The following is a 53,756-nucleotide window of genomic DNA, read 5'->3' as shown; positions in this document are numbered from 1 at the left end:
ATGCTGGCAACCCACCCGTCCTTCCACCCTAACCACAATCCCCATAGATGTCATATTTATATAGTAGGATATTTTAGCAGTACAGCCATATTTCTTATTCATTTGGAGTTTTGTTCTTTTCTTATCTGTACTTCCTAATTTTCCTTCGCTGTACATATATTGCTTGTGTACTGTAGAAAATGCACTATTACAAAAGTTACATATAACAATATTACAAAAGTTAATGTATAAAATCCTCCTTGATTGAAGGAAAGACCAAAAAATGAAATCTTTGTCAAATTATAAGGTGCAATTATGTATATTTTAAACACATTCTTTTAATTTCTAAAACTTATTTAGTAACAAAACGCCTCCGCCTTTCCTGCCAAAAAAAAAGTTCACTTATATAGTGTATAAAGCCCCAAGCCCACACGCCAGGCAAACATAGAACAGGAACTGCCCCCCTTCTCCCTGTGCCCACCCCCAGGAGCCCCAGCTTCCTTGGGAAAACCTCCTCCTGGCCCCTCGCTGGGACAGGAGACAAAAAGCAAAGAGGCAGCTGTTAGCACAGTCACTTTATTGCATCTAGGACACATCAGAGTCCAGATCACCGCCAGCTCCAGCCCCACTGAACTCCTCCTTCCATACCTCTTGGCCTTTGTACAGGTTTTTCCCTCTGCCGGGAAGGTCCTTCCTGAATCTGCAAACTCCTACTCACCCTTCCCAACCCAAGACCCTGAGGGTCCCAGGCTACACTGATTATTCGCTCCTCAGTGCTTCCCCTGACAGTTCATTCCATTATTAAAGTCTTCATCATCTCGTATGGATCCACGGGGCCCAGTCGGTGGTGTACCTCTGAGCAGAGGCCTAGGAAACACATACTGGATAACTGAATCGTGAACAAGGGAACCAGGAGAGAGGCTGGGAACAGGATGGGTGGGACACGGAGGCCAGAGCTACACCATTGGGGCTCACCATCTAGGGCAGTGACTGAAGAGGTGTGGGGCACTGGATGGGATCCATTTCCACCTGGCACAATCTTCTACCTTTGGGGGCTCCCTGGAGCTCCAAACCTCCAGGCTGGGGTTCAAGGCACAGTAAGCTCCTGCACACACTTGGGGCCCGCCCCTTCCCTATCCACCCAGGAAACCTGGGTAAGGGGGCTGCTGAGGCCTCCCCTACCTCTCAGCTCAAATCGGACTGGCCTTAATCCCACCTTCACCCCCTCTCAGGTAATCTGGAAGCCCCAAACCAGGGTCCTGGCCCTAACTGACCCCCCCATCCTTATCCTAGTGAAAGGCAGTGTGGGGAGGCAAACCAGGGTGGCCCACATCTTTCTCTCTTCCCCTCTCCTAGGGCAGGGAACTGGGGCAGGCCCAGGAGTGGACTCCAGCAGTTCCTGGCCAATCCCCAAATCCAAGGACTGGCCAGTGCCGCCTGTGGCAGCTGAGGTGTGCGCAGAGAGTCACCGCGGGCCAGACACAAACAACTTTACCAGGACTTGTTCCCATCTGGAGCCAAGCCTGGACCCCTGGACCTCCACTATACCTCCCTCCCTATCAGATGCCACCCCCCTTCACTGGGTCTTCCGATCGAGTTTGCGCCGTACCAGCTGGCTCAGGAGGAACGCAGTGAGGAAACTGCTGCCCATGGTGAGCAGGAAGAGGCCGGAGAAGTTGTGGGGCCAGCGGGTGTGCAGAGGCTCATAGATGGGCCGGCGGGCCTCATAGTCCAGCGCCACGGCCTCCAGCTGAGCCAGCGTGCACAGCACCAAGAACACATGGAAGACCTGGTGGCCTTGCCCGAAGACATGGCAGCTGCCAGGGAACCAGCGCTCAGGCTCGAAGGCTGAGAAGAAAGCGGCAGCCAGCAGGAAGAAGAGCACCTGGCACTTGTGGTAGAGAAGAGCCGGGTCGTCTGTGGCAGGGTCGGAGACCAGGATGCGGTGCACCACGGGGCTGATGTCCAGGGCGTAGGCCAGTGCCGAGGGCACCTCCTGGAAAGTGCGGCCCAGCAGGCCGGGCTTTTGGGTGTACTTGCTATAGCAGGAGCCAGTGCAGGAGAGCCAGGCAAGAAAGGCAGCCATGGGCAGGAAAATGCTGTGCACCCGGGCATGCCAGGCGGGCTCGATGGCGTAGTGGAAGTGCACCAGGGCACTGCCATACTGGTACACGGCCACACCCACGTAGTCCAGGAAGAAGAAGCTGTAATGCCAGAACTCAGACTTGGCCTGCAGGAGGTGAGCCAAGGCACTGAAGGAGAGGTAGGTGAAGGAGGTGAAGATAATGATGAAGAGAGGCAGGGCGTGCGGGTCTCCCCAGAAGTCCACGGTCCCCGCGAAGATGGCCAGCCGCAGCAGCAGCACCAGGGCCGCCAGCAGGTGGGTCCAGACGTTCACGGCCTCGTTGTGCTGCTGGAACAGAGTGCGGAAGTAGAAGCGCCAGGTCTGATGCAGCGGCCGGTAGCCCACATAGATGTATGGCTTCCAGAAGAGGGGCGGCACCTCGGCTCGGTCCACCGTGAAGACAGTATCTGGCTGCACAGATGACTGAGGCTCCTGGTGGACCTGCCGCAAACTGGGCAGGAGGTGGCTGAGCTTCTGGGCCACCAACGTGGCCATGGCTGTGGGTCAGACAAGGAGCTGGAAGAGAGGCGAGAGCAAAGTCAGGAGGCTGGGGTGCTCAGCCTGTCACCCACGTGAGCAGCAGCTGGGAAGCCCTGATGCCAGGTCTTATTCCCTCCTCCCGTCCCCTTATCCCTACACCGAATTTAAGAGGAGAGGAGTCATCCTAAGGGAGAGCTTCATTCTGACTCACGATTGTTCTGCTGTCTGATGTATACCGAGTGACTAGAACAGTGTCTGGTACATAATAGGTGCTCAATAAATGTTTGAGGAATGCATTACTTAAGGAGGCTCAGTATCTCAGCCATTTCCTTTCCAGTCCAGGCTCCACACAGCAGCTCCCACTGTTCTCTCCTGTGTTCATGCTGCCATCAGTGTTCACCTGGTGGTGACAATGACCTTGCTAAGAGACCCACTGCCTCTACCTCTAGCCCCTTCAGAGCAGCCTGGGTCTCTCACTGACCCTCCATTACCCTACATGATTTGGTCCCTGTTACCTTTTCCAACCTTATTGCTCAACCACAATGCACTTCACATCCAGCCACAGCCTTACCAAACACCTGGGCCTGCTGTTTCTCATGTCTGCAGCTTGGCACAAGCTATTCCCTCCCCCTGAGACACTTTCCTCCTCTTGCATATCAGGCAAACTCCTACTCATCCCTCAAAACCCATTTCTTCTGTGATACTTTCCCTGGCCCTCTGAACCTCCTGTGATGACTCCTCTACTTGAGTGCCTACCATCAGATACCCATCCTGTGACCATTATATCACTTGTCATGGGCATTAACATTGTTAATGTAAGCTCATTGAGGATAGGCGGTTTGTCTCATTATTTTGGGAACCCCTTGGGCTTAGCAGGTAGCTGGTGCTCAATGTTTGTTGAATGAAAGAACAACATAACAGCATCCTGACAACACTTCATACCCTTCAAGACCCAACTCAGAATGCCTCTTTCTTCCTGAAAGTCCCCGGTAACAACTGATCCTATAAAAACAACCCTTTCACTCAGCCATACCCCCCACTCAAGTTGCCCCCTCCAGCCCTTCCACACCCACCCATGGTTGCTAATTGCAAATAAATCAAATCTAACCCCTTACCCAAGGATTCAAGACCGCAGGACCTGCTCCCACCCTCATTTCCCACATAACCCAATGTCACATCCTGTACCAACTTCCTTTCCCTCCAGTGACATCCTTGAAGGCCAATACAAGCTGCCATTTCCAGGGGACCTCCTTACTGCCTCCTTAGCTTCCCCTGTGGGAAACTGATAATGGCTTATACAATTTAGCATTTAAAATAGATTCATTCATTCATTCATTCATTCATTCAACAAACACTTACTGAGCCCCTTCTCTGCGTCAGGTCCTGTGCTGGATCCAGGGGAGGGCAGAGTGGAAGGGGATTTGATCCCTGTCCTCAGGAACTTCATGGTACAACAGAGGTTACAGAGAGGAAAACAAATCATAGCAAATGCTTACACTGCACTTGCTGTGTGCCAGACACTGTTTGAAGCATTCTATGTGTAACTGACTCATTTAAGCGTCAGAACACCCTGTGAAGTATCATTATTCCCATTCTTCAGATAATAAACTGAGGCACAGAGAAGTTAAGTACATGCCCACCCACCTAGCTAGAAAGCAGCAGAGACACGATCTGAACTCAGTTAGGATCTTAACCACCATCCTAAACTGCCCTTTGCAAGACGAGGTAGCAAATGCTATTAATCATTTCATAATTATATACTATTTGTCTGATACCAGTTGCTTCATTCGGCCTTATCATTATTCACTGTGTCATTCATTAAATCAAACATCTATTGAAAAGCTGGCACCTGCCAGTCAACTCCCCTCCCTCAACCTCCCTCCAACAAGCTGATTGGACTCAGCATCCAGGTATTCTGTTCAGTGTTCACCAGATATTTACTGCAACTACCTTTGCACCAGTCACTGTAAGAGACAAGGAGATCCAGGCAGGATAAAGCACTGTGTTCTCTGCCACCAGCACTGGATCGCCCCGTCCCGAGGCCACCCAATTATCACACATGGTCCAAGTAAATGCAGAGGGCTTGATAGGCAAAGGCCACAGCCCGATTTGCATCCCTAAGCTCGTCCTGCATTACATTCTGAGGTCATCTCTGGGGTCTGGCCTTTCCTAGTCCAGGGAGGAGGCGGGAGCTAAGTCATCACAGCACCGCCCGAGGGGCGCCCCGACATGATACTTGTCCTTTCTGTTCCCAGACACTTGTCCTTTCTGTTCTCAGACAGCCGGGCACAGGGCAGGTTAAGAAGCAGACCGTGCTGATGGACTAATTAATGGAGCCACTTCCATCCAGAGCACGAGACCCCTGGCCCGCCTTGCTGTTGGGGAGCCAGCACTGGATTTCTTCTCCTCCCTGACAGACTGGGCTTCAGCCTCAACAATCTGACCTCCGCCCTGGTCTACAACTTTGTCTTCCCATCTCAGGACCTCGGGGAGCCAGAAAAGGCCTCTGGAAGCATCTCGTGCAGCTCCCTTGTTTTACATCGAGGACACAGGAAGGCCTTCCTCAGAACTGCCCAGTCCAGCAAGGTTTCCATTGCACCAGGAGGGCAAAGACCAGGGAATGACGACATGCGATGGTGGCCTGGTTCCTGAGTCCCTGTGATCTAAGTCCAGTCCAATGCTCCACATCCCACTCTTTGAACTTTCTATGGCATAACAGCATGTTAAAGGCTCTGAGAAGTCCTGCAGCAAAGAAACCTGCCTCTCTTTGTTGAACCTACATTTGCCAACCTTACGTAGCCAAGGATGCCTTTTCCTGTTACATATTATAAAGCCAGCTCAAACGTAATAAGTGTTTACTCTATGCTCACTCTTTACAATCTGATTGCAATTAATTCTCATCACTAGCTTGTGAGATAGGTATTATTATGCCCATTTTGTTTGTTGAGGACAGTGAAATTCAGAGAGATTAAGAGCTCATTACCCAAGGTCAGAGAAGGAGAGAGAGAGGTGGGGCCAGGATTTGAACCCAGCTCTCTGACTGCAGAGACTGGACCTCTTAGCCACTCTGCTACAGCCCTGCCTCCTGTCACACCTATCTGCACCCACAGAACTACTTTGGAAAATACTGGTCTCTAGGGCCAGCCCAGTGGTGCAGCAGTTAAGTTCTCAGGTTCCGCTTCTCGGGAGCCTGGGGTTCGCTGGTTGGGGTGCAGACATGGCACCGCTTGGCACACCATGCTGTGGTAGGCATCCCACATATAAAGTAGAGGAAGATGGGCATGGATGTTAGCTCAGAGCCAGTCTTCCTCAGCAAAAAAGAGGAGGACTGGCAGTAGTTAGCTCAGGGCTAATCTTCCTCAAAAAAAAAAAAAAAAGAAAAGAAAAGAAAAGAAAATACTGGTTGAAAGCAGGTACCCAAGTCTTTTCCCATAAATTATTTCCTTAGGTTTCTAGCAACGGATTCACATCCAGAGACCTCAGTCTCCCCCAGTTATCACTACCCACTCGCTCTGCACCAGGGAAGGCCTGGCTCACTACCCCATCAGGGGGGTGATAGCTCACTCACAGCCCCCTCTCCCTCCCCCAGCACAACAGGCCCTAAGCACAGAACCCAGAGGCCACATACTGAGATAACAGGGATCCTGCCGCCCTATCTCCTTTAGACCTCAGCCAGAGGCCCCATTCCATCTGAATAGGTCTACTTTCAGAAATAGTTCCCCTCTCCAGATTCCATGGAAAGGGGCCCTGGATCCAGGGGAAATGAGCAGGGGTCCAGCATGAGCTGGAAGGGTGAGGGTGGGGATCCAGACAGCACCCTCAGGGCATCCTCTGCGTAGTCTGCCCACCAGGCTGCTGGGATCTGCCGGTTCCAGGCATCCCACTCCAGCCCAGGACACCTCCACGGCCCCCTCCAAGCCTCCCATACTGCGCTAGTTACCTAGGGGTTTCTCTCAAGCCTGGGGGCTGATGATTTCCGCTGTAGGATGGGACAAATTTGCCAGAGGCCAAGTACTGAGTGGCACTTCCACAGGTGAGGGTCACCAGGCGTGGGACTTCCAGGGACTGTCTTGTGTGATGTCACCACCAGAGGGTGGGGCTAAAGACAACCTTCACCCCTCTACCCTCCCCCCATCACCACTCCCACATCGGTCAAATCCAGGCTAAACTCTGCCCTCCGGGCCAGGCCTTAGCTGCAGAAAGAAGCCCACGGTTAAGCTCTGCGTGAAACATCTGGGGAAAGTGAGGGCTAGCTGAAAAGCTGTGACTTACCCAAGATCACACGGCAAGGCAGGCAAAGCTGGGCTGAGACCAGGTGTCCAGGGCCTGGTTGAGGGATGTCAGGCAAACTTGACTGGCTTCTGTCTGCTCCTCACCGGGAATCAGAGTGGAAGGAAGCCAGGAAGAGAGGAGAAAAGACACATAAAGGCTCGTGAAGGAGATGGACTTCAGATTCAGACAAACCAGGTCTGACTCCTGATTCCATAACATATTAGCTGTGTGATCTAAGACAAGTGACTCCCCTTCCCTTATCCTTAGCTCCCTCATGGGAATTATTATCTACCTCATAGACTGCTGCAAAGATAAAATTCATTAGAAGAAAGTGTTAGCACAGTTTCAAGACTCAATAAACAATTGCTATTATTATTTATTAATAGCAGTAGTAACTAATTACTACTAAGAATAGTAGTATTTAAAATATCTCCAGGGCCAAGCCCGGTGGTGCAGCAGTTAAATGCACACATTCTGCTTCGGTGGCCCGGGGTTCACCAGTTCAGATCCTGGGTGCAGACATGACACCACTTGGGAAGCCATGCTGTGGTAGGCGTCCCACATATAAAGTAGAGGAAGATGGGCATGGATGTTAGCTCAGGGCCAGTCTTCCTCAGCAAAAAGAGGAGGACTGGCAGCAGATGTTAGCTCAGGGCTAATCTTCCTCAATCAATCAATCAATCAATCAATCAATAAAAAATATCTCCAGCCTGAGATTTCCTCGGGGTTCTCTAAAAAACTCATTCCTCTTTTAGCCCTCAATAGCTGGGTCCACTGGATTGGGGGGCCTTAGAAAGTTATCTGTGTTTCTTTAAACATTTACCTTTCTCTGAGGGTGCATTTAGGGACCAGGGGAATTTGGCGGGAGTTTGGACTTCTAGAGACACTGACTTTATTTAATACTTAAAGTGTTCTCAGCAAAGACCATTCAGAGTAACCTTTCTGGATTCACAGAGCCCTGAAGATTTGCACTTGCCCCCAGACCCAACAGAGGTAGACGGGAAGTGAAACCCCCAGGGACAAGGGTCCCAGCCCTAGCAGTCCCAGCAGCCGGCAGAAGGGAAAAGTGGGTGGCCCGCCCTGGCAGTTAATCTGACAGGCACATGGGGCACGTGGCCAGGCCGGGGCATGTCCTGCAGGTTTGGAAGGCTTCCAGGTTGTCTGAAGTTTAGAACTGAGATCTCCAGGCTCCAAGTCCGGCTTCCTCCATCAGCCTGAGCAGCTCCGTCCTCCTCTCCCCTCGCAGCTCCCCAGCCCTCCCAGCTCACATTCCCCTTTTCCTGAACTCAAGGTCAACCTCCTCACCTCCCTCCTCAACCAAGGCTGGCCACCCCTAGTTCCTCCTGGTCTCCACCTGATACACACTGTCAGAGTCCCCTAATCCCTCTGGGGGCAAAAATAGCAGACCAGGTTGGGAGGATGGGGTAGGAAATGGGCTATGGAGGGGACAGCCACGGGGTAGACCCATGCCATAGTTTTACTCTGCGCTCACTATATGCCAGGCACATGGCTGCAAAGCTGGGGCGCACGGTGAATGAAGCAGGCAGGCTCCCTGCCCTGACGGAGCTCACCCACACAATGAAAAGCCCACGGGCCTAGGGAAATCCAGACCAGAGGGAAGGCGCCCAGGTAGTGACCATGGAGCACTGGAGAGAGCTGCGGCTCCAAGGAAGGGTGTCTACCACTCACCTCGGGCCCATCTTTCAAGAGAAGCCAGGTCCCCATTTTTATGTGAGAATGGGATTTCAGGTCTGGAACTTACCAGCTGTGTGACTTTGCTAAAATCCTTTAACCTCTCTGAGCCTGTTTCTTCACTTACAATCGAAGGATAATAATAGCCACCTTTTGGGCTCTTGTGAGAGTCAAAGTCACGGATGCTAGGCGTTGGCTCTGGCACAGCACTGGCTCCACTGTTTTTGTTGGCTTCTAGTCCTGGCTCAGCCACTCAGTCCCTGTGTGACCTTGGACAAGTCCCTTCTGCTCTCGGCCCTGTTTCTCCACCTGTCAAAGGAGAGAGTGAATTCACCAGTGACTTCAAAGGGCCCTTCCTGGCCTACTATGTGCCAGGTGCTGGAGCCTCAGCAGCAAATAAAGCAGTTAAAACACTGCCCTTAGAGAATTAACAGCCCAGCTATTTAATAGCTAAAGGGAACACCTAAGGGTTTTAACACCCTGCCCTATTGGAACTCCTAACTCCTAACTCCCTATTGGAACTCCTAACTCCTAAGTATCATTGAGTTATAATTCCACTTCCTCTTCTGCCTCCTTTCTGACATGCAAAATATTCATTGTTGTTTCTCTGGCCCCAACTGTTCAGCACACTCCCTTAAAGAGAGCTTTATCTTGCCATGGAAGGCAAAGTTTAACCCCATTGGATAAAAATGATAAGGCCAGGCCAGTGTTAACCACCGGCTGTCAGAGGTAAACTCTCCTGAAGGGTCCTGATAAGGACAGCACAGTCGGGCAGAGCCTGAAATGTTACTAACTAGACCAGGCACTGCGGGCAGTAACTTACAGCGGCTTGCTGTTTACCAATGACTTTCACACACATTTCACCTCTCCCCCCCAGCAACTCTTTGAACCTGCAACTAAGCCGGTGTCACAGCCGCGAGGGCAGGATGGCAGAGCACACGGGTCTGACTCCAAAATCAGTGCTCCTGCCCTCCATCTGCTGTATTCAGCTCCCAGGTGCCCAGTGGGCGGCCACAGATGATACAAGCAAAGTTTTCATCTCTGGCTGGCTACTCGCTGTCTCCACAAGTGGGTCACCTCCCTCACTGCAAACCAATTCCCCAACTCGGCCCAACGTGTTTAAAGAAAAAGTCCTTCCATGTCTTCCAAAACTGAACAGGAACCACTTGTGGTTTTTTGTAACTGCACTTTGGGCCTCCATTTGTCCTGAAAAGTGTGATCAGCACGAGATAACTCTTACAGGAATTCTTTCGTGGAGATCAGACTCACAAATGCTGTGAGGACAGGGAAGAACCTGGAGAAAAGCAGGCCCAGAGAGGTTAGGGGAGCTGGCTACAGTCACCCAGCACAGGAGGCAATAAAGGGAGCTGAGATTCACCATTGACCAGCAAGGAGACCAGCAAGCAGAACTAGCAAGTTCGCTGGGCAGGAGAACTGAAGCTGGAGAGGGGCGGCCTCTCACCAAGGAGCCCAGAGGTGGCACAAGGCCCATGCCTGGAGGCTGAGCTCCTCTCCCATAGGAGCTAAAACATGGAGTCCTGGGCCATGTACTCAGGGGTAGCCAGGCTCTGAGAATCCATCAGACTCTCAGACTTCTCAGCCTTGGCCTGACCTGGCCCCATCCTCCCACCAGGCCTGCGTTGGGCGAGGGGGGGGGGGGCATGACCCAGGGAAACCTCTGGGGGTCCTCAAAGCCTGTGGGCTTGAGGAAAGTGCTGTGGGGCTCCTTCCCCTTCCCTCACTGAGTGAGGGGAACCCCCATGCTCTCCTGACACGAAGGGAGCTTTCCTCATCCCCACGGGGCTAGGCTCCTTTGGAGCAAGTGCCCTCCTGGACCCCAGCAGCGCTGTTCCCACTGTTTCCGGTTTCCCAGCTGGGAGCCCCTCACATCACCCAGTTCCAGGTACTCACACTCCTTTTTGCCCCCAGAGTCTCCCCAGATTCCTCCTCCAGTCCTGCCTAGCTTCCTGCAGGACTCCGAGGCCCTCCCAGGCCAGCCCGGTCCTCTGCCGCTCGCTCACAGACGTCCTCCCCCTCCGGCTCTGCCTCCCTGCCTCCTCCGGCCTCCTCCACTCCTCCCGGAGATGCTCCCGCTCTGCGCCTCCTTCCTGCTCCCACTCCCTCGCGGCGGCGCCCCCTCCAGCTGGTCCCCTGGCGTCCTCCCACTCTTGACCGGAGGTGCGCCCTCTCCGGCGACAGAGGCCTGCCGGGGCTCCCTCCCGCCTGCTCACGCGACCGGCCCCCGCCCAGCCCAGCCCAGCCTTGAGCCGCCCGCAGCCCCCCACGCGCCCCCCGCCCGGTACCTGCGGCCGAGCAGCGCTGGGCGCGGGGCGGGCGGCGAGCGCACGGATAAAGGCGCGGCGGCTCCGCCCCGAGCCCGGGGGAGGGCCGGGGGGCGGCGGGCGGCGGCGCTCACTCCGGGCTCGGGGCTGGCCTTGCGCAAGCTTCCTCTCCCACGCCGCGTCCGCGGGTTGCACGGGGGCGAGAGGGGTCACCCCCACCCGGATGATGGAGTCTTGGGAGGGCCTGGGGTCATCGTGCAGATGGGGACACGGAGGCCCAGAGAGCAGAAATGGTTGCGCAAGTCCGGCGGTGGCGCTGCGGAGGCTGCGGCTCAGCGGCCTCCGCTTCCGGCTGACTTGAACCTCGGCTCCCGAGGCCGGGCGGCTGCCGGTCGGGGCACGTCGTAGCAGGAGCGGGAGAAGGTTCCCAGCGAGAGCCCGCGGCCCGGTCCCGAAGCCACGCAGACCCACACAGTCCACCCTCACTAGGCGGCTTCTGGTGGAGATACAACCGACCTTCCCATCTTCATCGCTCCGCCTGCGGAGCTCCAGCCCACCTCTGTGCCCCCGTCTTATTCAAGTTCCCACCCAAAGACCTCTCAGGTAGCTTCCCCTGAAGCCCAAGGCTCACTGTTTGGACCTCTATTAAAACACTCGCTTTCAGGGGCCAGCCCAGTGGCATAGTGGTTAAGGTTGCGCTCCTCTTGCCCGGGGTGCACAAGTTTGGATCCTGGGTGCAGACCTACACACCGCTCATCAAGCCGTATGTGGCGGCATCCCACATACAAACTAGAGGAAGATTGGTACAGATGTTAGCCCAGCGACGATCTTCCTCACCACACGCACACACACACAAACCCCACTTTCTTCTCCCTAGTGTAACGTCTCCCCCGGGAGTGGGGCTGAGGAATCCCCGCACATAGTAGACCCCCAGTACATACTGAACCAACAAAAGCAGGGGTTGTCCTCTCCTCTGGTGTGCTAAGACCTGGCCCAGGCGGCATGGGGAGACACCCCTCCCCTGTCTTGGGAGTATGCAGCCTGATGGATGAAGAGCTGAGAGGAGACTGTGGGGGAAGGACCCTGCTCTGCCCTCAGGGAGCTTTGAGTCCATTCAGAGAGACAGTTGTGGCCGTGATGGCAGGATCCAAGTCCTGGCACTATCTCTAACTCACCCTGTGACCTTGGGCAAGCCTCCTTGTTCTCTCTGGGCCTCGGTTTTATTACCTGTAAAATGCAGATAAGCATAATACCAACCTGTCAGCATTGTTCGGAGGATTAAATAAAACGTTTGGTATGAAGGTTCTTTGTCAGCTGCAAGATACTAGAGGAACATATTTTTCTTTATTATAACCAAATGCATATAATCATAATGTAATAGGATGAAATAGGTCTTAGCTTCAACGGGTTCAGACAAACCCTTAAAAATTAGTTAAATCTCCCTTACCCACATGGATAGGAAAAGTGACACAGAAAATCCAATCATTTAGAAGAGATAGGGTATAGGAAATGAAAACAAGGAAGGACATTATGGAGATTATGTTCTACGTGATGGGGTATAGTCTATCATAGTGAATAAAAACTTGTAAGGTGATTTGGCTTCAGCTTCCATTTTTGGAACACCTTGTCTTGTTTTTAAAGCCATAGCTTATAAAACTCTTGCTGTGCGCAGAGCCATGTGCTACACTGTTGTCATGATTATCGCCTTTGATCTAGACAACCCTATTAACCCATTTTACAAATTGGTGAGCTGAGGCTCAGAAAGGGGACTCAGGACTGTTATATTATCTCATTTGGCCTCATGCATTCCTGCCAGGTGGTGTGTTGCCCTGCATTTTATGGATAGAAAAACTGAGGCCGAGAGGGGAGAAAGGATGTGTACCAGGTCATATAGCTCTGGGTGTATTCAGGCTCTGGGAAGTGGACCTGGAGGTATGCTTGGGGGAGAAAAGTCACTTAACCATGAAACTTGACCGTGGATAGTTGACAGCTGAATGACAAAAATAATGAAAATAAGAATAGGGGTCACTGATGAACCAGTTGCCATGTGCCAGGCTCATGCAAAGCCCCTTTGTGCACTGTAGGCCCATGATGGGGTTTTGTCATGATCTCAGTTTGTGGATGAGGTAACAGGCTTGGGAGAATGCTACTTGCCCAGGGCCACTCAGTTGGTAGCAGGCCCAGATGAAAGCCTGGCTCTCACCTGCTACCCAGTACTGTTCTCAAAGAGTGAAGCTGGGGAGCCTGGACACTTCCTTCCCTGCCCTGCGCTGCTCTGGGTCCTTTTCCCAGCCCAGGCATCATGAGAGCAGCCCCAGGGGGCAGCTGAGGACACCTCCCTTCCCTGCCCTCCTCCAACTCAGGCCAGCTGGGTAAGGCCTGATGACCCTACTGCTCCAGGATCGCAGAGCCCTGTACTCCTTTGAGTCCAGAACCTTGGAAGGGAGACCTATCTGGGAACCTGTGCATCATGCAGCTGCCCTCCCAGGTGCCAGGCTCGGCTCTAGAAGCACAGGGTCTCCAGGGAGGCTGGATTCCTGGGAAGGCCTAAGTCAAGTCCCTGAAAGGAGTCAAAAGGCTCCAGAGGTCAGGCTGTGAGCCGGGAGACCATCAGGAAGGGTTTCAGTGGACCAAAGTAAGAGAAAGGACCAGTGTGTGGTGCCTGAGCTGTCCTGAACCCCTTCTTGTCCTTTCGCCAAAACAAGACCATCTATTCATTGGAGGCAGCAAAGCAGTGCGGCACGTGGCTGTATTCTGCCTGGGTTCACGTCTTAGCTCTGTTGCTCACCAGCTGTGTTACCCAGGGCAAGTTCTGTAACCTCTCTGGACATTTATTTATCTCCTCAACTCTAAAACTGGTTAAAAATGCTCACCATACAGGGTTGGCATGAGGAGTAAATGAAAGAATACATGTATGCTCACGCACCTGGCATCTAGTAACTGTGCAATAAATAACCAACTATTTATCTCAATTCTTTACTCTCTCCCTATGCCAATAAGTGAGAAAAATAAAGGCTTGCTGTAAGCCCCCAAATTGTGAGGTAGCCTGTTACGCAGCATTATTGAAGCAATTCCTAGCTCATACACATAGCAAAGCCAGGGTGCAAACCCAGGTTGTTGCACTCAAGACCACAATCTCGACCGTGCATGGTTCAGCGGGGGCACAGTGCAGGAGGGACTGAGTTCCTACAGAGGCTCCCTGCCTCAAGGCCACGTGGGGTGAGTCCTACAGAATGAGGAATTCACCAAGCCATGAGGAGGGGAAAGAACTTTCCAGGCAGAGGGAACAGCATGTGCAAAGATGCAGAGGTGTGAGAGGTGGGGTAAGTTTGGGGAATAAACCATCATGTTCTGGGGCCGGAGTGTAGGAGACCCGTTGGCAGCAGATAACATTAGAAAGGTAGGGAGAGGCTGGAATGTGGAGAGCCCGCCAAGGGAGGGCTTTCTCCTGGGGGCACTGCGGAGACTGGAGTTAGAGAGGAGACAGGGTTTGCTTTGGAGAGAGCTGGGTGGGATGGGGTAGCTTTCCTCTCTGCAAGCCTAGTGAGGGGCCTTCAAGGAGCCCGGTCAGAGGCGTGGCAGGTGTCCCCTGGGACTCCGTGGCCTGGTATCTGACTCTTGCCTGAGAATCCCAAAGAGCTGGCTGCCTTCTCAGGTGAGCAGGCCACAGGTGCATGCTGCCCCTAGGCCAGAATTGGGCCACAGGGGAGAGTCAGCCGGAGTCAGCAGCAGTGGACTCAACCCAGGAAGGTCTCCTAAAGGGGCCACGAGGCCTCAGCAGAAGAGGCTGGAGGTGTCCTGGGATGTCCTAGGATTAGGATGGGCGTCCTAAGCAACTGGCTCATAGAGATGCTTTGCTCTCGGCAAAGGATCTGCCGATGGGAGGCCCCGCAGTGACTGTCCCCAGTGTGGCAAACGCAAGAGGGAGCCAAGTCACACCTTCTTCGCCCACCCCAGATTTCAGCCTCAGTAGGGGTGGCCAGCACTGACCCCAGCCCCATCCCGAGTGCCCACCAGGCCTCTTCCACTTTCTGGCCTCTGAGCTCCCTCGGAAGCTGTAGCACAGCCCGCTAGCTTAGGTGCAAGAAGTACAGGTAGGCGACACACTGGAAACAGCCCTCACCCAATGGTGCGTGGAAGCCGTTGGAGAAAGCCACAGGCTCCTGCCCAGAAGCAGCCGGCTCTGGGAGGCACTCTGCCTGCGGGGCAGGCTTCCCGGAGGCCAGGCTCCCTCGCCTACAGCAGCGTCTGCCCGACACCTCCTCCTCCCTGCTCTGCCTCCTTCCTTGTCTCACTCTCCCCACGCCCTCCCTTCTGCTTCCTGGGGTCACCTCCCAAACAAACTCCTTGCTCCTATCTCTGTCTCAGGCTCTGATCTGGGCGGAAAGCAGACCAAGACTTCCAGGAAAGCACTCCCCACCCCCACAAGAAAAAGAATTATCTTGAAGCCCCTGCCAAGCCTGGAAAGCATGAACTCTAGCTCAAGAGAGTAGGTTGCTTAAGTCAGACCTTTCCTGACCCTGTAACGTTTCCTCCAGGCTGGGGGTGGAGGGGGGTGGGGGGCAGAGGCTCAAAGGGCAGAAAGAGAGAAGAAGCTGACCACGTGTTCTTTTCCCTGTCCAGACTCCAAGCTGCCAGCATGTTCCGACCTCTTGCCCTTTACACTTGATGCTCCTTCTGTGTGGAGCTCACTTTGCCCCAGAGAGGACCGTCGGCACAGTTTCTGGGGCCCTGTACAAAACGAAAATGCAGGCCTTTGTTCAAAAATTAAGAATTTCAGGATAGTGACAGCAGAACATTAAACCAAGGGTGGGACCTTTCCGAGCACAGGGCCCAGTGTGACTGCACACCTCCCACGGCCATCACGCTGGGCCTGGCTCCGATCAGCTGAATGTCTGGCCGCCCCCCTTCCTTCGGATCTCTGTTTAAATGTCACCTTATCGGAGAGGCTTTCCCTGATACCTATGTAAACTGGTACCTGACCTTCACCCACCCCGACACCCTACCAGGCCCCTCGAATTACCCTTCCCAGCCTCGTTTTCCTTCAGGGCCCTCAGCACCCCTGACACGCTGTCTGATTCTTCCTGCCAGAATGTAAGCTCCCAGAGGTCGTCAGTCCTGTCTAGTCACTGCTGTGTGCCCAGGACTGGAAGAGTTCTGACACGTCACAGGTGCTCAACAGAATTCATGAAAGGGAGGGGAGAAAAGGATGGAGGGAAGGAAGGAGGGAGGGAAGAGAGAGGGAAAGAAGACATCTTCACGGTGGAGCAGGCCTGGGCTAAGGGAGAGGAAGTCTCTGAAGCTGTGACTCTTACTCCCTCAAGTTAGTGAAACCATTTCTTTTCTTTTCTTTTCTTTTCTTTTTTTTTTTTTTTGTGAGGAAGATTAGCCCTGAGCTAACATCTGCTGTCAATCCTCTTTTTGCTGAGGAAGACTGGCCCTGAGCTAACATCCTTGCCCATCTTCCTCCACTCTATATGTGGGACATCTCCAGCATGACTTGCCAAGCAGTGCCATATCCGCACCTGGGATCTGAACCAGCGAACCCGGGGCTGCTGAAGCGGAACATGCGCACTTAACCACTGCGCCACCGGGCCAGCCCCACCGAAACCATTTCTGGAGTTCCAGTGATTGGAAACTTTTTTTTTAAATCTAAGAGTGTCTGGTGAAGTCAAGGGACCCGCTCTCGGTTTCAACCAAGGGACAAGAAGACCAAGCCCACTTAGGGTGTAACAGGCAGTGGGGGGAAGAGACAAAGCTGTTTTCTTTAGTACGACAGAGCCACAAGTCCCGCCTTGCTCAACATGCTGGCTCCACAAGCTTGTGTACGCCCCGGTTTATTTACACAACATAGCATACCAGTGGGTGTTCGATACCTTCCTTTTCTACTTAGCTGTTCTTGGAGATCATTGCTTGTCTGCACATAAAAGGCCTCTTCCTGCCTATTTATGGCTGAATAGTTTCCACTGTATGTATGGATCATAATTTGCTTAACTGACCTCCTATTTGTGGACATTTAAATTGTTTCCAGTCTTTTGCTTATAAACAATGCTGCAATGAATGACCTTTCTTTTGCCTGCATCATTTTGCCTGAGTGTAAGAATATTTGTAAGATGAAATCATACAAATAGAATTGTCGAGTCAAACGGGATTTTGATAGATACTACTAAATTGTGCTTCTTCGTGTTGGGCTGATTCATACCTTCTCAAGCAATGCGTAAAAGTATTTCCCTCCACGACTGCGTGTGGTATCAAATCTTTTGATCTTTGCCAATCTGCTAGGTGAAAATGGAATCTCAGTTTTCTTTTACTTCGAATGTCTCCTACTATGAGCGAGGCTGAATATCCATTAAAACACACTGTGATATTGCAATTTATTATAAGAAATATGTATTTGGTCTCTAACTGCTTCTGGCACAGAGCTCCTGAAATCTTTGCAATTTCTTAAGTGATAACAACACTAAGAGCGTCTCTTGTTCTGATATTTGTCTTTGATCCCATTCCTGACACAGGGTTCCTAAATCCCTTGTAATTTCCTAAGTGATAAGAGTACTAGGAGCATCTTTTGTCCTATTGAGGCAACTCTGAGTGGGATCCTGATGACTCCTGGGGCGGGGTGGGCTGGTCACCAGAAAGACCAAACCATGATTAGAAGCTAGGAATTTTCAGCTCCACGCACCCCCCGCTTCCCCCTCCATTTCTCCAGAGAGAGAAGTGAGGCTGGAAATGGAGTTAATAATTGATCATGCCTACATGAGGAGGCCTCCAGAAAATCCCAATAGCATGGGGTCTGGAGAGCTTCCAGGTGGATGAACACACCCACATACCAGGAGGGTGACACACTCCAACTCCACAGGGACAGCAGCTCCTGGGCTCGGGACCCTCCCAACATTGCCCTACGTATCTCTTCATCTGGCTGTTTGTATGCTTTATCATATCCTTCAAAAAGTTCTGTGAGCTGTTCTAGCAAGTTAACTGAACCTCCGATCATAGCTGCTTGGTCAGAAATACAGGAGATGACCTGGGCTTATGACCTGTGTCTGAAGGGGGTGGCAGTATTGTGGGACCGAGCGTTTAACCTGTGGAATCTGATGCTATCTCTGGGTAGATAGTGTCAGAATTGAGCTGAATTCTCAGACTTCCTGCTGGTGTCTAAGAATTGCTTGATGTGGTGTGGAAGGTCTCCCCCGGCCTAGAAACACGCATGTTGGAATTGGGTCCAGGAACCCAAAAGACACATTTACAAGACAAAGAATTCACCATAATCCCCACCTCTAACAATCTAGCTGGCTTTAATTTCCTCATTTCCTTAAGTTTACAGCCCATATTCCGACATTGTTTTTCATAGTTTTAATCAGAAAAGACAGAGAATTTAATGTTCTGCTCTTTAGTTCCATTCATTTTTTTCACCAAACATTTATCCACATAATAGTCAGGATGAGTTAGGTTATGCTGCAGTAACAAACGATGCCAATATCTAAGCAGCTTAAATCAGCCTGTAGTTCTTGCTCACTCTACATGTCAATTGGCTATAGAGTGGCATGTCCTTGTCATTCTCACTGCAGGGTCCAGTGTGATGGTGCAGCCAGCCACCTCCTCCAAGATTAAGAGTATGGTTAAGTTGCTCACTGACTTTTAAAGTTTCTGCTCAGGAGTGACGCATATCACATCCATTCACATTTTGTTGATGAAAGCAAGTCACTTGGCCACAACTAACTTGAAGGAGCAAGGAAGTGCAACAGGAGAAGAAAGAAATATTTGGTGGCCAGCACTAGTGGCTACCACACGGAGCATCTAGTCTGTGCCTGGCTCTCTGCTCGGTCCTGGGAAAAGGGAGATGAATTAGGTATTGTCCCTTCCCTCAGTCTTCTCTGTGGTCCAACATGATCAGAGTGCTCTTTCTGGGGAAACACATAACAATCACTTTTAATAGTTCCAAAATGTCCCATCAATAGAACAGACCATAATTTGCTCAATGATTTCTCAAATGCTGCGTATTCAGGATACTTTTATTTTTCTTTCTTTCTCTTTTTCTTTCAGTATTAAAATAACATTGCACATGGAAACAACCTAAGTGTTTATTGATGGATGAATGGACAAAGAAAATGTGGTGTATTTACATACAGTAGAATATTATTCAGCCACAAAAAAAGAACGAAATCTTTTCATTTGCAACAACAATGGATAGAACTTGAGGGGATTATACTAAGTGAAATAAGTCAGATAGAGAAAGATAAATATGGTATGATTTCACTTATATATGGAATTTAAAACAAAACAAAACAGGGCCAGCCTGGTGGCATAGCTGTTAAGTGCACATGTCCCACTTTGGTGGCCCGGGGTTCACTGGTTCAGATCCCGGGTGCAGACATGGCACCGCTTGGCAAGTCATGCTGTGGTAGGCAGCCCTCAAATAAAGTGGAGGGAGATGGGCATGGATGTTAGCTCAGGGCCAGTCTTCCTCAGCAAAAAAAAAAAAAAAAAAAGAGGAGGATTGACAGCAGGTGTTAGCTCAGGGTTAATCTTCCTCAAAAAAAAAACAACAAAAAACAAAAACAAAACAAAAAGACTGAGCTCACGCATACAGAGAACAGACTGTGGTTGTCAGAGGGAAAGAGTGGGGGGTGGGTAAAATGGCTGAAAGGAGTCAAAAGGCACAAACTTCCAGTTATAACATAAATAAGTCCTGGGGCTGTAATGTATGGCATGGTGACTATAGTTAATAATACTGTATGGCATATTTGAAAGTTACTAAGAGAGTAAATCTTAAAAGTTCTCATCAAAAAAAAACCATTTCAACTACTTACGGTGACAAATGTTAGCTAGACTTGTCATGGTGAACGTTTTACAATATACGCAAATATCAAATTATTATGTTGCACACCTGAAACTAAGGTAACGTTATATGTCAATTATACCCTAGTAAAAAATAAATAAATAAAATAACATTGCATACAATCACATCAAAGAGAAGTAAATATTGAGGAATAAAAATAGTGCAAGACTTGTACAAGGAGGTCTACAAAATATTGCTGAAAGCAATTTTAAAAGGTGTAAATATATGGAGAGAGAGTTTATCTTCGTGGATTGGAAGACTCCAGAATGTTAAAGGAGCAGTTCTCTCCAAATTGATCTATATATTCAATTCGATCCCTAACAAACTCCCAGGAGGTGTTTTTTGCAGAAATTGACAAGCTGACCCTAAAATTTATAAGAAAATGCAAAGGACCCAAAATAGGCAAAACGATTCTGAAAAAGGAGAACACTGAAAAAGGAGAACTCTGTACTAACCCAGAAATAAACCCTTATAACCCTTTATTTACCCAGAAATAAACGCTTACATTTATGATAAATTAACTAAAAAAAATGATAAGTCAAACTGAAAGAAAACATTTGCAAATATCACATATCTACTAAAGGACTTGTATCTAGGATATGTAAAGAACTCTCACAATTCAATAAAAAGATAAATAAACTTTAAAATGGGCAATGAATTTGAATAGATATTTCACCAAAGAGGATGTATGAATGGCCAACAAGCACATGAGAAGACGGTCAGGATCCTTAGTCATTGTAGGAATGCAACTCAAAACCACAGTAAGTTACCACTTTATACCCACTAGGATGGCTATAATTAAAAAGAAAAGAAATAGGGGCCGGCCCCATGGCGGAGCAGTTAGGTTCGCACGCTCTGCTTTGGTGGCCTGGGGTTACCGGTTCAGATCCCAGGTGCGGACCTAGCACCGCTCATCCAGCCATGCTGAGGTGGCATCCCGCATAGAGGAGCTAGAAGGACCTTCAACTAGGAGATACAGCTATGTACTGGGGGGCGTTCAGGAGAAAAAAAAAAAGAGGAAGATTGGCAACAGATGTTAGCCCAGGGCCAATCTTCCAAAAGAAAAAAAGGAAAGAAATCACAAGTGTCAGGGATGTGAAGTAACTGGAACGCTCATACATTGCCTCTGGGAATGTAAAAATGGTGCAGCCACTGTGGAAAACAATTTGGCAGTTCCTCAAAGAATCAAACATAGACTTTTCGTATCACCCAGCAATTCCACTCCTGTGAATCTACCCAAGAGAGTTGAAAAGTGTGTCCACCCAAGACTTATATACAATGTTCCAAGGAGCATTATCCATAACGGCCCCAAAAGTGAAACAGCCCAAACGTCTTACCAATGATGAAAAGGTAAGCAACATGTGGTACCGTGTATCCATGCAATATCATATGGTTTGGCCATAAAAAAGAACAAGGTACTGACACACGCTGCAACATAGAAGAGCCTCAGAAACATGGTGTTGAGGGAAAGAAGCCAGGTGCAAGACACGCGTGCTGCACAATTGCATTGATCTGAAATGTCCAGAAAAGGCAAATCTGTAAGAACAGAAAACAGATTAGTGGTTGCCAGAGCTGGGGGTGGGAATAGGCCTGAGACATCTCTCTGGGATGATTGAATCATCCGAGTCAGAATCTAATTCTAAAATTAGATTGTGGTGATGGTTGCACAACTCTGTAAACTCACTGAGTCATTGAATTACACACTTCAAAGAGGTAAATTTTATGGTATATAAATTATGTCTCAATAAAACTGTTAAAAATAACATTGCAGTCAACATCTTTTAAACAGCAAATTTAATATCATTTTTATTTCCTCACTATACAGAGGAGATCATTTTTCAGCTTGCCGCTTGATTTCAGATTCGCCTGCCTGGCTTCCTGAGGTCCTCCAGAGTTTGCTTCAGACTCTGGGCTCAGGACACATTTAATTTTCCTGCTTGGAACTGAGAGATCTCAGATCTTTCTACAGACTGGCACAGTCAGGCAAGGCTCTTTGAAAACAGAGGCATTTCACAGCTAGAGAAACTGAGGCTCAGAGAAATAAAGGGCCTGCTAAGGCCACACAGCGTTTGGCGTTTGGCAGCAGTCCCATCAATGTCTAGCCCAGACTGGCTTCATAAGACAAGTCCCAGGGGAACCAGTCATGGACCGAGCCGATTCGGCGTGGCACAGGTGGCCCCAGGACTCCTTCCAGCCAGAGCCCCTTTAACTTCTCTGGAGACTCTTGCTCCTGCTTGAGATGCTCCTGTAGCTTTTCCCTCTCAGGTGGACAAGCACAGTCTCACTTTCTAGGTCTCTTAAAAAGTATGGTCTGGTTTGCGATCAAAATTTTCGTGTCCTTTTCAGTCTAAAGTTTCTCCTTCCTGATAGCTCAGAGGATGAGATAGAGGTAGCAAATGTGTTCTTTGTCTGGTGTGGTTGCAACGGGGCATCGGTGCCTCTGGGCACAGCAGGTACCCAAATGCTGATTCTGTCCTCTTGGGGCACTTTTGTGGGTTCCCAAGAGAACTCCCCAGCAGGGACTGCACGTGGCACTCCCAGGAAAGGTGGTGGCACTCTCTAGCCAGTCCCATATGACCCCCACCCCTCCACTTCCGCACCCTCCTTTCACCTCTCTGCTGCAGTTGTCCTGCCCTGGGAGGAAGCCCCCTTGGGCAGGGTCCTTTTCGGAAGGCTCACAGCCACCTTCCTTCCTGAGGTTTTACTTCCTCCCCATGGAAACAGTCGCCATTCCCCACCACCTGGGCAAGAGCAGCCTGTTGCCAGAGGAACCGGTCACAAGCTGCTGGCCCTGTACAAATATTAGATAGTATCTTTGATCCTGATAACAAACTACAAGGTAGGCATTTTTCCCTCTGCTCCACCTCCCTTCACAGCTGAGTAAACTGAGACCCAGACACAGAAAGCAGAACTGGCTGGTACTAGAGTCCAAGTTTGCCTCACCTCAAAGCCCTTTTCTTGGGGCCCGCCCCACGGCCAAAAGGTTAAGTTCATGTGCTCTGCTTCCGCAGCCTGGGCTTCCCCAGTTCAGGTCCTGGGCGCGGACATACGCATCACTCATCAAGCCATGCTGTGGCAGCGTCCCACATAGAAGACCTGGAATGACTTACAACTAGGATACAGAACTATGTACCGGGGCTTTGGAGAGGAACGAAAAAAAAGGAAGATAGGCAACAGATGTTAGCTCAGGGCCAATCTTCCTCACCAAAAAAAAGCCCTTTTCTTTCTTCTACATCAAGGATCCTCTTGGTCAGACTGAGGTCATTAACAGCAAATATTTATCAACATCATTAACAACAAATATTTAGTGAGTTCCTGGCAGTGGTGAGGCAGATCAGAACAGGCAGTCTCGGCAGACCGGAGACCTGTTGGGCAAAGGGCAGGAGCAGGAAGGAGTTGGGATTGCCCAGCTGAGAACTGTCCTGGGGCCCAGGCCCAGGCATCCAGAAAGTAGATCCCGAGAAAGAATATCTGCAGCCTAGGGGCCAAGGAACAGGAGGTGGAGGTGCCATTTATCAAGGCTAAAACAGAGGTTTCGAAACTTTGCTACAAATGGAATCACCCAGACATCTTAAAAAAAAAACCCTGATGCCTGGACCACCCCCCCCCCCACCACCGCCCCTGCCAGACATTCTGATCTCATTGGTCTGGGGAGCAACCTGGGCATCAGGATTTTTAAACGAGTAGCAGAGTCTGTGGCCGGGACAGGGTGTGGGGAGGAGGGGCAGGCAGCTCTGGAGGTCTGACAGGAGGAAGTGGCAATGACATAGCCTCAGGCAGCCTGAGCTTCCAGGGCAGGAAGCCCAGGGCCCAGGGCACCAGGCTGGCCCAAAGTGGCACTTGGGAAAGATTGGCTGCAGGCCCGTGGGAGGGAAGGGTGGGCGGGACAGAAGGACGGGACGAGAAGAGAGGCAAAAGCCCAGACGGTGCCGTGGGTTTGAGTCCATTGTCTGTCGCTAGCTTTTTCTGTGACCTGAGACACATCGCTTCCCCTCTCTGGGCCTCAGTTTCTCCATCTGGAAAAGGAGAGGATTGAATTTGATGATGGCTAAAGATCCTTCCGGCTCCAGGGTTGGAGGACACCCCAGGCTGGACCTCCTAGTGTGAGATAAGCCCGCATGGAGTTTCCGATCTGCAGATCTGCAAACAGACCCTGCACTCCAGTCTGGGCAGGGGGCAGGCACAGAGGTTCACGAGCACCCCTCGCCCCTCCCTGGCTCCCCGGCCACTCCATCATGCTGCCAGACACGGGTCATGGAAATTTCCTCTTAGGCCCTCTAGTCCAGCCCAGGGAATGTGGCTATCCTTCCAGCTTCAAGTGGAAATTTCCGCTCTCCCCCTGACAACTAGTGGGAGACACAGTGGAGCTGCAGACAGAGATCGTGGCATTGGGGTGGAGGGTGACTCCTGGTTACAGGCCACACAGGGTTCATCAGGGGGCCAGGCGTCCTCCTTCAAGAAGTATTTATGGGGCACCTCACCTACTGTGTGCTGGGCCCTATTCCAGGTGCCAGGGACGCAGGACAGAACAGGACAGGCTCAGTCTCCGGCCTCCGGAAGCATCTCTCCTAAAGGGGGGAAGAGAACACACATGAGTACTGCAGATAAACTGAGGCGTCGTAAGGAAAAGGGCGTGATGCTGGGGCAGGCAGGTGGGTTTTAGAGAGGGTGATCAGGGAAGGCCTTGCTGCGGGCGAGGTGACGTTTGTGTGCTTGTCAGGGGGAACAGCAAGTACAAAAGTCCTGAAGCAGGGCCATGGCTGTCATGTTGAGGACGCAGCGGGCAGAGGAGAAGGTGATGAGATCAGAGAGTTTCCTGCAGCGCCTTCCCAGGGTAAGGACTTTGGATTTTAGGCTTAGTGCCGTGGGGAGTCCACAGGACATTTCTGAGCAGAGAGGGGAGAGGATCTGACTACATTTTATTTATTTATTTACTTACTTATTTTACAACCCGAGGATGGTGTTCATTTCAGTATTGGGCAGATTTCTTCTCAAAAGCTGCTCCAGTTTCAGGAGGCCAGCGTAAGCGTATATATTTTGCCAGGATAAAGTTATACTTGTGAATGAACTCATGCAACAGACATTCTGCAGTTGCATCATTGGAGGCATTTGTAGCGGACAGTCAGAGGGCCTGACCCGTCCCCCTGCTGCTTGCTGATCCACATCTGCTGGAAGGCGGAGAGAGCAGCCTGCAAGGAAGCCACCGCTCCGGATTTTTAGTGCCTAAGGAGAAACTCTCTTCATTGGCCGTGATTTCTCCCTGCGTTCTGTTGGCCCCCCTGCAATGCTGTGTGGGCACACAGATCCTTTCAGAGGTCAATAGCACACTTCAGAACCGAGTTAAAAGTGGTTTCATGAATGTCACAGGACGCCAAGCCCAGGAACGAGGGCTGGAGGAGACGCTCTGGACATCTGGACCTCTCATGGCCAAGGACGACCTCCTGACCATCAGAAGCTCACAGCCCTTCTCCGGGGAGGAAGCGGAGGACACAGCGGGGGCCATCTCCTGCTCCAGGTCCAGGGTGATGCAGCAGAGCTTTCCCTCCGCGTCACACACCAGTCCCTCTCAGCTGTGGTAGCGAGGCTGTAACCTCTTTCCGTCAGGCTCTCCTCCAGGAGGTCATCTCCCAAGTCACGGTCAGTCAAGTCCAGAGGCCAGCGTAGGGGAGGGTGTCACCCTCACTGAGGGCAGGGTGTCACCCTCACTGATAGGCACTGTGAGGGCAACACTACTCCAGAGTCCACAACCACCTGGAGGAGGGCCCGACCCGGGCAGCAGCACGCCTGGAGGGTGTTGAGCTGGGCCGTCCTCTCCCTATTGCTCTTGGGGGTCAGTGGAACTTTGGTAAAGAGAAGAGGGTGTTCCTTGGGGCAACAGGAAGCTGGGGGTAGAGGGTGTGATGCCAGGTCTTTCTCCATGTCAGCCCAGTTCAATGAGGCGCTTCAGGCTCAGAACGTCGCTCTTGCTCTGAGCTCATCACCCATGTATCTGTCCTGTCCCACATTTCCCATGATGCTCTGGGGGCATCATTCCGCTAAAGCCAACTTTGCACATGCCAGAGCCATTGTAAACGCCGAGAGCAGCAATTTCTTCTTCCATTTTGATGTAGCTGAGGTGGCAAAGGGGTTGGGCAGAGCGCTGGGGTGGAGAACCCGACTTCAGAGGGTCACCGGGACTGTGTTAGAGAACACACTGTAGGGGCCAGGGCAGAAAGAGGGGGACTAGTGCAGAGGCTCCCGTAAAGATCCCAGCAAGTGACTAGTGGTCCAGGCAGGGGAGTCACAGGCCCAGGGAGGAGGAGCTGAGGGAAGTGGTTGGCTCGTGTCCGGGAGTCTGCCTGCCTTGTCCTTCCACTGCCAGATCATTAACCGCCCCCTCCTCTCCGCAGGACACATGCATGGGACCCCATAGTTACCATTTCTTCTTTCATTCATTCATTCCATCAAGTATTTGTAGAATGCCCAGGCAAATCTGACCAGGGTCCACACTGCTCAGCGCCCATTGGCGGCTCCCCAGTGCCTACCAAATCAAGTCCAAACTGCTAGCCCTGGCCGAGGGCCTTGAGATCCTCCCCCAGCCTCATGCCTCCCTACTCCCCCCATGTCATAGTCCAGTCGCTCCCACAGGCTGCCGTCTTGCCTCTCTCGTTCCTCCACGTGCTGCTCCCTCCACCTGAAACACCCACGGCTGCTTTTTCACCTGCTCTACTCCTGTTTCTCCTTTGGGACTCAGCTCAGATGCTGACTCCTCCACGACTGGTTGACTGGTCCCCACCACCTCAGTCTGACTTGGTTGCCCTTTTCTGTGCTTCTCTTGGCCCCTGTGATACCTACCAGCACCCACCACACTGTGACGCCTGTTAATTGCCTGTCCCCCTCCTAGGCTGGGTGTGCTGTTCTGTGACTTGTCCTGTATTCCTAGCAATTGGCACAGAGAACATTTTTTGAAAAGTGGGATGAATGGATGAAGGGTGCCAGGCCCTTGTTAGGTGCCCGGAATATACAGATGAATAAGAGACATAGTACCTGTCCAAAGCAAGGAGAAAGGGGAAGCAGGAAATGGTTTGTCAAACAGCGATCAAAAGGATTGCAGGAAAAGGGGGCCAAGAGGTGGCCCAGGGGGTCAGTGAGTGCAGTGGAGTTTCTGGAGTCAGAAAGCCCCGGGTTCAAATCTCAGCACAGCCACTTAGTTGTGTGACAGAGGCGGCTTGCTTACCTTCCTGCAAAATGGGCTTGGTAATAATAACACCTCCCTCACAGAGAGAGAATGCAGCCTAGTGTTTGGCTTATAGAAAACACCAGAGAAGTATGTTGATTTTTTTAAATTTATTTTTTAATTTGTTTTTGGGGAAGATTAGCCCTGAGCTAACATCTGCCACCAACCCTCCTCTTTTTGCTGAAGAAGACTGGCCCTGAGCTAACATCCGTGCCCAGCTTCCTCTACTCCATGTGTGGGACGCCTACCACAGCATGGCGTGCCAAGTGATGGCATGTCCACACCTGGGATCCAAACCGGCGAACCCCGGGTCGCTGAAGTAGAACGTGTGCACTTAACCACTGCGCCACCGGGGTGGACCCCAATATGTTGATTTTCAATTTGCTAACATAATGGGTGGATGAGGAAGCCTGTGAGAATAGACAGGCCACATTTTACCCCTGTCCCCTCTTTATAGTTCAAATCTTACCACCTTTGGATCAAATGAGAATGCATAGCCCAGAAGTCAGGTCCGGCTTCTAGGTTACTCCAGAGTATAAACTCCTCAAGGGCAGGCATTTTTACCTGTTTGATCCACTGCTGAATTCTCAGCAGTGCCTGGCGCATAGTAGGTCCTCAATACATATTTCTTGAATGAATGACTGAATTCTGGTTTCTCTTCCAAAATCTCAAACTCAACATGACTCTGTTAGCAACAACTGCATTCCGCAGCAAGCAATGAAAAGCCACAAAACAGTGGCTTAAACAAATAAAAGGATTAATTTGCCTCCCACAACAAGAACCCGGGGGAAAGGCAGTCAAAGACTGCTATGCCAGCTCAGTGATAGTATCAAGGGCTCAGGCGCCATCTATCTCCCCGCTCCAGCTATCTTATCCAGTGGCCTCTACCCTAGTTGTCACAAGATGGCTGCTGTATCTCTAGTATCCTGTCTCCATTCCAGGCCGGAGAAAGGAGGATGGGAAAAGGGCAAAAGGCAGAAGGAGGGGACAGACAGGTCAATGCTTGAAGGAAAAAAAAAAAACCTTTCGGCCTTCTATTATGAAAAAGAAGGAGAGAGAATAGATACTGGGAAGCCAGCTAGCAGGGTCTGCCATGAAGGTTAAGTGGAAACATTGCTTCTTTCCATCCGAGTTCCTTCTCCAGGCTTTTCCATTTGAGTAGATGACACCTCCATTCACTCAGCTGCCCAGGCGAAAAACCCCAGGGGGCATCCCTCACCCCCCCACCCCGCCCCGGCCCACATCTCATCCATCAGCATCCTGTTGGCTCCACTGTGATAGACTCTGAATCTGACCTTGTCTCTCTATCGCATTGACCCCCCCCTAGTCCAAGCCACCCTCATTTCTCCCTCCCGCACGCCTGGCTCCCCTTACATCCACTCTCCTCGCAGTGGCCCAAGAGTCCTTTACAAACATAATCACCCCCTGCTTAAAGTCCCCAGAGGCTTCACATCACACACAGAACAGAATGCGACCCCTCGTCCTGGCCCAAGGTCTGCATGGCTGGCGCTGCCCAGCCCCCTTGCCCTGGGCCCCTTGCTCATCCTCTCCAGCCATGCAGGGCTTTGTGCTCCTTCCTCACACCTGCTGGTTCCTGCCTTTGGGTCTTTGCACTAGCTGTTCTCTCTGCCAGGAGTGCACTGCCGCCTGCCCACCTACTCTGTAGAGGACCTCGCCCCTGCTGCGGTCACTGTGTGTCACAGCACCTCTTTCATGTTCTCCATTGCACTCATCATCATCTTTTGTTATTGTCTGTCTCCTCCACCAGAATGTAAGCTCTTGAGGACAGGGAGCTTGTCTGCCCTGTACATAGCTGTCTCCCCAGGGCCTAACACTGCCTGGCAGGTAGGAGGACTCGAAATGTACTTGTTCAGTGAATGAATAAGTGATTGAATGCAGAGGCCTGTTCTGGGTAATCCTTTAGGGGACCTTCCAGCTCTTGGACATCTGAAGAGAAAGGAGAGGAAGGAGGTGGAAGGTAGAGGCCTGATACCTGAGATACAAGTCAGAAACTGGAACCGAGGAGTGATCCTCTGCCCACCAACAGCCAAACCCTCCTCCCTGACGGCCCTGGTGATGCGCCCAGCAGGGGCGTCTCTGGGGTGGGAGTCAGAGCCCATTTGGGGAAAACAGGAGGGAGGAGGTGAGAACAGGCACCCGCCGTTTTGAATTAGGTGAATTCAGGCCAGAATGAACTGCCCATCTGGGGAATGGTGTCAGTGCCTCCTATGGTGCTCCCACTGACCAGCTGTGGGTCAGTGACGTAACTCTCCGAACCTCAGTTTCCTTGTCTGGAAAATGGGATAAGAATAGTATTTACTTCACAAGGATGTTTTAAGGATTCCACAGGATGGAATATGTAAAATGCTTAAACAGTGCATAGCAAATGGTAAGTGCTCAAAACACCTCAGCCATAAGAGAGAAAAGAGAGACTGGAGGGAGCGAGAAAGTACGGAGAAAGGCAAGAACAGAGGGAGGCAGGTGGCCAGGAACCCGAGGCGGCCCAGTCTGACATGCTGGGAGTTTAACTCTCCCAGAAAAGATACAGAAATTTAAAGCATCCAAACTTCAGCACCCACTCCTCAAAATGGACTTTCGAGTTCTTCTGATTCAACTCCCTCATTTTCTAAATGTTCTGAGTCCCAGAAAGGACAAAAATGTCTCAAAGACGCCCAGAGAGTTAGCGGAGGGGTCGGGCCTGGAGGGCTGGCCAGCTGGGGAGGGAGAGGCTCAGAGGGGCCGGTGGGGTGGGTTATGAGCCCCCTGTTCTTCTCAGTCTGGAGGGAGAGGGTCTGTCTTCCTCTGTCCCCTCAGCTGCAGCAAGGGGCCGTGGCAGGCTGAGAAGCCCCAGCAGTCGGCAGGAGGAACACTGGGCAGGAAGGGGCAGGGAGGGGCAGGGCACTGACTCGTCCTGCCTATCCCCCAACCTGGGCTAGGCCCCTCCTTAAACCCAGCACAGGCTCAGTACGCGTCCAGCTGTGAGGGATTATCCCCATTTGACAGATGAGGGTACAGATGCCCAAGGCCCCTTGGCGCTAATAGAGCTAGAACTTGATCCCACCCTGTGTGACTCCAGACAGCTCTGGCCCGCTCCTGCCTGGGAACTGAAAGGCCTAGATTTGGGAGCACCACTAACTGGCTGTAACCTTGGGCAAGTCCTTTCTCTCCAGCCTCAAGCTCTTCCTCTAAACAAGGAGGGCAGACAACAGGGTCACTGAGGGCCCTTCCAGTCGGAGCTGACATTCTTGGAAGTCTAAACCAACTCGCCTCCCCCCGCTGGCTGAGTGGGGGAAAGGCTGCCAGAACATCCTGCAGCATCTCATTGGGCCCCCTTGCCCAGGGCACAGGGCAGGCCTTTCCCCAGAGAGCACTCCTCTGCCCAGCCCGGGGAGCACAAGGCCTCCTCCACTCCCTTCCAGGTTGGTGCCCATCCGTCCGCTCCTCCAGCCCAGGGAGGCTGGGCCTCAGCCATGCCACTCTCTGGGGCAAATCTCAACAGTTTGGGGAAATGAAGCCAAACAATGTACAAGCCCTTCGATCAGGTGCCTATTTCCCCCAAGCCTTTGAGGCTTTGGGAACCCAGAGGTCAACATTGAGGCCAGTGCTTCTCAAACGACATTAAAAATTTTTTTCTAATCTGCTGAGAACTTATACTTTTGCAAAATTAAAGAAATATACGAGGGCCAGGCCGGTGGGACAGTGGTTAAGTTAGCACATTCCGCTTCAGCAGCCCGGGGTTTGCTGATTCTGATCCTGGGTGCGGAACCTACGTGCTACGTCAAGCCATGCTGTGGCAGGCGTCCCACATATAAAGTAGAGGAAGATGGGCACGGATGTTAGCTCAGGGTCTGCCTTCCTAAGCAAATAGAGGAGGATTGGCGGTGGCTGCTAGCTCAGGGCTAATCTTCCTCAAAAAAAAAAAAAGAAAGAAAGAAATATACAAGACAGTGGTAATGGTTATATAACATTGTGGATGTACTTAATGCCACTGAATTATACACTTAAAAATAGTTAAAATGGTATATTTTATAATAAAAAATTTTAATAGATAAAATGAAATTTAAAAAAAGATGCGCAATACTAGCCTCGACTTTAACCGACCTTGTTAGATTGTTTAAAAGTTTCTAAATGCTTACTTTCCATTTCCGTACTTAGCTCATTGCAGATGGGTAACAGTCTGTGGATTGGCCATGGTCTGAGGACACCTCTTTGATAGCATCGATTCAGGCTGTTGAGAGGTGGACGCTGGCGTTGCAGAACCTCTCAGATTGCCAGAAGGAACAAGGCTCCTGCATCCCTGTTCCCCTAAGCAGGTACTTCTGGACACCAAGTCAATTAACCTCAAGATGTCCCAGGCCAGGCGCGCTGCGCTGACTTACGGCTGGATCCCTCCTTCCATCCCAGTCTGTCTCCCAGGACCTTCAGGATGTACATTGTTATTAAAGTGTCCCCGCCAGTGGCCCCTGATAAGCATACAGAGCTGTGGGGTCGGGGTTGGAGTGGGGCGACCTGGGAGAGAGAAGTACGTACAGGTAGAGGCCCGCCTTCTTTGATTCCAACTCTATACAAAACTTGGCCCAAGCATCACCTCCTGCAGAAAGTCATCCCGGGCCTGCAGCCAGACTGAGGGCCCCCGCCTGCGCTGCTGCATCACAGAACAGGTCTCCCTGCATTCACATGGAACAGTTGACATAGTAAATTCGAAGGTGGTGCCAGCGCCTCTGGGGGTTGGAGGTGGTGTCACCTGCCTTGGTTCGAGGGTCTGACCAGATTTCAGGGCTTGTCTGGGTGCCCCTGCGCAGGGTACAGTCTGTACAACTCTAAGCAGTGGCCCAGGTAGTTGGAGCTCCAGGCCCATCTCTGGCAGACTTCAGGGGACTGGGGAGCAGGAATTGTGTCTGGGACGTTGCATCTTGAGTACAGAGGTCTCCGCCTGGTTGAGCAACAGAAAACACTGGCTTAAAAAAATGTAGACACTCTGGCTCCAATTTTAGGAATTCTACCTCCAGAGGTCTGACAAGGGTCCTGAGTCTCGAAAACTTTTTTTTTTTTTGAAGATGATTAGCCCTGAGCTAACTGCTGCCAATCCTCCTATTTTTTGCTGAAGAAGACTGACCCTGCCTGAGCTAACATCTGTGCCCATCTTCCTCTACTTTCTATGTGGGACGCCTGCCCAGCATGGCTTGCCAAGCGGTGCCATGTCCACATCCGGGATCTGGGCTGGCGAACCCCGGACACCAGGAAGTAGAATGTGCACACTTAACTGCTGCGCCACCGGGCTGGCCCCTTGACATTTTGAAAAAGTGCCATGTGACTCTGATGCCCAGCTGCTGTCTGACCCATAAGAGGTGTCTGGTGACTGTGCTCATAGAAGTGCAGCACGTCTGTGAAGGGACACACAGGGATCTGTGGCCTGCGGGGAGGGGAGCTGGGGGACATCAGAGGAAGATGAGTCACTTTTTGTTATACATCTTTTTGTACTGATTGGACTTTTAACCTAAAAAAAATGTTTGACCAACTGATGTTGTTGCTGTCATCTACGTGAGGGACCACCAACTCTAGGCCTGCGGCTGGGGCCTGCTGTCCGGCGAAGGACAGGAGCAGGCCAGAGGAACGGAGAGCTGCAGAGCGCGTGTCCCACCTCAAGGGGGCAGCAGCTGCCCAGAGCCTGCTGACTGTGTCTGGGTGGGACTGAGCGCAGCGCTGCCAGATCTTCCTGCTTTTTCCAGATAAGCCTGAAACCACATTTTCAAGTAGAATTAATTGTCAACTAATTCGAAAATGTAGAACACAGCATGGGCCGAACACAACACGTCTGCGAACCAATTCTGGCTGCGGGCCACCAGTCCGTGCTGGCGGGTCTAGCAGGACGCTGTCAAGGACTGGGCACCTTGGAGGCCAATCTGCAAAGCCAGGGCAGACCCATCCTTCGCTTCTAGGAAATCGAGTTCACTTCCCATGGGGGTCCACACAGGACGAGGACAAAGCAGGTGCCCCAAGGCCCACAGGGGTCACCCGCCCACTCAAAATGATCTAATTCCACACATATTTATTAACCTCCCCTCGTGTGCCAGGCTGAGTGCTGGAGGTGGTGAATGTGGTGAATGTGACAGTCACAGTCCCTGGTCTCTAGGTGGGGAGACACACTTGAAAGATAGTTGCATAATAATTACATTTGCGACATGAGGAGCTGCAGTATAGCATGGGGATCCTAAGTTTGAGTTTGATTCCTGATTTCACCACTTGCTAATTATGTCACTTTGGGCAAATCATCTACTCTAAGTCTCAGTTGCCTCATTTCTTGCCGGTGAAAGGGGTATGACAACATCATGGGGTTGTTCTGGGGTTTCACTGAGATAATGCAAATCCTTATTAGCTGCTGTTGTGAAGTACGGAGAGCTAAGAGCACCTAAGAGGCTTGGCAGGGAGCCCCACCCGGCCCTGCCCCATCCCAGGCCGTACTGGGGCTTCTTGCCAGTGAGGGGAGTGGGAGGCCAGTTTGGAAGCCTGGGCCCAGAGGCCGCCTGCACCCACAGAGGCTCAGTCCCCTTTGCCCCCACCATGCTGCTGAGGTGGCAGCCGTGGGCATTTGGCTAATCCCTGGCCTGTTTCTTCTTCCCTTGGATCCATTTCACAGCTCACTTGCCCCCAGTAGGACTTGGTGCCCAAGGACAGGGACGGTAGTGCTCCTGACCACACTGGGAGAAGGCTGGGCCTTTCCAGCTATGGGCCAGAGGCCGTCTTTCAGAGCTCATCAAACCCCACAACTATGTTTTAAAAATCTGGGTGCACGTACAAAACATCCGAAAACCTTCCTTGTGCAGCTTAAGTGCAGAATACCAGCTTCCACTGGCAGAAGCCTCAGCCACGGGGACACTGTGGACCTTTTGTTTAACTTGGGCGAAGAGGGAGGGGGCAGATGGCAGGAGACTGAAGTGCCAGCAGTGTTTCTGGGGCCTTGCAGTTCAGCTCAGTGGGGGAATCCTGAGTGGCCGAAACATGGTCCCTGATCTCAGGGGTCTGCAATCTCACCAGGGAGAGAAGACCCAGAACCACAGTCCTGGATTTGGAAGGGAGCTTTCAGGGTGCCTGGCCCAACCTCCTGTCCAAAGGGGGAAGCTCCTCTCTAAGGAGCCCGGCTTTCATCTTCTTGTTGTTCCTAAATGAATCCATTTAATCATGATTCAGACAACTGAACTAACAGTAAGGTGGCCAAACCATTATCTGGGAGGACAGATTTACATGAGTGCCAAAGCACTGCTGGAAATCAGAACTCTCCCCTGGGAGAATACACACAGCAGAAAGGAACACCTTTATAATAAAGGGATGGGGGTGGGGGTGAGACCTCTCTTCAAGGGCATGCCAGAGTAACAAGAGATGGTCACTGACTGCCCTTTTAGGAAGGGTGGCACTGGCTGAATCTGGGGCAGAGGGGAATTGTTCGGGACAACAGAGGGGACGCCTGGCTGCAAGAGCTGCCGCCCCTGCCTGTGCAGGGCCTGGAGTGAGGCGGCCCGTGTTGGAACCTCACCAGCTTAGGACCACAGGCAAGTTACACAACCTCCCTAAGCCTGTTTACTTCTCTGTACCGTGGAGATGTTAATAGCCCCTAGCTCACAGGTTGGATCTGAGGAGGCAACTTTCGTAACAACGCCTGGCAGTAACCGCTCAGTAAACAGTAGCTTATTATGGTAGCACCATTTTCCAAGTCAGTGGTGGGCTGGCCTATTTCTCCTCCAGTTGCCCTTGTTTGGCAGTAACAGTCTCCCAGTTCCTCGATGCGGTGTCTGTCACATCTATTGTCCCAGAGCCCAATGGTCCCCTCCAGCTCAGAGCCTCATCGCCTCAGTCCTGTGCTGCTCCAACAGCCTCCACTGGGGTCTCCATCGCATTCTCCCTCCAATTCATCCACAACCTGCCTCCATTTTCTCTCCCTCAAAATGGCTTTGTTCACTGAACACTACCATCCCCGTCTTCTAAAGTCTCCACTGCTTAGGATAAAGGAAATGGAGAGGGGATCTTTGTTGAGAGCCTGCCATGAGCCAGTAACTACGGCAGATTCTCTATGCGTGATGCAGTTGTGTGCTTGCCAGGGGTTTAATAACTGTTTGGATCCCTACCTGACTTCTCAAAGGACTGGCTCAAGGCCCTCCTCCTCTACCAAGCTTCCCAGACCTCTGAGGCCTCCACCAAACCAGTCTCCTCTAGAATGAGCGTATGGCCAAGAACAGCACCCTCAGCTGTTCTATAATTCTCCTCCCCGCTTCATGCACAAGCACACGATGGCTGGGACCCCATTTCATCTTTTCATTGCTAGCACATAGCCCAACGTGGAGCACATTCTAGGTGCTTGTTAAATGTGGATTTAAGGGCCCTCTTTGCATCCCTCAAATCTCTCTTTTCCACCAAGGCCGGTCAATCATGATGTCCAAGTACAAAAGCCTCAGGAAGAAGGAACAAGCCTCATTTTCCACTCAAGCCAAAGGGAATGGAGTGTGCTCCTTGGTGACAGCCTCCGGGCTGCAGTCAAACCATTCTGGCCTTATGAGACTAACCTGCAACGGAAGTGCTGCCACGGGAGATGCACACTCTGAGGACAGGAAAGAGAACACCCATGCCCAGGAAAGCAGCCACTCCCCAGAGGCTCCTGGGCACCCACCACTCCTTTCCTTCAAGTTACATGCAAAGAATTCAAGTGGAAAGTACTTAACCAACCCAGCTCAACCTTCCCATTTTATCCAAGAGAAAACTGACGCCCAGGATTAAGTGCCTCTCCAAAGGTCAGAGGTGAAATAGAAAAGCCGGGGCTTCTGATTTTGTGGGTAAGATGCATCCCCTTCAGTTCCCTGTGACAATCACTGTCACAGGTGGAAGCTCAGGACCACTCTGATACTAAGTCAGGGCCACCATGGCGCTGGCTGTAACTATGAGACCCTCCCTCAGGCCCATCTTGACGCTTATCTTGCTTTTTCTGGAGCTGTTCCCTTCTCTTCATGTCCCATATGAACAAAAGCTTACTGCCCTCTGCAGGACACCCAGTATCACAACTCTGAATTTCTATCTTAGGTCGTCTTTATATCCCGGCTACTCAGAACTGGTGTTAGCTTCCCATAGACACCATCTCACCCATGCAAACTCTAACACCTACTACGTGCCAGAGACTGAGGGTGAACAATGCTGAATTTCTGCACACCAGCCTCACCTTGTCCTATTTGTTAAGATATTGTCTGAATCTATGGTTACATTCAACTACACTTGATCTTGCTCCTGTTTGCCCTACATGGCCATAACTCTTAAAATTCAGCCGTTTTCATAACTCTGAAGTTGATCATCCTGGTCTAAGTAAATGAGTAAGTCAATTCAAGGCACACAAAAGCTGCACAACCCTTTCAAGAGTATAACCTTGGCTCACTCACTAGCCTCTGGTTGAAACTAGTTGTCATTATTTATATGGAGTGCTAAATACCTACCAAACACAGTTGTCATCATGTTCTCTGTGTATACACACACACACACACTCATTTAATCCTAACAGCATAGGAGGAAGGTTAAAATAGGCTGCTATTCTTCTTAGAAGTTTGGTAAAACCCAAATCAAGAGCTGCAGAGACTCATGCACAGAGACACGCAGACCCCGCTGCACGATCAGCAGTCACCCTGCAAACTTTCACTGTAGGTGCGTGGCTTCCGAAAGCTTTTACACAAATGTCTGAGAAGCAGATACTCATGTAATTAAGGCTACTTCCTAAATAGCCGAGGAAAACTGCCAAGGCTTTCCCTGAATTGAGAGGCAATGCTGTCAATATTACAACAGTGATATTGCAGCCTCGGGATATGAGATGAAGTAATGTCAACCTTAGCCACCCAAGTCAAATGCTCCTCTGGAAACTAAGGCTCCCTTTATCTCCTCACAGGAGTTGCTGCAAAGAAAATTCTGATTCTTGAGTCAAGAGCTTCTATGGCAGGAAAGTATTACGACGCACCCCCACCCCCAGTGGTAATATAAAGCAAAGAAACCATCGAATCTCTCTAGCTAACATCTTAAGGTTTCCTCTAAACTGTTCTCTAGAAACACCATTTGTGCCTTTAATCTGCCTTTTTAACAGGGACACAAGAACAAAAAAATGCCTGTTTGCAAACAAACATCTGAAAGACTCTCGTAACAGCTGATCTGGGCCAGGGCATCCCAACAAAGTGACGATTGTGGATGAAGACAATACAAACAACTCTGCAGGAGAAACTCGAGGGCAGAGAACTTGCAGTGATGCGCGCACTGGGTATTTCTGCCAGCCCAAAGGCCTCACTGGAACAAATACAAACTAGGAGGGTCTCTATCACTTGACAATTTATTACCTGGATAGAAAGAAGTCACTGCCATCAACAGCACTGTGCAGTTTTATTAACCATTCAAGTACAGTAGCATCTGGTAAGATGGGGACAGAACTGGGATTCAAAAGTGAACAGATATTCAGCATCTAACAGTTTGAAAGTAGCCACTACATACTCTTTTCACAAACATGTTTTCACGGAGCCAATACAGTACTAGCCATTAACCCAGTACACCAAGTGTACTGAAGTAGAAAAGATGCAACAAGAAAAATAGCTACATTAGAAAGACTTCAACACTTTAGAAAAAGAGCAAAACACTTTCAGTTTCTCCCCTTTAGCCCCTAAAACAACATCTTACAGTTTGGATCTACCTATACAGTCCTACATCAGCTTCTAGGATATTTGTCAGGAGGGCAAAAATAAAATGACACTGGCCAGTACAGTCTTTGGATATTTAGGAAGGGGAGGGGGAGAAAGTCAGTTCTCAGAACAAATTAGTCAGCTTCAGTCTCATCAGCAGGATCTTTGGATTCTTTGTTCTTCCGCACTTCTTCAATGTGCTTGTCCTGTAAAGAAACAGTAAATATCATCAGTCAAATAAAAAAGCTCGCAAAGTCAGGCGCCCTCAAGAGGCCCAACACAGCATCAGTACACATATTGTATACTTATAAAAATTATATATTATGGGAATCACATAATTAGAGTTCTAAGACATCATCTTCAAACTTCCTGGGTTACTCACGGAACCTAACGACTGAGCCTCTGACTCTTCTTCCAAGGAATGTGCAGTTATGCTGGAAACTACTGAACATTCCATCTTATTTGAAAACGAGATTCCTCTCATTTAACATGTTAAGCCCCCAAATTGATGACAAAGACTCCAAACACCTTTGATTAAAGCATTAGTTCAAGCCACTTCATTGGTGCATCAAACTGCAAGCTCTTAGCCTCTCTCAAAGCAAGGCTGAGACACCAACCTTCTCCCGCAAACGCTCCAGTTTGGCAGCCATTTGTGCCTCTCGGTTCTCTTTGTTGGCTTCCATTTTGTGGGTCAGTTTCTCTTCCGCCATTTTACTGAAGTTGTTGTTCTCTTCTATTGCTTTCTGAAGCACTTCTTTCTCGTGCTCTCGTTTCTCAGCAAGCTGCTTCAAGACCTCAGCTTCATGGGACTGGAAAAAAGTTTAACACGCTAGGCTCTCTGAAACGTATTTAGCATTAGTTAAAATTACAAAAGAAATTATTAATTGGGGGTATTGAAAAGAGGCAGAAAATCACATCTCTTTAAATGATACTGAAGTCAAGACCTGAATTATCCATTATCAAAAGACTGAAAATCATACTCTTTTCCTCGTGTTTGTATTTACTTTGGAAAACTGCCCATGTTTGCCGAGAGATTCTTGCCCAATTATTCCTCAAGGAAATCCTTATAAGATTTACTGCTTAATAGTACTAAGATGACTTAAGTGATACACATTTAGGAATGGAACTTTACTGCAAAGAATGTTGGTTATTTAACTTCAAAGGCTACCCAAACAAAATTAGATTATAAAAAAGTAGCCACATTGATAAAAAGAAAATACATGAATAATAGAAAATTTAACACTAAGCCTCCAGATTACTATTTAAGCCAGGAGGATTTCTGTTTCAAGGAAAAGCTCATTAACTTTTCTCTGTGGAAGCTGTATTAACTTCTAGACCACTGGAGCTGTCACCACGGTGTGCCTCCTTCAACAGACTCAGAATAGTTTGTTACCAAACAGATTCTGATGTGTTTGGAAGCACTGACTTGCAGGAAAACTACAGAGCATCTGCCACTGGTTCTGTTTATTCTTTTCTACAAAAGCCCAGTCATGATAAAAGTTTCATTATATTTAGCCAGTTTCTATGTAAAGCACAGGCTAATGACTACAGGGCCAAGACTGACTCCTAAAAAACTTCCCTGTCCAGCCTCTGGCTGCATCTCCTCCGTGAACTCAGCTACACAGAAGAGCAGGTAGGAGACGACGCACCGGGGCAAACACTGCCACACTTGGTGGGAAACCGACTCGGTGTCGACAGTGGGTCAGTGCACATACACACAACGTGTGGCACTGAAAGGTGCTTGGCACATGCTACAACAGCTTAAAAAGGGGCCTATATGCGTATTTGTGTGGTTAACTGTACTAGACTGCAAACCGCCCTAGCTGCACTGGTCGGGGGCCGGCTACTACTTCCCCCTTCTGCACCCCAGTTTTCACTAATTTTAAAATTAAACCCACTCACCCCAATCAGGGTTGCTGGGAAGGGGAACTAATGAGAATTTGTGTGAAGTTCTTAATGAATAGACTAATATTGAATAAAAGGAAATACACCAAGATGTTAACAATGGTTATTTCTGGGAAGTAGGATAATGAATACTTTTTTTATTTACAAACTTCTGTGGTTCCCAATTTTCCTATAACAAACATATTAACATTTGTTCATTTTTCTCATTAGTTCCTTTTAAAGATGGTTACTTTATCACAGAATTGCTTAGATTAGAGAAAAGCTGCCACAATACCAGTATGGCCAGGGAGCAACACAATCACATTACTAGCAATTTAAAATGTTTTTATTGCACAGCTTTCAAAACACAAAACAATAAAACTGCACCCCCCCCCACACACCAAAAGAAACCCAAAACCTAAAGAGACAAAAAAAGGATCATCCACCAACAAATCTGTTTTTCAAAGAGAAAGCGTGAGAAGCAAGAACTCAGGTTTCAGATGGACCTGGACTTGAATTCTGGTTCCAGTATTCACTAGCTGTAGGACTCAGGAAAATGACAATATTCCAAAGGCCATTTTCTAATTTCAGTATCTCAGACAACATCTAGCCGTTAGGGTCACTGTATTAAAGGAGAAAAATATAAGTAGAGGAGCTGGTACATAATAGGAGCTCAATAAATGATGGCTGATATGCTCTTCCAGCCACTGGCATATATAATTCTCATATGGTTATAACCACCACACAACTACAGTTCTGTTTTCCTCCTGTTATGGAAATAAAACTGACTTGCAACATTACATGAATAAACAGCTGTTTTCTGTGAATTGTGATGTTTACCTTGCGTCTTTCTTCTGCAGCTTCTAATTTCTTCTGAATTTCCTCCAGGGAAAGATCCTTCTTCTTTGGAGGAGAAAGGGGGAATTCTGGGACAGATTCTTTTGATCGAGGGCTGAGAATCAGCTCAAAAGCCTGGCCTGAGGCCCGCTTCTCCAGTTCTTTCACCTGGATATCTGAATTTGATCATATTTATAATGTATTCAGAAGAACAGTGTTTTCCTATTCCAATAAACTGTTCTTAATTTTCTAAAAACCAAATCAATTTAAGGAAAAGAATTGGGGCTGATGAAGAAGCTGTGTTTGCAGGCAAGAAATTATCTGAATACCGCCTCTCAGAAAAACAAAGCTCGACATTTTTGGGTTAATAAATACCATTCTGAAACATCAGTATTTGACAATCGTTTTCATGAACAAAGGAAGACTTGTGCAAAACTCCACAATTTTGCTTTAGACCAAGCCAAATCGTTTAATAATGAAACAATTAATTATGAGCTCTCAGTACATTCAAGTGGTAATCATTTTTTCTTCTTTAATTATTCCGATTTATAAAATAGATTTTTTGATAAGGCCAAAATACAAGTGCCAAATTAATAGTTTAAGACCTGAGCCATCTCCTATTCTAAAATCATAAGCCCATCACAATTTCAGCTTTTCCAAGTAGATTACCTACCAGAAGAAGCCATGGTGAACAGAAGACAAGAGACTGGCAGTGTATTCTACACAATCCACTGGCAAGGAAAGCCCTGAAAACGATTTTCGAAAGCATGCAATCAATTTCTTTGTATTTCTATGTCATCGATCCAAAGGGACCTCAAATCACATCCACATAAATCAATGTCAGAAAAATCACTACCGTGGAATTAAATAAGACATCATTAACTCTAATTATAAAAATCTATAAAATACTGAAACACTGGGAAATTGGAACTAAATATAACACTGGTTGCAGAAAATCAAGTTAACTGTGATTGCTTGTTCAAAAAACAACTCTCGGATTTTAAAAATTAGGCGAGGTTAAGTCACAAGATTTTTTTGCCCCCTGTAAACTCTAAATTTTCCCCCCAAACAGTGAGACCGGAGCCATCTTAATAGTGCCTACAACTCATTGTGCAAATGAAATACCCACCCTTGCTTTGTCTCTGTCTGCCATAGTGGAAAACACAACGCCCAAGCTAACATTAACCAATTATGTAGAACTCCTATTGTTCTTGGGGTTTAAATTCCCTGTCCAACAACGAGCAAAATTAGTTTTACGAACCTCTAGGTTTTACGTTATAATATTTGCTACCTCGTGTCATGATAAATTCTACACCCCTTCTCGCTTTTTTAACGTCAGGACTCTCGTGAACCCCCAGGCTAGTATCAAAAGCGTAGGATTACAGGATCCCAACAGCTAGAAATTAAAACCAGAGGTAGCGAAAGAGTCTAAACCTGGCAGAGGATTAGACCGAGCATCCGACCGAGGATGGGCGTGGCCCTGGCCCAGCGAGAAAAAGCGGCCCCCGGCCAATCAGAGCAGCCCAGCGCTCCGGTCCCTGGCCCCGCCCCCCTCCTCCCCGCGCCTTTTCGAATCTCCCGGAACTCACAACACCCCGGAGCCCGCGCGCGTGGGAAGGGGAGGGGTGGGCGGGGCTAACGGTCCTATCCGGGTAACCCCGCCCTCCGCGGGCTCGCCCCGCGCGGACGCCCCCCCCAACTCCCGCCAAAAACACCTCGAGACCACCCCCGCCCCAGCTCGGCGGGTGGGGCGGGCCCCGGGAGGGGGCCGTGGGGTAGCCCCGCCGTCGGCTCGCCACCTCCTCCCTTCGCTCCCACCCAACCTGCCGCCACCCTAGCTGTCGCGCCCCCCGCCGCGAGGACAGGAGAGCCCTCTTGGGGCGTTAGCCTCTCCAAAGCGGCCCCACAGTCACTGGGCGGGGGCGTTCGAGGGGAGGGCCCGGCCCAGGCCGTCCGCAGTCTGGCCCTAAGGCCGCTGCTCCCTGGGGGCGCCGCCCCACCCCTTCAGACAATAGGGACCCCAGCGGGGCCGTGCCAGCACGGGGAACGAAGGAGACAAACGAGGGCCCACGCCCCCTATTGTCTCCTCGATGGCACCCCGGGGCTAACGCCCGAGGCTCGCCCAGCTGGCCGCGCCCCCTCCCCACGACAGCCGCGCCCCCAGGGAGCAGGGACAAAGCCGAGGCTCCGCCCGAGCCACACAGAAAGCGGAGGGACCCCCGCCGGCCAGCCCCTCTGGGGTCCGCGGCCCCGCCTGCCGTCGGCTAACAGGAGGCCTCTGCCGCGTATCCTCCCGCCGGCTGTGTCCCCCTCGTTGCCCCCAGCCTGCCGCCGCCGCCGCCGCCTCCTGGGGCCCCGCACCCACCTGCTCAGTCCGAGCCGCCTGGCCACACTCTGAGCACCAACAGACCCGGGCGCGCACAAAAGCGCCAAACAGCGGCACGTGACCTCCCCGCAGGGCTCCGCATTGGCTGAGAGCGGCGGCACGTGCCGACCCCTCCCCCACAGCCCAAGTGGGCCCCGCCCCTCGGGCCCCACGGCACCTCGGGAAGTGTAGTGCAGGCTGGCGGGGCAGGGGGACAATGCAAGGGGTGGGGGCATTTGGGGGTCTCCCCAGGTGTGAGTCGTGGGCCGGGGGGGCTCGTCTGATCGCGGAAGAGGGCGTTGACGTGACCCCTGGCCTGGGTCTGAACCAGCTCTACCATCCCTAGGAAAAGGGCGGGGCGGGGTCCCTCCTACCTCAGAAGGTGGCCGCCTGGACTCCGCCTCTGTTGAGCCACGTGCCTCGCATCGCCCCAAGGGCAGCACTCGGACAGCGCAGTGCCCCTCCGGTGCCCCACCCCGGGCCGCCTCCTACGACGCCCAAGCCCTTGTGACAGGACAATACCCTTGTAAGGCCCCCTGGACTCGGCGCCCCACTTCGACACCCGAGTGTCACTTGTATTGTGACATCATGATAATCCCTAACCCACTCAGCCCTAACAGGTCACGGGCGTGGCCCTTTCCTCACTGTGTGCGTTCTCGCTGCCTTCCTAGGGTCCCTGAGCTTGTGAGCAGGGACCTGTGGGGTAAAAGCGCGAGGCTCTGGAATGTGATCTTCTTTGGTCTAACAGTCACTCGGCTTAAGTGCAGACTCCATCTGTTCTGCCCAGCCCTTCGCCGGTGATGGGAAGGGAAGAGCAATAGCAGTTGGAGACCGCACAGACTGCAGTTAAGTGTTGCTTTTGTTCTCGGAGCACGTGCTCCCCAGAGTGGTGCTGGGCCCTTTTTAAGAATCAAAACAAAGGAGCCACAAGGTCATGGTTCCTCTTAGCCTGGATAGGTCAGAAGCACAAGAGGCACAAAGGAAATTGGTCTGACCTTGCCTATCTTAGAATGACTGGCCTGCCTCTTCCCACAAAAAGGGCAGAGGAAAAATAAATAAAATGAACGTAGTTCCCAGACTTCTCCTCCCATCCTCCCCTCACTAAGGCTGTGTCCCTGACCAGGTCTGTGTCCTCACCAAGGCTGTGTCCTCGGGTGGTGGTCATTACACCAACACACCTGTTTTGAGATCCTGACTGGGCAGAAAGACACCCTTTTATTAATCAGTGGGCTCCATTTCCCCAAACTAAGATACAAATACAATGGACCAACCCTGCTGAAACAACAGTCCTAATTTAAGAAGACTTCCCCGTGTCCAGCTAGTCACTAGGGATGTGCTAGAGATAAAGCCAATTAATAGGTGCCCGGGACAATGAAAACTGGAACATACAGGCAGCAGACATACCACACAAAGCAGACAATTAGCAATGTGCTGTTGCCTGAAATACGCTTGTTGCGGCATTTTCTCCAACAATCGCCCTTGTGTGGGGTCGCCTCTCCCCCGCCCCCAATCTAAGTGGTTTTCCCTTAGCATGTGAGCAGGACCAGGAACAATTCGAATTCTGAGCTCTAAAAGGCTTCTTCCTCTCAGACCAAACTTAGCCATGAAACGGCCAGGTGTTTCCATCTGTCGGTTTTTCTGAGCGAAATCTCACAAATCATTAGAAAGGCTGGAGGGGGTGAGGGTTAGACTTCAGTGAAAAGTAACAGATTGGCAGGCAACAGAAACCAGCAAGGAACCCAAGGCCAAGAGGTCTATTATCCCCTGAACCAGGCTTTATCTTGAAGTCTTTGTACTTGATCTGGAGGTTTGCAGAGGAAGGTCCCACCCATTTGAGGCATATTTTTTTCAAATACGAGAAATTGCCACACAAAAATCTCACATTTCTGACTATTAATGTTGTGACAGGAAAAAAAAATAAATCTTTCAAAACACTGATTATTTTAAACCACTTACACCTCTTCCCCCCACCTTTTCTTTCTCCCTAGAGCAGATGTCTATTTCCATGGAAACCGCAGCTAGGAACGAAGATGTTAGAACTCATGTAGATTTTTAATCTTTTCTAGCGATGCCACTTAGCTTCTGGGTTTGTTGTGAGATGCCTTGTCCAGCCAGTCTCTGTGACAAGGATTCCCTGAGATCATCACTGCTGCCTGAGGACTGAGGGGCCTGGGGTAAGGTTTCCCCAAGAGTGATCCTGGGAATAAAAAGGTGTGCACTGGGAGGATCCGTGTTCTTTAGGGTGGGGCTGCCTTTCTGAGAGCCAGACTGCAGCTCTTTGTTGTCAACTCTTATAAGTGTCCGTATTTGAGCCCTGAAATAGGAAGGGCTTTCAACTGTGAGGAGAGAAACAGCTTGGCCACTTCACTGTGGAAAAGGGCAGACGCTCCCTTCTTGGAAGCTTCCCCAAACTAACTTCTCAATCCGCTCCCTCCTGAAGTGGCAGCAAGGAGTTAACATTCACATCTTGGAACTGTCTATCTTTGCCCAGGAGAATTATTTTTGCCTCTGCTCAGATGGCTTGGTCGGATCGCTGTGGAGCTGGCTGTGACTGTGGATTAGCACAAAGTGAAGTCGAGATATGGCAGTCAGCCAGCTTATTTGATCTGTGTAGACAGCTAAAGGAGAGCACTTCAGGCTTCAAAGTCCAGAAGGGATGTCTACACTGATCAAACGAGCCGGGCTGTTGTTAGATCTCCTCTGTTCTTACACAGCACCGGCAGCCTTTGTTCATTGTTGGTTCCGAGGCTGCGGGGCTTGTCTCCCACATAGGCGCCGCCGAGTTCCACTGCTACTTAGAGGGCCTGTCCTTGGCAAAAGGGTGTCGTGGGAGTGGTTTTCTCCTTGTCCCCAGCCTCTCTGTTCCCTTTGTCCCTTAATCCCTAAGCATCGTGCTCTAACACTCCCCTCCCTGCTCAAAACCTGTCTGTGAATCTGCGACTTTACACGCCTGTCTTCTTCACCAGACTAAGTCCAAAAGGGCAGGATTTGTGTTGTCTTGGTATCCTTAGTGCCCAGAATCGGGTCTGGCCCAGGATGGTGGAGCCTGGATGTTCACAGTTGACTCTGGGCAAGAACAACCTCGCTCATCCTCAACTTCCTCTTCTGTAATAATAGACACCTGCGCCATATAGGGGGGTGAGGATTAAAGGAGATCGGGTATGTGAAAGCTCTTATCGCAATGCCTGGCACATTGTAAGTGCTTAATACTTGTTAACTATTATTAATAGCTAGAGAAGTTTCCTGATTACTATAGGTTATTGAATAAATGAATGAATGAATGAATGAATAGTAGACTTTCACCCTTTGGTGGGAATTTAGTCACCGGGTTAACTCTTCTCATGGGGTATTTAAAAAATTCAATTAATTTAACATTTTAAATAGATGGTGCATTCCTATAGTTTAGGAATAAACTATAAAAAGTCCTCCTCCATTCTCTGACCCCAAATTCTGCCAAATTCTCTACCTTTCCCTCCCCCACCACAACCACTATCAGATTCCTGTGTATCCTAGTGTTTCTTCATGCGTACACAGCACATTTGTAGAAATGTCTTCTTATTCCCCATTTTAAATACAAATGGTAGTCTACGGTAACTGTTCTGCACCTGGCACTTTTTCACTTAACAGTGCACACTAGGGATCTTTTCCTTGTTCGTACATCAAGCATTTCCTTGATCTGGGATCCGTGGTATGAATGTTCCATAATCTAGTTAACCAGTGCCCTATCCATGGCTCTTAGGTTATTCCCAATTATTTGCTATTTCAAACAATGCTGTACTGAATAACCTTGTATATGTCGCATTTTCCACATGGGTGAGCATATCTGCAAGATATATTCTTAGAGTGGTATTGCAAGGTCAAAGGGCAAATGCATTCATATTTGGATAGTGCCAAATTGCCTTCTATAAGAGTCATACCAATTCAGCACTCACCATATGATGTTTTAATCCATTATCTCAATTCATTCAAAACTGGTTCGAAAGGTTTTGTCCCTAGAAATTTCAGGCATTAGGGAAAAGGAGGGGGAGGACTAGAAATCCCAAGAAAGACATGGCTGTCAATTCTGCTTATATTAATAACTCCTGTAAATACTTGACAAGCAGCAGCTGACCTCAGAACAGTTCTGGTGCCTGCACTGGAGCACTTGTCACAGTCAGTCTTGTCGGAGAAGTGTCTGCAGGTGTCGCTATGAGATTGGAAGCTTTTTGAAGGCAGGGTCTTCATCACTGTATCGCACTCTCCTCCCTATGATCCCTGACACAGTGCCTGGCATGTATCTCATTTAATTAATTCTAAGATGTATTTTTTCCCCACATTTTTGTATCTTTGAAATCAGTTGTTCCTCATAGCCAATAAATAGCATGTCATAATTATTGACAGCATATTTTCTTAGTGGTACAGAAAATAATGGTATGTCTTAAAATCAATGGCATTTTTGAGTCAGTGAAATATGGCAAAGTGCACACGTATCGCATGTATGAGTGGAATGGGACCAACATGTTGCTGCCCCGCCAGTCTTCATACTCCTTGTCCTAACCCGCATTCCTCTTATCCAAGTCCATGCCTTCTTCTAATGATTCCTTTTGTGAGGATGACTCCCCATCTGCCTCTTGGGCTCCCATCCCTCTCCTGAACTCTAAAACCATATTTCCAACTGCCTACGGGACATGTCCTCATGGATGTCCCATAAGGCCTTCAAACTCCCTATGACCCACATTGAACTGACACCTTCCCACCAACCACATCTGGTTTTCCCCATTCAGCTAATAGCTTTGCTAGAGTCTTGCCTTCCAAGTTTAAAACTTCAGTCAGACTCAATTCTTCCCTCTTTCTCACCCAAGCCTCCAATTATAGAAACTTAGCATTTTCTAGTAGAATGGAAGTTTTTAAATGATAATAGCTAAAAGAAGAACAAGTTGGAGGACTCACACTTCCTGATTTCAAAATTTACTACAAAGCTACAGTAATCAAAACATCGTGGTACTGGCATAAAGACGGACATATAGACAAAGAGAACAGATGGAGAGCCCAGAAATAAACCCTCAACTATGTGGTCAAATGATTTTTGACAAAAGTGCCAAGACCATTCAATGAGGAAATGACAGTCTTTTCAACAAATAGTACTGGGAAAACTGGATATCCACATGCGGAAGAATGCAGTTGGACCCTTGCCTTATACCATATACAAAAATTAACTCAAAATGGATCAAAGATCTAAATGTAAGAACTAAAACTATAAAACTTTTAGAAGAAAACATAGGGCAAAAGCCTCATAACAATGGATTTGGCAATGATTTCTTGGATGTGACACCAAAGGCACAGGCAATAAAAGAAAAAATAGACAAGTTGGACTTGAAAATTTTTTTAAATGTGCATCAAAAGACAATATCAACAGAATAAAAAGGCAGCCCACAGAATGAGAGAAAATATTTGCAAATCATATGTCTGATAAGGGATTAATGTCCAGAATATATAGAGAACTCTTAAAACTCGACAACAAAAAAACTAACAACGCGATTCTAAAATGGGCAAAGGACTTGAATAGACATTTCTCCAAAGAAAATATACAAATGGCCAAGAAGCACATGAAAAGATGCTCAACATCACTAATCGTTAGGTACCTGCAAATCGAAACCACAGTGAGATACCACCTCACACCCATTAGGATAGCTACTATCAAAAAACCAGAAAATAACAAGTGTTAGCAAGGATATGGAGAAACTGCAACACTTGTGCATGGTTGGTGGGAATGTAAGACTGTACAGTCGCTATGCAAAACAGCATGGTAGTTCCCCAGAAAACTAAAAATAGAATTATGATATGATCCAGCGATCCCACCTCTGGGCATACACCCAAAATAATTGAAAGCAGTATCTCAAAGTGATATTTGTACACCCATGTTCATAGCAGCATTATTTACAATAGCTAAAGTGTGAAAGTAATTCAAATGTCCAGTGGCAGATGAACAGATAAACAAATGTGGTATATACATACACTGGATATTATTCAGCTTTAAAAAGGAGGGAAATTCTGCAATATGCTACAACATGGGTGAACCTTGGGGGCATTACGCTAAGTGAAAAAGTTAGTCATAAAAAGACAAATACTGTGTGCTTACACGTATATGAGATACTTAGAGTGGTCAAAATCCCAGAGACAGAAAGTAGAATGGTGGTTGCCAGGGGCTGTGAGGAGGGGAGAAGGAGGAGTTATTGTTTAGTGGGGATAGAGTTTTAGTTTTACAAGATGAAAAGAGTTACGGAGGCGAATGGTGGTGATGGTTGCATAACATTATGGATGTATTTAATACCACTGAACTGAACACTTCCAAATGCTTAAGATGGTAAATTGTACATTATGTGTATTTTACTACAAAAAAAATAAATGAAAAAAGTGATAATAGCTAACGTACTCATAGAATACTTACCATGCGGCAGGCACTGGTCTAAACACTCCATCCACATGGGATAACTCATTTAATCCTCACAACAATCTATGAGATGTTATTAGCCTAATTATAAAGATAAGGAAGTGAGAGTGACCAATGGTCTCAGTTTGCCTGGGTCTGAGGGGTTTTGCTGGGAGGTAGGACTTTCAGTGCTAAACCCAGCAAAGTCCCAGGCAAACCTGGGTGAGTTGGTCACCCTAAAGGAAACTGAGGCACAGAGAGGCGGTATCTTCCTTAGATATGTCAAACAGGGTCGGTGCTCTGGCCCTGCATTTTACAGGGCTGCAGTCTGACCCTCCTCCAGCCGTGCCCTTTCTCACAGGCAAGGAGTCCCCTGGGGTCAAGGAGATATGCTCACCTGGAGACTGGGCACCCCTTCTAGACCACGTTCCGGGTACCCAAGACTCCAGAATTCCCTGTCCAAGTGGCCTGACTCCACTTTCAGCATCTATGCCAGCCATTTCCCAGGGTCTATCCTCCCAAGGACACACTCCCCTGTGAGTGAGTGCACCCCTGTGCCCAGGGCAGGCTACCTGTAAGGGGTGTGGACAGAACCTGGGCATGGTGGCCAGGGGTGCACAGGAGCCAGGAGTAGGAAGAGAAGGGAGCTGGCTCTGCCACGTTCTGACCTGAAACTCCAAGGAATCCAAGAATTCTCAACTCAAAACCTGGCTTTCTAGGTTATTATGGAAGGTATATTTGTCAAGGTAGAAGGATAAAACATATTTTTAAAAAATAGTGTGTTAACTTGATGTTTAACTCTAACATACTTAGACCTAAGCCATGTGGGCTTCCCTTTCATCCTCCTGCCCTGGGTCTGGCAAGTGTTAGCAACAGGCCTGCGAGAGATTAAACCACTTGTCCAACGAGGCTACACAGAAGCACAGAGCTCTTGCAGTCTGATTCCAAGTCTACGCTTTCAGCCATCCCTCGAAACTGTTTATCAAGATAACCTTATTATTTTACGGATGGGGAGAAAGGCCCAGAGAGCTTTAGAGATTTGCCCAAGGTCACACGGCTAATTCACGTCCCAGCAGGAATTTACACCCTGTGCTTTAAATGATGCTGCAGGCACTGCTCACCTACTACTTGTGTGAGCTTGGGCACGTGACTTCCCCTTTTGGGGCCCACAGTTCATCATCTGTGAAATGGGGATTATGCCCCTACCTCACAGTTTTGTTGTCAGAACTAAATAAGGACTATATGGAAAGTACGTAGCACTGCGTCTGATGCATAATAAACCCTCAGTAGGTTTTAATTACCTACTCATACCTCAGTATGGTATTAATCCACCAGCACAGCTCTGATCATGCCACTTCTCTGCTTGAAAACGTTTGATGAATTAAACTTTGGCACACATCGTATGAGAAAAATAAAAATTCCTAAGACCTAAAAAAAAAAGAAATGGATGACTCCCTTGGATTACAGTCCAAGGGTCCTTGGCATGGCATTTGAGACCCTCCATGAAGTAACTGCATCTACTTCAAGATCAATTAAACCCTGAGACTCTTTGATTCTTGATGTATTTGAAGATCTGTCATCTCAAAAAAGGACAGTTATAGGGAAGTATAATGAAGATGCATGGAGGAACTCTGTGATCATTGGACTTAGCTAACAATAGAATGGACCTCTTTTTTTTTTTTTAAAGATTGGCACCTGCGCTAACATCTGTTGCCAATCTTTTTTTTCCCCTTCTCCTCCCCAAAGCCCCCCAGTACATAGTTGCATATTCTAGTGGTGGTCCCTCTGGTTGGGCTGTGTGGGATGCGGCCTCAGCATGGCCTGATGAGCGGTGCCATGTCCTCGCCCAGGGTCCGAACCAGCAAAACCCTGGGCCACCGAAGCAGAGTGCTCGAACTTAACCACTTGGCAACAGGGCCGGCCCCTAGAATGACCTCTTGAAGAACGAATGAGAGTCTTGCTATGAGAGGTGTCCAGACAAAGATCTGTCAGTCAGCCTCCAATGTTGAAGAAGGAATCTTGCATTAGGAGGAAGTTGGACTAAGTGAACTCCCTTCAGGCTTTATGATTCTTTTTTAATGAGGTGGGGAAAGGCCTATGATGCTATGCTAAATGAAACAAACAAAGGCTGCCCGACTGTGTGTACAATATGAGCCCAAATGGGAGCAAAATGTAATGAAGGAAATGCACCAACCAAAATATTTGTTCTGGAGGGTAAAATAACAATTGAGTTTAGTTTTCTTCTTTATACTGTTCTGGATTTTCCAAACTTCTTAAAGTGAACATATATTATTATTATTATTATTATTTTTAAAGATTTTATTTTATTTTTCCTTTTTCTCCCAAAGCCCCCAGGTACATGGTTGTGTATTTTTTTTTCTTTAACTTGTGGGTCCTTCTAGTTGTGGCATGTGGGATGCCACCTCAGCATGGCTTGATGAGCGGTGCCATGTCTGCGCCCAGGATTCGAACTGGTGAAACCCTGGGCCACCCAAGCAGAGCACATGAACTTAACCACTCGGCCAGCCCAAATATATATTATTTTATTAATGATAAAACAATTATCTTTTAAAAATAGAAAAGAATTTTGTCCTCCTTACTGATGTTATGTCCTCCTATGTCTCTGAGAACTCTCCTCGAGCCCCCCCCCCCCCAATCCTCCAAGTTTCAGCTTTATTGGACTATTCCCAGGTCTCTGGAAAGTCATATACCTAACATATCCCAGTGTTTTGCTGATGCCAACCCTCAGCTTTGAGTCCCTTGGCTTCTGTTTCTATTGAAATTCTCTCTACTCTCAAGCTCTTGATTAACCTTTCTGACTCCCACACACTACGCCTGGTATCATAGCGATCCATACACATCCTTGTCCCCCTCACTAGAGAGGAAGCTCCTTGAGGGCAGGATTCCATAGGACTTTGTCTTGGCATCCCTACAGGGTCATGAATAGACACTCGGCAAATGTTGAATCGTTTGGCTGATGTCTTTTTGGCCACTCAGCAACACCTAGCGGTTGAGGGTCAGATTGCATAACTGAGGGTGTCTTCTGGAGTCCAACCTCTTGCAATTCAAAAAGTACTATCCCAGGGACATTTAAAAATATATATTTTACTTGTTTTTAAGCTTTTGATTTTGAAATCATTTCAGGTTTCCAGAGAATTGCAAAGTAGTACAATGCGTTCCCACATACCCTCAGTCAGCTTCCCCTAATGTTAACATCTTACACAATTTTGGTACATTTATCCAAACAGAAACATTAACATTGGTACACGACTATTAACTAAACTGCCGGCATTAATTGGATTCCTCATTTTTCCACCGGGGTTCTTTTTGTGTTCCAGGATCCAATTCAGGACGCGACTTTGCAGTTAACATCAAGTCTCCTTAGCCAGTAGCGCTTCTTTTAACGTGGTGGCTGGGGTGATTCCTTCTATTGTTCCTTCCAACCAATCTTTTCTAAATAGTCAAAATATGAGCAAGAAAGATGGCGTGGGGATGGTGAGGTTGCCACACTCACCCTCTGCTGGGCTTCCGGGGGCTTTGAACAGGTAAATGGACTCTTCCTCCCACATGAGGCTAGGAGGATAGTTTCATTTTAGATCTAATCTTTTTCTTGAATGGGCACTTGTGGGCCTAGAAACAGAGAGGAGTTACTAGTAACTTTTAATTCATTCAATTTCTGGGCCGTTCCATAGCCCATTTTTCCACAGCCTGGCATGGGAACATGTTCCTGGTTACTTGCAAAACTTCCAAGTGGTTGGCATTTATCAGCAATCTTAGCAATTCAGTGAGAACAGAGGTTACAGCTGTCACAGGAAGCTGAAATCAAGGCTGCTGAAATCACACCCATTCCAATGCGGGTGAAAGTATACACTGAGTAGAATTCAAGCCCGGAAGGTGGGGGTGGCAGGGGGGGCCGGGGTGTCAGGTGGAGAAGGGAGGGATGCTGTGCAAGAGGAAATACACGAGGGGAAGAAAAGCAGATGTGTCACCGGAGATCAGGGTTGATTTATAGACCTTCAGGGGCTTACTGCTAAGCCCTTGCATCAATTAGTAAGCATCAGGCCTCAGGCTTCACAGACCCCACTCTACTGGATTCCCACAGCAGCCTCCTCATTGGTCTTCGGTCTGCCCCCTCCCTCGACTCCATTCCTAACATGGGCACCTGCCAACTCCACTCACTGGAGGGAGCAGCCCCCGTCTAAACAGAAGGGGAGGTGCATTGCTTTCCTGGGGCTGCCTTCACAAACTGCCACCAATTAGGTGGCTGAAACAACAGAAATTTATTGCCTCACGGTTCTGGGGACTAGAAGTCTGAAATCAAGGTGATGACAGGGTTGGATCCTTCTGAGGGCTGTGAGGGAGAGTCTGCCATGCTTCTCCTCCAGCTTCTGATAGCCTCAGCCGTTCCTGGGCTTTCGATGGCCTTCTCCCCATGACTTCAAATGGTCTGCCCTCTATGTCTAGGTCTGTGTCTAAATATCCCCTTTCTAGAAGAACATCAGTCATATTGGATTAAGTCCAACCCTGATGACCTCATCTTATCCCGATCACTTGCAACGATCCAATTTACAAATAAGGTCACATTCACGGGGAGAGGGCTTCAGCATCTTTTGGGGGGACACAATTCAATCCAAAACAGGGGGCTCCCACTTCACGTTGGCTGATGCCTATCCTGGAACAATGTGTGGCTA

At 49.3% G+C, this 53,756-nt stretch overlaps 2 protein-coding genes and 1 long non-coding RNA gene across 14 annotated transcripts; all 3 read right to left on the bottom strand.

Annotated features, from left to right (window-relative positions):
• Window positions 1–539: 539 nt before the first annotated feature.
• On the bottom strand, window positions 540–11,370 carry PAQR7 (progestin and adipoQ receptor family member 7). 5 transcript variants are annotated; one of them, XM_070597545.1, is made up of 4 exons: window positions 10,852–11,370; window positions 8,619–8,857; window positions 6,857–6,952; window positions 540–2,620 (listed from the first exon to the last, which is right to left on the bottom strand). In XM_070597545.1, the coding sequence occupies exon 4, from the start codon at window positions 2,597–2,599 to the stop codon at window positions 1,556–1,558; it is 1,044 nt and encodes a 347-aa protein (XP_070453646.1). In that variant the 5' UTR covers window positions 2,600–2,620; window positions 6,857–6,952; window positions 8,619–8,857; window positions 10,852–11,370; the 3' UTR covers window positions 540–1,555. The 5 variants fall into 5 exon arrangements, with proteins under 5 accessions (XP_070453646.1, XP_070453634.1, XP_070453650.1 ...); XM_070597533.1 differs by having other exon boundaries at window positions 6,857–6,949; window positions 10,852–11,196; XM_070597549.1 differs by lacking the exon at window positions 10,852–11,370 and adding an exon at window positions 10,460–10,777.
• A 6,735-nt stretch (window positions 11,371–18,105) lies between these two features.
• On the bottom strand, window positions 18,106–25,230 carry LOC103556777 (uncharacterized). Its single transcript, XR_011533876.1, has 5 exons — window positions 24,606–25,230; window positions 24,148–24,234; window positions 22,610–23,682; window positions 21,004–21,202; window positions 18,106–18,731 (listed from the first exon to the last, which is right to left on the bottom strand). It is a non-coding gene; the product is annotated as an uncharacterized lncRNA (long non-coding RNA).
• A 12,030-nt stretch (window positions 25,231–37,260) lies between these two features.
• STMN1 (stathmin 1) lies at window positions 37,261–43,983 on the bottom strand. Of its 8 annotated transcripts, none has more exons than XM_070610658.1 (6): window positions 42,561–42,658; window positions 41,421–41,518; window positions 40,965–41,037; window positions 40,295–40,467; window positions 38,188–38,379; window positions 37,261–37,776 (listed from the first exon to the last, which is right to left on the bottom strand). In XM_070610658.1, exons 3-6 carry the CDS (start codon window positions 40,975–40,977, stop codon window positions 37,705–37,707), a joined length of 450 nt encoding a protein of 149 aa, XP_070466759.1. In that variant the 5' UTR covers window positions 40,978–41,037; window positions 41,421–41,518; window positions 42,561–42,658; the 3' UTR covers window positions 37,261–37,704. The 8 variants fall into 8 exon arrangements, with proteins under 8 accessions (XP_070466759.1, XP_070466760.1, XP_070466761.1 ...); XM_070610659.1 differs by lacking the exon at window positions 42,561–42,658 and adding an exon at window positions 42,115–42,275; XM_070610660.1 differs by lacking the exon at window positions 42,561–42,658 and adding an exon at window positions 41,726–41,781.
• Window positions 43,984–53,756: the final 9,773 nt, after the last annotated feature.

The sequence above is a fragment of the Equus przewalskii genome, chromosome 2 (genome assembly GCF_037783145.1).
Source record: "Equus przewalskii isolate Varuska chromosome 2, EquPr2, whole genome shotgun sequence".
NCBI classification, from domain to species: domain Eukaryota; kingdom Metazoa; phylum Chordata; class Mammalia; order Perissodactyla; family Equidae; genus Equus; species Equus przewalskii.
The sequence above is the reverse complement of the archived record's forward strand: the minus strand, read 5'-3'. Positions and strand labels throughout refer to the sequence as shown.

Bases quoted from the DNA above. Each gene is read 5' to 3' on its own strand.
- PAQR7 (XM_070597545.1), bottom strand. From the start codon at position 2,599: ATGGCCACGTTGGTGGCCCAGAAGCTCAGCCACCTCCTGCCCAGTTTG.
- STMN1 (XM_070610653.1), bottom strand. From the start codon at position 42,892: ATGCCCCCACCCCTTGCATTGTCCCCCTGCCCCGCCAGCCTGCACTAC. The intron at 38,380-40,964 runs GTAGGTAATCTA...ACTTTTTTCCAG, and splicing joins GTTCACCATGGCTTCTTCTG to TCCCATGAAGCTGAGGTCTT. The intron at 37,777-38,187 runs GTTGGTGTCTCA...GTTTCTTTACAG, and splicing joins TGGAGCGTTTGCGGGAGAAG to GACAAGCACATTGAAGAAGT.